The sequence below is a fragment of the Telopea speciosissima genome, chromosome 9, assembly GCF_018873765.1.
Source record: "Telopea speciosissima isolate NSW1024214 ecotype Mountain lineage chromosome 9, Tspe_v1, whole genome shotgun sequence".
Taxonomy (NCBI): Eukaryota; Viridiplantae; Streptophyta; class Magnoliopsida; order Proteales; family Proteaceae; genus Telopea; species Telopea speciosissima.
Genome location: NC_057924.1, coordinates 51,125,805 through 51,197,893, shown reverse-complemented (window position 1 = coordinate 51,197,893; position 72,089 = coordinate 51,125,805). Strand labels below are relative to the sequence as shown.

Sequence of the window (72,089 nt, the reverse complement as noted above, 5' to 3'; positions counted from 1 at the left end):
AGGAGACTAATTACTCTCCTGCAACATTATACAATCGACATGTGGCACACACAACACCGGCAACTTCTTTCTCCTATGCCCTTTTTTGGTAATGTTCTATTTTCTTTTTTCAAACCACAACTAAGTGGGACCCACCACTAACTTAAGAAATGAATATTTTATTATTTTTTTCTCTTCTTCCTCATCTTCTTCATCTTCTCTTTCTGCGAATACGATAGCACCCTTGCCGCCACTGCCCTTTCCTCCCTCCCTTGTCCCCGCCGCTTCCCTTCCCTGCAACCCTACCCCCGCTCAGCCCTCTGTTCCTCCGACAACCCATCCCATCTACAACCCCCACCGCCTTTACCTTCCTCCCCCTGTCCCTGAAACCCCACTCCCTTACCTCCTTCTTCTTTCTAATTTTTTTTTTTATTGGAAGATTCAAGAGCCAACAGAGATTTTCTCAGAGTTGCAAACTACATAGAAAATTGATTCTTTATTATCTCAAGCAATCTGAGTAGTTCTCCAAGAAACAGACTCCTAGAATGTCAATAAAACCTTAACAAAGGCCACAACTACATTTGAACAAATGAAAGGTATACTGCTCAAAAGGTAGATTTTCTTTTTCTTTTTCAACTTTTTTTTTTCTTTCTCAAAACAGAGTAAAACACTTCATTGGGTTTAGGGGATCTTAAGCCTTATATATTTTTGAATTTTTTTTTGGAACTTCATATACTTTGAAGAAAGTAACACTGGAACTGAGACTTGAGGAACCACAAGAAACAATGGCATCCGTAGGTGTATATGCTGCTAAAGAATGATATTTGATGGATTCAATGTATTTATCAGTTAGTTCGCCTTTTGGTTCGATAAATCTATTACATACGCAATAGAAAATTGATTCTTTATTTTCTGCGAAACTCAATTTTCTATGTAGTTTGCAACTCTCGCAGGAGGATTCAGATGGGAGAATCTCTGTTGGCTCTTGATTTTTTCAATAAAAACTAAAGAGAAGGGAGTGGGGTAAGGTAAGAAAGAAGAAGAAGGTAAGGGAGTGGGGTTGTAGGGACAGGGGGAGGAAGGTAAGGGCGGTGGGGGGGTTGTAGATGGGATGGGATGGGTTGCCAGAGGAATAGAGGGCTGAGCGGAGGTAGGGTTGCAGCGAAGGGAAGCGGCAGGGACAAGGGAGGGAGGAAAGGGCGGCGGCGGCAAGGGTGCCGCCTTATTCGCAGAAAGAGAAGACGAAGAAGATGAGGAAGATAGAAAAAAAGATAATAAAATATTCATTTCTTAAATTAATGGCGGGTCCCACTTAATTGTTGTTTGGTAAAAAGAAAATTGAAAAAAAGGCATAGGAATTAGAGGTTACCGGTGTTGTATGGGATCCAGATCCTCTACGACCCATGTATAGCAGCGATCTAACCGGCCCTGTAACATGAGCGTGATAGCTGTAAAGTGTGAGATCCAACGGTTTATTTTTAAAATTTTAAAAAACTTTGAGTTAACGGTTTAAGTATATGGCAAACCAAGATAGACCGGTCTGGTTTACTAAGATGGACCGGTCTACAACTAAAACAAAAGAAACGACTTTCTCATCGTCCTCCCATCGTCTCATTTTCACATCTCAAAACCCTAGATTGCATTTTCATGAACTTTCTCTTCTTCCTCCTCGTTCGAACCCACCCCCATCCTCTTCCTCCTTCGGCTCCTTTATGACGAAATCTGCCACTCTTCCTCCTCGATTCCTCTTTTTCTTTCTCAAACCGATGACTGCTCTTTTCCCCTTCTTCCCAGGGAACCCAAACCGAGGAGCTCTTCTTCCTCCTCTGAAACCAGATCATCTTCCTAGGAAGTAGCTCTTATTCCTCCTCTGAAAAATCTTGAGGTCGAAAGCTGCCTCTCTTCCTCCACTAGAAATAACCTGCATTCTCTTTGTTGTCTCTCTCTCTCACAAACCTGAGTCCTTTTGAACCCACCCATCATCTTCCTCCTCTCACCTCCTCTGGTCTGTCGAACCTCGAAGGTGGGAACAGAGATACAGATCTGGATCTAGAAAGATTTGGGAGCTCCAAATTGTGAGAAGAATTGTCCACTAACAAGAACCCAATCAATGTTAGTCTCTCTCTCTCTTACAAACTCGATCTGGGTTTATCGCCCATCACATGAACTCTAAAATCAATTTGCTGTTGGATCTGAATCTCTGTTATCTATCTCGTTCTCTCTGTTTGTGTGTAGATGTGAGGGTTTTGCCACATATTCTGGTTCTCTCACTCTCTGTTTGTGTATAAATATGAGGGTTTGTGTTTTTTTTGCATATTCCGGTTATCTCTCTCTGTGTTAAGAGTAGTTTCTTGTTGACACCTTGTGAGGTATTCCCAATTTCAAATTTAAGTTCTATCAGACAACTAATTTTTTAGTTAGATAAGTGAACCAAGGCATTGCAAATTTTTAGCTTCCCCTCCCCTCCCCCCCTTTCTTCTCTGAAATCCTATGGACATATTTATTACTCTTCTTAAACCTTGTAATGTCCATCATATTTTAAAGAATTGTTGAGTGTGGTTACATGGATCCTTGAAACACTTGCTATGTGTATATGTAGGTTTGTAGCTCACAGTTTTCTATTATCGGAATAATGCTGGTACATTTGGATTGGTTGATTTCTCTCTCTCTAAATGCGGAGTAGTTCTATTTGATGTGAATCTATCGTCTTGGCAACTCGTTGGTGCTCTAGTTTTTATTTCCGAATTTTGTTATCTAGTCCACCATACTCTGTTCTATTCCAATTTCTATATTCTGGATATGTTTACCTTGACTTCAAATGTTTTTATGAGTCTTATTTATCTGTACCCCTCCTTATGTTGAATATTTTCAAATGCCATCAAATCTAGAATCCTTAATCGCTGTGATTTCTTGAAAACTTGATTTGGTCTCCGATTTCAAGTGTTAATTTCAGATTGTTATTCCCCTACTACTGCTGAATTTCTCCTCTTGGTTTATCCATCATTAGTTGTTGTTTCATATTACTTAACCTTATCAACTAATTCCGCAACATTGGATTTTAGAACAAGAATCCTAGTCTCAACTGAATTATGTCATATTACAGAATCTACCCATCTGATTCTGATCTAATAGTTTGCTTTAGTCATACATATTTGAGCTTAAAACCTATATTGGTCAAACAATGATGCTTCTTTTGGTCTTCATCCCTTATTCTCAGCTCAAGAAAGCTTAAAATCCATGTTTATGTAAATAGATGAGTCTTTAGCTCAAACGGAAGAGCACCTGGGTTTGTTCCTAGGCGATGATGGTTCGAGTCCATCAAGATTCAAACAAACATTTTTCCTCTCTACCTTTTTATCTAGACTTTGTTTTAACACAACATTTTTATATATGCTTGAAATTTCTGGTTTAGATAACTGAAGAATTGCAGTGAGCAAAATCAAATGAAGCTAGATTATTCTATTAATGATCTTAATTGGCAACAAGAGAAGCATAGGATTTCGTTGGCTGCTGAGAAATTGATTGAGAAGTCATGTTTTAGAGATGTTCCTTGGACTATGGCACTTTTCCCCTTCTTCCCAGCGAACCCAAACTGAGGAGCATTCTTATTTCAATCCTGTTCATGAGGTACACTACTAAATAAAACACAACAATTACCCCAAATGCAAAAAAAAAAAAATATAGAGCCTCACAAAGGATGAAAGGATGCCCCTACAGTTAAAACTTTGAAATAAGTGTAGATGGAATTACTGAGGGAAGAATGATTCAAATTGACCTAGTGGGTTCTATTGAAGTTCCAAATAAAAACAGTAGTTAACTATGAGGGGCTGCTGTCCGAACGAGGTGAGTGAGATGATTTGCCTGCCCAACCAATCAAGTTTTAAAGTAATGAGGTGACAGATGATTTACCTGGAAAATGGAGCACATGAGGGGTTGCTGTTCTAATTTTTTGGCACCACTCTTACAGCTACATGCAATATCCTTGGCCCTTTTTAAAAAAATATTTTTCTTAATAGGTTTCTATGGTGAGAGAATTGATAGTATCTTGAATGCCCCCTTTCATTATTTAAAGTGTTTTAAGTTAAATTAAACATTATTTAACATTGTAAGCTCCATTGTAGGGCCAGATTAAAGAATTTTGTAAAATTGTATGACTACATATTGATTTAGGTTTGGAGCTTTTGTTAAATGATGTGTGTGGGAGTTTGAAGATTATCTTCTCCCCGTCTTTTTGATCTTTTTAAATAAACCAAAAAGGGTTTTTTATTTTTTCTAGTTTTATGTTCATAGTTTGACTATGATCTTTTGCCAACCAATTGCACCAGCATATTGTAAAAGCCTTCCCGCCAGCTTCAGAGCACCATAGCACCATCTAATCATCTATATTCTCATCTTCTCATTCTTGAAGAACCCAGATCATATACAGGGGAATAGTTCATCACCAGTCACAACTCAAAACACACCAAGCGATTCCTCCAAATACCAGTAGTAAACTTGCATCAGACAAGGTTTCTACTGATTCCTCAGTCTCCCCACATATCATACAAACACTTGAAGACTCCAACACCTACATACTAAGTGATCAATTGTCAAAATTTTGTCAATAGCTGCTCCAAACCCTGCCCCACCCCCACCCTGCAAGGGCGGAAAAAAAAGAGACATAGGACAGAGATTACCACCCATAGTTCTAATGGGTCTCACCAAGATGCCTCACATCCCCTGGCCATTAGAAAATTCCACCAAATGACACTATTATCATCATCTCATGCTATAAAAACTATGTAGCTCTTACAACCTAAGTTCCAGAATTCTACTGGTGTATACTTCCAACCATACGCACAATTGAAAATGATAAGCTGTTTAGTCCAAGACTCCTTAACACCATATTCTTTCATCCCCAACCATACGCATAAATGGTACTTCCTAGTTCATGCTCAAAGAACAAAGGACAGAAAGGCAATATCAAACTCGACTCACCAAAGAACAGTCTAAAAGATGCACTGTTGTTTCCGTGGAGGAAGAGGGGTAGATTTCGACCTCAAGATTTTTCGGAGGAGGAAGAAGAGCTCCTTGGTTTAGGTTCGCTTGGAAGAAGGGGAAAAGAGCAGTCGTGTATTTGAGAAAGAAGAAAAGGAATCGTGGAGGAAGAGAGGCAGATTTCGTCACAAAGTAGCCAAAGGAGGAAGACGATGGCGGTGGGTTCGAACGAGGAGGAAGAAGAGAAAGCTCAGGAAAATGCAATCTAGGGTTTTGAGATGTGAAAATGGGACAATGGGAGGAAGAAGAGAAAGACGTTTCTTTTGTTTTAGTTGTAGACCGGTCCGTCTTAGTAAACCCAAACCGGTCTATCTTGGTTTGCCATATACTTAAACCGTCAACTCAAAGTTTTTAAAAATTTTAAAAACAAACCGTTGGATCTCACACTTTACAGCTGTCACGCTCATGTTACAGGGCCGGTTAGATCGCTACTATACATGGACCGTAGAGGATCTGGATCCTGTTGTATGTGTCACGTGTTGATTGTATAATATTGTAGGAGATTAATTAGTCTCCTAGGCCAAGGAGAACATCCGGATTCGTGTAGATAGCGGATAACCTTTGTATGCCATACTCCAGAGGATCCAGATCCTCTACTGCCGAGCTGCCCGGTAGAACTGTGCTGCCCAGACACGATGCTGCACGTAAAGACCGTCTTACCCCCACTCGGACAAGGCATTTGGGTAGGGGTAAGGTGGATATTACGTGCAACATCATGTCTGGGCAGCACGGTCCTACCGGGCAGCTCGACAGTGGAGGATCCAAATTGTTACTCCAGAAAGAATGCTATCGAATGCACCGACTGTAACGACCAATCAGAACTAGAGAAACTTGACCATCACACGCAACCTCAAGAAACCAGGGCGGCGGAGAAGGAGATCGAGAGAGTCCAGGTTAATCTCCCTCGTAGTACACAATAGCCACTTCCCAGTAATAAAGAAGCCCCTTGGGACTTATCTAATTGTTTTTTCTTTTAATTGTTTTGTCTTATTAGCACTTGTCTTGATCAATAAATTGACTAGCCGTTTTGTTTGGAGGATAGGATAGACAATTTATACTCCCGTTATTTGAGTAATAATTTTCTTACTTTGACTTTCATAACCGAACAAATCAAATAGTCAAAATAGTTGCTATCAAGCATTTTTTGTTTTGGTAGAAGTTGCTATCAAGCATTTAAAAAAATAAAAGGTACATGACACTTGGTACCAAACATATTTTTTTGTTAGGTAATAAGTACCAAACGTTTTGAGAAACTCCAATCCCCACCACTATCATCGCCGCTAAGGCTGCCACTGCCGTTGCCCTCCACTGTCGGTGCTTGCCGCTCCACTGCCGCCTAGCCCCACCCATTCTCTGCCTCGCTAGTCGCTACCAACGCCACCCAGCCCTACCCATCCTCTTCCCCGTACGAAGTCAGTCGACACCTACAGGAAGGGAAAAGTTAATTTATATTTATTGATACTGCTTATCAGAGAGGGAAAAAGTGGAAGGAGCAAAGCTACCTGCTTCACACAACAATCAAAGATCTGCTAAGAAGAGCTAAAATGGCTGAGCGTGCCGTCACATTTCTTATAGGAAAACTGGGCTCGCTAATATCTCAGGAATCTAATTTCCTTGGTGGAGTAGAAACACAAATCGTGTCTCTTCATGATGAACTTGAGTGGATTAATTCCTTCCTAAGAGATGCTGATGAAAAGCGCAGAAGATACAGAAGGGTGAACGTATGGGTGAGCCAAGTCAGAAATTTGGCATATGATGCTGAAAATATTATTGATTTGTTCATGCTTGAAGTCGTGCAACAACGGCAAAGAAATATCGTTCTGAGGTTTATGGGTTATCCCAAACATCTTTTCACTCTACACAAGTTTGGAAATCAAATCGAAGACATCAAAAGAAGGATTGGAGAGATTTCAGCTAACAAATCCAAGTACGGGATTGAAACTTTAGAAGCTGGAGGAACTTCGGCTCATTTGAACGATGGCTTAGCACGGAAGGTAAGGAAAGCTGCCATGGAAGATGAAATTGATGTTATTGGCTTTGAGAAACATATTGAGGAACTAGCGATTCTTCTGAAACAAGAAGAGTCCCGACAGCTTGTTGTTTCCATAGTCGGTATGGGTGGTATAGGTAAATCCACTCTGGTTAAAACAGTTTATAATAGGAGTGATGTCAAGAACACTTTTGATTCTTATGCATGGATTTATGTGTCCCAAGAATACAGAGTAGAAGATCTTCTATCTGGGGCCATAACACAACTTATGAGGCTAACATACGAGAAGAAGGAGGAGTTAGAAACGAAGAATGTGCAGGCATTGAGGCAGATGCTCTTTAATTACTTGAAAGAAAGGAGATGCTTACTCGTATTCGATGATGTATGGAGAAGAGAAGATTGGGATACATTAAAAGTGGCATTTCTTGCTCAGGATGAGGGGAAGCAACAGAGAGTTGTACTTACCACTCGTAATGTGGAAGTAGCCAAACATGCTGACCCATTAACTGCTCCATATGAACTAAGACCTTTGGGTGATCAGGAGAGTTTTAAACTCTTCTCTCATAAGGTCTTCCAATCCCACGTAGGAAGTGAGGAAAGAAGCTACTCAAAAAAAATGGAAGATCTTGGAAGGAAATTGGTTGCCAAGTGCGGTGGATTACCGCTAGCGATTGTGGTATTGGGAGGTCTCCTATCAACAAAGGAGAAGACACCTAGCGTGTGGTCTAAAGTACTCCAAAGTGTGAATTGGCAGCTTAATCAAGGCCCACAACAATGCATGGACATACTAGCTCTGAGTTATACTGATTTACCATATTACTTGCAATCCTGTTTTCTCTATGTTGGTCTTTTCCCAGAAGACCATAAGATCCATTCTAAAAAATTGATTCGGTTATGGGTTGCAGAGGACTTTATACAACAGAGAGGGGATGAAACTATGGAAGATGTTGCAGAGGAGTACCTAGAAGAGTTAACTGAGAGGAGCATGATCCAAGTAGCAAGTAGGAGATCAGATGGAGGTGTTGAAACATGTCGTGTCCATGATCTCCTGCGGGACTTAGCAGTTTCAGAAGCCAAGAAAGATAAGCTTCTTGAAATCTATGGGAGTAACTGTTCGAATTCTCTAAACAGATTCCGCCGGCTTGCAATCCATTCCAACAATGGTACGCACCATATATCGAGTTCCAGTCTATACCATCTTCATTCCTTGTTGTGCTTCAGTAAAGGCCTCCACAAAAAGCTGTGGAAGGGTCTTTATGTGGGGTTCAATCTTCTTAGAGTATTAGACATTGAGGATGTAAAACATCTCAATAGTTTACCCAAGGAAATTGGAGGGCTCGTCCTTCTAAAGTACTTGAACCTGCGTGGAACCAATGTAAGAAGAACTCCACATTCAATGGGAAACCTCTGCAATCTACAAACTTTAGATCTATCGTACACTAGGATCACACACATACCCAAGGAAATATGGAGTATGCAGCAACTAAGACATCTTTATTGCTTCTACATTTGGTCTCCATCAAGTTTAGTCAAATGTGTAGCCAATGTCGTCAATGAGATTGGTCTAAGTTGTTCTTGTCCTCCTAGAATCGATAATCTGAGGGACCTCCAGACGTTATGGTTACATGCAGACAATTGGATAGAAGGTGGCCTTGACAAGTTGACGAATCTGAGAGAACTCCGGATACGTGGAGACTTGGCGTTGCATACAAAGGCATTAACCGACTCCATTGTCAAATTGAAAAAACTTCAAGTGTTGGACTTATGGAACCAAAGCCAAAATGCAAACCCTTTGCCTCTTGTTTCATTTTCACATCATGTGCACCTCTACAATATGAACTTGCGTGGATGCCTAGAGAAGATACCTGACCCTATGGATTTTCCACCATATCTCACTGAGTTGCGATTGTCTTGTTCGCATCTAAAGCAAGATGACCAACCAATGGCAACACTAAAGAAGCTACCAAACTTGAAGATTCTCATATTAGGATGGAACATATTTGAAGGAAAGGAAATGATTTGTTCTGTAGGAGGTTTTGCTAAACTCCAAATTTTGGAACTTATAGGATTATATAACTTGGAGGATTTGAAGGTGGAACAAGGAGCCTTCCCCTGCCTTAAAGTTTTAACTATCAGTTGGTGCAAGCAATTAAAGATGCTTTCAGATGGGCTACCATACATCACTACCCTTCAAGAGCTCAACATAGTCAACATGCCGGAGGAATTCAATGCCAGGTTCCAAAAAGACAAGGGAAAGGATTGGGAAAAGATCAAGCACATACCCTCTGTCACCATTTCTAGTAAGCCTCCCCGTGATTAAATGGAAGACCAGCAATCGTACACATTTACTAGTAAGTTTTCCTGTCTCAAATCAGTGACACTTGAGATTTCTCTCGTCTTCATTTCTAGGTTTAACTACTCCCCTTCCCCTTGTCTTGTTGTTTTGGACTCTGGGTATACAGGGAGTTCACAGGAGGCAGAGATCAGAGGACTACAACAAGAGTTTGACAGAGAAAATGAGAAACACAGATGGGAAGCAGGCACATAGACATTTGGTCGGATTCTCAGGAGCTAGTGAACTGGTTGAAGGTGGCCATGACAAACTTTTTATTTCTTTTTTTCATTTGATTTGTGCACTCTATTAAAACAACTTCTGTCTGTAAAAATTATTAAACATGATTATATTTATGTGTGTGGCATTTAGATTATCAAAACATGCTAGGATGAGTAAGCAGTGTGGGATTCTCCCTGAAGACTGTTTGGACATGTTATTCTTGGTTTCTTATGGTTATTCAATTTTTCATTTTCATTAGAAAAAAGCAATTAATCTTGGCACTGGTTGGTCATTCCACTAGAGTGGACAGCGAACAAGTACTCAATTAGCTATAAATTTATAAGAAAGACTTTAGTTTTCCAACTAGAAAAAGGACACCTAATTTATCTGCTATGATGAGATGGTTGGATGTATTTGAGATTCTATAATCATAACCATATGGTCATTTTAAAAATTATAGTTAAAACCCAAAATTTTAAAGTTGTAACAATATTTAATGCAAGAGGAGGACCTTCTATGGTACAGTACAAGTATATCATTTGTAGAGCAGGACCATAGTTGGTCCGTTGGGCTTGAGTTGTGGCTGTCACTCAGGTAGTTTGAATAGTTGTCAGACAGTCGAAGCAGTCAATGGTTTTGAATGGACATTTGGCCCATGGAAGTTGACAATCTAAAGTGTCTGAACATGACCACATTTTCATATTCCTTATGGATTTAATACTTGTGTCTTGTGTTTGCCACCAATCTGTAAGATCTTTCTTTGACAAAGAAATAATGATACTTGGAGACATCATCTAGTGAAGGGGGGGGGGGGATAGGTCTGTTTGGCAAAGGAGCATGGTGGGCTGGGTATAAGGCATGTGAGTGGGATGAGTACTGCTATATTACTTAAATAGTTGCGGAGAATGGGAGAAGAGGAGGGGGATGATGGATGCAAATGGTTGGAGCCAAGTATGGTTTGATAGGAGGGGGCTGGGAATCGGGGAGGGTTGATGGGTCTTATCAAGGTTTGAGATTTTGACAGGATAGGTCATTTCAATCCCTGTCGTAATTAAATGCAGGAGGGGGAATCGGGGAGGGTTGTTGGTATTTCAGACTGGACAGGACCTTCTGGTGGCTCTCCGTCCTATCATCTGGGAGGATCGAGTGGGGCTGCCTGTGCTGCGCTTTTAGGTCTGGAGTTTCTGGTTTATTTGTCTTTGGGTGGCTATGCTTTGGTTCCTGGCTGTGAGTTAGAGAGCTTTTATGTCTTTTGGATTGGGGTAAGGCGGGTATGTCCCCCCCGTGTATTCTCTATTATTCCACTTTATTATTAATAAAATTTTAGGGGTTGCCCCGGGTCCCAGATAATATTCGGGATAAAAAAAAACCCTCCTGTTGGAATTGAAATATTTCCTCGAAATGGTCATAATTTTGTGGAAATGAGGAGAAATTTAGGGAAATACATGAATTTTGCAATGGAACTTTAGCGGATGCGTGTTTAAGCATAAATATACATGAATACATGTATGTGAAAAAAAAAAGGCCTACCCAAATTGTAGTTTGGTTTCACGCCCTGTTTTGCTAGTGTATACTATAGGTATTGTGTCCTTTCACCTATATAAATTATTGTGCACATAATTAAAATATTGACATCAAGTACGTTATTAGTACTAAGTGCCCATGTGTTTTCATGAGAAACAGAGCATAATATGGTTAACATATAATTAGAGGGCGGGCCTTGGTGCACCGATGAGGTTGCTCCATTGTGACCAAGTGGTCGTGGGTTTGAGTCTGGAAACAGCCTCTTTGCGAAAGCAGGGGTAAGGCTGCGTACATTATGACCCTCCCCAGACCTTGCAATGGCGGGAGCCTCGTGCACTGGATACGCCATTTTTCGTAAAAACCAATTGGATGTAATTTTTTTTGGGAAAATGGGTTTCAAGATAGATGGAGTTTTAAGATTAAAACAAAGATGTTTCAATCTTGCAAAACTCCAACAAACTTTCGTAGTATGATCTGAATCTTATGTAAGCATTCAAACATTGCTCAAATCTAGCAAAAAAGTTGAGCCAAGATAAGTTGTAAGGACTTACATCTTTCTTGAACTTTCAAGCCATATTTGTATAACCTTTTATCTCCTTCCAATCTTGTTGTGGGAGCTATGAGTTTAGGAGATATTTGAATCTCCCAAGATTTGTGAGTTCTTGAATGAATTTGAAGCATTCTAGCAATTTTGACTCATTCCCAAATTTCGAACATTTCGATCACTCAGACTTGAAAATTTGGTATTTTATATGAATGAATGGAACATTTGGATCATTTTGACCGAGGTTTCAACATTTTGATAATTTTGGTTTGCTTATAGCAACGAAATATTGTATTTCCCATGTTGATTTGTTTTGAGGTCTAGAGATACTGAAATATTTCGCCAAAACAATGGGTCTTATGTGGTTGGAGTTTGAAAGGGAGTAAATAACAATTCTCAACAGTTTAGAAGGGGGTATTCTTGGTAGGGGATGAGAGAAGGGTGAATTTTGGCATGACAGTTGGTGTGGTACTGGGCCTTTAAAGTGTTTTTTCTCATTTGTATCAAATAGCTTGCAACCAAATGCATTTGTTGAAGACCATATGGAGAGGATGGAGGGAAGTAGGGTGTGGTTCACAATTTCAGAAGAAATTGAATGATTGGGTTTAGTAAACGTGTTAAAGGTGTCAATTACAAAGGAAAAGGGGTGTGATAATGCCGGGAGGCAGCAGGAGTGGTAGATCCTTGGTAAAGTTTTTTTTTTTTTTTTTTTCTGTTTCAAAATGGTGCATAGTGTATTGATGTTTATAGTGCCTTTCCCCAAAAAAATTGTTTGGAACATATTTAGTACTCCATGCATTTATTTCTTCATATGGATGGTTGCTTTGGGAATATTTTGTTGATGAAAAATCTGATTAGGAAAGTGTGGAGCATAAGGAATGCATGTATCTTTAAGTCAGGAGACAGAGGAAAATGCCAACCATAAATTTCTGGAATGCAAGGTTTCCTTTGCAGTTTGTGGGAGGGCATTATTTCAGTGGTTAGGGTGGCGTAGTACCCCCCCCCCCCCACCCTGGTTTGCTGTTATCTGTTTTGGTGGAAGGTAAGAGGGACTGGTAGAAGGGAGAGCAGCATTTCCATGGAAGTACCCCCACCCTGGTTCACTGTCTGTTTTGGTGGAAGGTAAGAGTGACTGGTAGAAGGGAGACAGCATTTCCATGGAAGATGATTCTGTTTGCGGCAATGTTTAGAAAAAACTGTTTTGGGATTGGTATGGTCTGGAAAACTGTAGGCGTCCCAAGCATCCTGGACGCCCATCCAGACCATCCTGGAAGCAAAAGGCCAAATAAATGTGGGATGGCTAGGAGACCGTTAGATGTGCTGAGCACTGGACATGTACCAGATAGCTTTCCGGATGTTCTGTAAAAACAGTAGTTTGCAGTATGCTGGTGTGTTTGGACGGAAAGAGATGCTTTGGGTGTTTGTAGCCCAGGAAGAATGAGCATGCAGACTTGAAGAGTAGCAACAAAAGCAATGGGTGGGATGGTTTTGTAGGGAGTCCAGGGTTGATTAAAGTTAAGTACTCAAGTGGACAGCATTGTGTGTGTATAATTTTCCTTTTTCACTTCTCTCCAAAAAATAAAAAATAAAAATTACCAAGGATTCGATAACATTTGATTGCAGTCCATGCATCTTCTACTTTTTATAAGTTAGAGGTGTCTATTTCATCATTTGAGAGGACCATAGCTCATTGCCAATGTCAGCATACCCTGGATATTTTTCAAGAGGCTCAAAAGCTCTTGGAGTATAACAGGTCATGTAGGAAATAACTTAATTTTTAGCCTAAAAAATAAGATTCCACTTATCTGTTTTTTTTAAAATGAGGCATAGTCAATTTTAAGTAGGTTAATATGACTCATGCACTTGTTTGATTCAATCAAATTGGACAAGAGCTCAACCAACAAATTAATCTCTTCATTGTAGATGTCAGAAACCTGTGGTGAATATAATTCTATTCGCAAAAAATGGCTTGCTGATAACTTTCTTTCCATTGGGAAATTTGGTGGTTCACCAAGATAAATGAGGCTATACATGAGTTTAATCTGTCTTTTTTCTGATTTCTTTGTTTTCTCTTGCTGTTTCTTTGGAGAGCTTTGTGCTGGTGGTACTTGGTTGGAGAGAAGGGGAGAATGATTTAGCCTTCTTTTTTTAATCAGTGGTATTGTTTTTGCATAGTTGGAGCCTTTGGATGCCCTTTGTATGATTGCATACCTCTTCCTCATCCCCCAGCTTTTCATCATGATCATCAGCATCACTCAACATGTATTTCTTTTTTTGTTTTGGGTCTGTGTGTGTGCACATACAGGCACAAGTTACTTTCAATATCTATGATTCAATAGGTACATTGTGGTGCGGACGTTCATTTGCTATACATTCTCGTGTCTTGGCTCTGCCCTTTTTGTTGTTTTCGGTGCTATTGCTTTTCTAAAAGCAATTGTCTAATTTCTCCTTGCTAATTTACCTTATCTAAGTATAGTCCATGCTGGTGGTGTTTATATATATATTTTTTAGTTGGAGAAATGTTATTTAGTGTTGGACTTATCTTATGCGATCGTGTCTAACTTGCTGTATTGCACATTTGTTCCTACGTATCAGAAAATGGTTCTCAGATGGAGTTAAAGTCAATACTGTAATATTCTGCTGATGAAAACATTTCTCAACTATTGTCAGATTTTATCTCATATTTTTTGCCTATGACTCCCTTTTGTTCTGCATATAAAATAGGGGAAAAAGATCTCTCCACAGACAATGTACATGGCTTGCCAAATGGACAGATGGTTTGACTATTCTGACAATTGGATAACTACAATAGGGTCTATGCCATCCATTGTCAGTTATCGTGATCCATATACCTGACAACTGTTGAACTTTTTCCGCCGTATTGTCGAAATGTTTGAATTTTTATTTTTAAAATTTTGTAACTTTTTATAATGCTCTCCTATATCGGTTGATACTTATCCAAAGATTTGTTTCTCCTTGTGGTAATATGCTTTTGAGTTAAACTTGCGATGGATGCTGATGTGGACTATAGATCCACAAAGTTCCAATGTCGGTTGAGCTACCATGTGGCCGGAAAATAAGTTCTGTGGAGAGATTCTCTCCAAAAACTATTAATGGCTATGGGTCCAACTTTTTCATATTCTATGCTCCATAATTTGTTCGTTATGACGATCATAATAACAATTTTTCCAGGTATGAGCTCTTGAAACCTTACCTTAGATCCATGATGGAGTATTACATGAAAGCAGTTAGCTTAGGCAGCAAGAAGAAAGCTGAAGTTTTGGAGAATTGCTTGCAGCAGATGAAATATTGCTTCTTGGATGTAAGTTTGTAAAGGACTTATTTCAATGATATAAATGCCAAAATATTAACTGTCATATGGCATACCATTGTATACAATTCCTATGCAGCAATGAGTTGGAATTTGCCCACACCAGTTTGCAATGTGGCCTTCTTTCTTTTTGCAGAAACACAAATAGAATCAATGAATGATATACTGTTCATATTGAGTGTTGAGAAAAGGCTAATTTGATGAGTTACCTGCAGATATATAGGACCTTGAATATAGTGTTTGGTGGTATATAGTTCATGTAGCTTGGGATGACACGGTGAGTTGGAACTGTTGTAATGTTCATGTACTACCTCTTTTGTGTTTTCTGTTAAAACTATTAGAAACATATCCTTATTTTTTTTTTTTGCTCGAGGGGTGAACGTTTTAGTTGAAGAGGACATGAGTATGTGAGTGGATCTTGAAAGCTACAAATTTGTTACAAGACATGAGAAATAAAATCAAGATGCACATTTTGTGTTAATCCTCATTTTCCATAAACTTATCTACAAACATTTGAGTACACTAACATGTGTATACTATATTAGGTGCGAATATGTTCATGAGTCGACAGTGATAAATATAAATAACTAGCAACAAAATGATCAGCGACTATGAAATATAATCTTTGATGAACTTACGTGTTTGGTAAAGATAAACTTTTTAGAGTAATGGTCTGAGAAGCAGTTCTGTAAAAAGACATTAACTTCAGTCTAAAATAACTGTGGAGATAAACATAGGAAGTTAGTATGGATAATTCTCCAAACATGTGATGGGTATGTTTGTTGATCTAGCTAGACAGCAATGGGAATACTGTGAAATATTAGAACATAGAATTAGATTTTGTTTAAGTAGGGTTATGTCAACTGAACTAAGTGATGTAGACTAATCACCTAAAGGACTATTTTTATTGAAAATAAGTTCTGGGTTGGGATATATACATGTTGGGCCTTTGATCCCATGGGTTTTCTATGTAATATGCCACTTTTATGGGCAAAAAATATGGGTAATTAGGTTGCATACAGGATTCTTTAGTTTTATTTTTATGTAATTAGTGGTCATGTGATCACTTGAGTGATCATGTGACTTGGTTAAGTGGTCATATGCCAACTTAAATTGGGCTGGATTAGGACTCTATAAGTCCAGCCGTGTTTTGAGTCTACTTCTTTTGTTATTTCACTTTCCTAGTTAGTTTAGGTTACCTAATAGGTTAAGGATTGAGTTAGACCTTTCTTTTTTAGAGTAGGAGTCTATTTTTGAATCTTTTATATAAGGTTGTAAGAGAGGGCAAGTATTGAACATGAATTTTGATATTAATGAAAAGCTTTTGCTGCTCTTTTTCTCAATTGAAGATTTTTGTCTTATGTTTGATCAAGGTTGGTGGGATCGGTATTTGATCCGATTGACACCTTGCAATGGGCAGCCCGGGTGGTTCGTTGGTGGGATTGGTGTTTGATCCCATTGACACCTTGCGTTGTGAAGTCCGGGTGGTTCTTTTGAAGCTCTCCTTCAAGTTCAAGTTCAAGATCTAAGTTTTATTCAAGTTTTTCAAGCAAACAAGCTGTTGCCAGGATAATTCTGCTACTCCAGTAAGTTTGAAACATTCCCCATCCCCCAATTCTACTTCTAAATCCTCTACAGCCCCAACCCTAGCCTCCCCTTTCTGTTTCTCAATTTTCCCATTACCTAAATCCTGCACAGACCAATCCACCCATCAAAACCACACCAAACCATAACCGAATTTCCATCGTTGCCCCTATAGCACTCGATCCAAACCCTAGCTCCATCCTCCCACTCTAAACCCTAGATTACCATCTTTCATCTTTTCCAAAACTTGAAGCCCTAATTCTAAGTTGCTGCCCATTCAACTTTACACTCTTCCATCCATTAAAACATCTCCGGACCTTCATTGATAGACTCCCCTACCTTAATTTGACCTAATCCATACATCAAACCCTAACCCTAACCCTAATTTCACTAAAAACCCTATTTTAACCTAGCCGATTCACCTATTTATAACAGATCCTGGTTTGCTGGCTTTTAGTTGGTCTTCTACCAATCTAGAGCTACATTACTAAGTGTCAAGGGATATACTGAGATGTCAAATGAAGCATGGGTAGAGTTCATCTCCGTTCTTGTGGCAGACGCCAGGAAAGGATAAGGAGAACTCTTAGACATTTGCAGAAAGGGAAGAAGAAGAATATGGAAGGGTTGATGAAAGCATGGAAAAAGAATTTGACTTTCCTCGCAAGAAGGGAGGTTCCTATTTTGTTTTAGAAGTACTTAAGAGTTCTTGGCTAAATGAATCCCTACAAAGTCGCGAGTGCCGTCATATTAGGAGGAAGATAGACAGGTAGTACTAAATGGATGGGTTACCCGCCTTAAGCAATTGTCTATTCAAATGACTTTCCAAGAGTTTTAAAAGTATGAAATGACTGAAAAGAGAGGGAAGAGATTTTGAAGGCCAATTGCACGGAGTGATGGAAGATCAATCAACAGTTTAGGAAGGTATTGCAAGCTCATAAGGACTTTATAAGAATCATACTTAGAGGTTGCACAGGGGATTGTTTACACCCCAAAATTACCGATTAACTGGTTATAATAGACTGATCGAATTCAAGTTGCAAAAAGATCTGTCAGCAAGGTAGATTCCCCATAAGGAAATTTAGTGGGCTCAAGATGGTTGTAACCGCGAAGTACCCAACACTAACACTACCACTAGAGTGGGAACTAATCAAGGGATACATGGGATTAAGCAGTTCTATAACCGCCAAAGAGGGGCAGTTAAGGAATTTCAAATAGAGACACCGCCCTAGCAAGTATAAAAGCCAAATTCCAAGGAGTGAGAGGGATCTCTCGATCAACAAAAAACTTGTTATTTTACTTATCTTTACTTTTTCTTTAGATTATCTTTTATTTTCTTATTGTAATTTTCTCTCTGACCATATCGGTCATTCTATCTATCAAGTTCTTATTTTGATTATCCTTAAATAGTATGTTCTTTGAATGTACTTGTGTTGAAATCAATAGAAATCATTGGTTGTCCTTCAAGTCTATCATTTGGTTTTGTGATTGTTCTTTTCTTTGCGAATTGCAATTTGTTCTTTATAATCTAAAGTCCTTGGAGCAATCGAGGCTAGAGGAGGATCTACATCTCCTATTATGCGGGATTAAACATTAAAAAAAGTAGAAAGAAAAAGAAAAAGCAATTGAAGAGCAATAGCAATATAGAAGAAGTCAGAAGCACAATCTCCATCAAACATTGAGTCTTGTAGACTCTGGCACGCCCACGCTGTATATTATACATCATTTGTCATGGTTGACCGATCAGCCAATAGACTGATTGTTTGAGCGACCAAAAAAAGATAAACACAAAGAAAGGAAGGACATCAAGTTCTTGATATACCTTAAGGAAGCATTCATAAAAATGAAGATGTCATTTGCAAAAACAAGTGGCAGGGAACAAGGGCACCACGAGGACTAGACAAAGCTGGGATTTATTTTTTTAATCTTCAACCCATGATTTCAAACCTCTACACATCACTTCTTCAACCAACATAAATAAAATAGGGGATAGTGGATCATCTTGACGGAGAGTTCTATGTACTCCAAAGAACCCCATTGGACCACCATTTAGAAGGATGGGAATTCTAGTTTATATGACTATTTAGTACAACCAGTCTGTCAACTTAGAACTAAAACCAAATTTCTACAAAATTGCAAACAGAAAATCCCAAGATAGGGAATCATAAGCTGATTGGACTGAATTCAACAAGCCTCAAATGGCTTCAAAACTAAATATTACACCCAAGGCCCGAAGCCAAACAAAATTCAGGAAACCCCAATAACTCAACAAAACAAAAAAAGCATAGTCGCCATTTTATTTCTGAAAAAACGGAAAATGTCTCTTCTTCTAGATGTGTGCAACTTTCGCACAAAGAGCCAATTTGAGATGCACCCAATTGAATCTCCCTTGAAAGTCTTGACGATCTACTTTGCTTCCATAAGAATACCAACCCCATGCCTTCTAGATGGAGAGAAAAAACTCAAAATTTCTCCTCATATTTTGTCTCAAAAGTTGTAAGAGACATTGCACAGTTGAGATCCTCACGTTCTATTTCACAGAATTGCATGAAAGTGAAGGGCATGATTTGGGTTCTTCTACTACTCGTTCTTTTTCGAGTTCAGTTGCAGTCTCGCAATGGCAATGAAATGGACTCTAGATCTAAATTCCTGAAAATCAGATCAATCTGAGAGGGGAGGCAAGGTCTATGCCCCATTTGAATCTTCGCTTTCAAAAGGCAGAGGGGGAGGAATTATTCTTAGGTTGGGATTCTACAATTTGTTGATAAGAGAGAGAGAGAGAGATGGGGCTAGGAATTCGGGGACAAAAGTTGTTTGAGCGGAAGAAAAACCTATGTTATATGCAGGTCAGGGAGGGAATAAGGTTTCGAGGGGAAAGGGAATTCCAAAGTTTCTATTTCTTCAAGTCATATGTATATATATATATTTTTCGCTAAAAAATCCTTTGTATTAAAAGAAGAACAAAAAATAATAGGAAAAATTTCATAGACACTCCCTATAAGTATCCAATATCTCAGAAACTTACTATACTTGATCGAAATGTCACAGACACCCCAAACGTTAAGCACAGTTATTTAAATAAAATGACAAAACTATCATTTCATCTTCTTCTCTCTATTGCTGCGGCTCCGGCTCCGGCTCCGGCTCCGGCTCCGGCGACCATCACCTTATTGCTATACTATCGTTTCTTACGAAGATTACAAGTTCTTGAAGTCAGACATTAAACATTCCTGAAGATTGTGCTTGCAGTTTCAGATTTCATCATACAAAGTTGTAGATCAGAGAGAAAAAAGAAATCAAATGCTGGTTTTTCCTCCTTTTTCTCTTCATCTTTCTTCTCCTCCTTCGTTTCCTCTTCTTTCTCTACCGGTGGTGCGTCTTCAGCTTCCGCTGGAGCTTCCGATTTCTGCTCCGGTGGTGCGGCAGTGTCGAGAGCTGGGAGATCTTCGTCGACATAATAGACCTTCAAGCCCATCTCTCCTTTGATCTGCGAAAAGACGCTTCTTTTCTCCAGAGGATAACGGAATCACAACAATCAGATCAAAAACTTCATTCAAAACCATTTCCACGATAGATGGTCACCAACCGAAACCCTTGCACTTCAATCTCCAATCACTCAAGCCTCTAATTCCACAAGCCGGTGAAGCCACACATTCTGAGCTCAAACCGGAGCTCCTAGGGTTTCCCCCACAACAAAACTAGCAGAACACACAAGTCAAGCTGCAGAAAATGACGAAACCACTAGATATCAGCCACTTCAAGCAAGAAACCCCCCACTTTTTCCAAAATAAAAACTAGCGTTTCAGATCCCAATTTCACAAAACCACCACTGGAGTTCTTGACTTTACAGAGGAAATTACTTCGCCTCACTGTCTTCTTATCGTTGTAGATGTTAAGCTCAAGGATTTCAGAGGCCATGGTGTCCAGATCATTAACTAGAAACTCAAGCTTCTTGTCCCACTGTGGATTCAGATCTCTGAACTTCGTCTTCGTCCGTTGCCTCTGACCATCGAAATCGACGATCACATAAGCACTGGCGGTTCCTTGCCCGTACTTGAGAATTAGATTTCTCGCGTTGCAGACCTCAACAATGAGCTTCCGACTGCAATTATCTGCCATTCTTACAAGGCAAAGAACCAAACTTTCTGCTATTAGAATGAATTTCAGACATCTAATGGATGAGGTGGTGGCGGGGTTGCAGGGGAGCAATAGAAGGAGGGCTGGAGGGGGTGGCAGTGGTGGTGGTGGTGGCGGCGGCGGAAGAAACAGCAGCAGGGGAGCAAGAGAAGGAGGGCTGGAGGTGGTGGCGGTGGTGATGAACGAGAAGAAGTAGAAGAAGAAGGGGAGAAAAAAAAAAGGAATAAAACAGGGTATTATAGGGATTTCACTGTGGCAAGGGTAATTTCGTCATTTAAAAAGTATTAATAGACACTTAACTGCAGAGACTAACGGAATGGACTAAATTGAAACAAATTTATAAAAATAGGGGGGGTGTCTGTGACATTTTGACCCAGTATGATAAGTTTCTGAGATATTGGATACTTTTAGGAGGTGTCTGTGAAATTTTCCCAAAAGAATATACACCCTGAAAAGAAAACCAGGGAACCAAAAACTGTTGCAAGACACAAGGTCGAGATTCCCACCTATGACATGGCCATCAGCAGGAGATAACGACCTTCTAGACAGTAAAAACTAAAATCAAATCCAAAAACGGGATCTTCCTAAAGCATCAATCTCCATCTCACTGATGATAGGAGGAAAAGGCTGTAAAACAAAAGAATCACAACTTTTTGCTGCAGATTTTGATCAATAATACACTATCAGATTAACCTCTCTGTAACAATGAGAATTTCCGTTCGATGGATGCCAATAAAGGTTAAATGAAGATCCAATCTTGACGGTCACATTAAGGGATGGAGTTGGAATAAACTGATGTCACCACTGCCACTGAGTCGAATTCCACCCACAATTTTGAAGCTCCCAATTTTTTGGCAAAATTCAGACCACACACTAGGGCTAGGAATTTTGTTTCAAAATTTGTCCCATGGCCAACAAACCAACCAAATGAGTGAATTACTCGAGCGTTTTCATCATGGAAAATCTCCCAACACCTGACCTCCGTGGGTTATCAAGTGAACAACCATCCACATTCAGTTTCACCCAATTTCTAGGAGGACGACACCAAAAGATCTCCAACTACGTAACCGAGTTCCTTGAAATTATTGGGACGCCTATTCTTCTTGCACACACCTAGTCTGTAACAAATGAAACTGAACCATGGGAAATTGGTAGGTCTTGATCTGTTCTCATTTAAAATAATTTTGAAAACCTACTACTCTCCCCTCCTCCACCCCTCAAATCTTCTATAATTTAATTCCTACCATTTAAAGTAGGGAATGAGAATAAAACATGCACAACACGTATCAAGAAGTGATAAACTATGAGTTTTTCTCCTCCACCATACCACTATATCTTGAATCGAGTTCTCCTAAATAAGACCAAATCGGCTCATGTATGCATCCCACACCGCCAAAGAGAATTTGCACTCTAGGAAGATATGCTTGAAGGACTTAGCAACCTCATTGCAAAGATCACATCTTGAAGGCATTGACTCCCCTTTTCGACGAAGATTTGGATCCTCTATTGTCGCATACCTGTGCGACCGGCATGCAACCTCACACAGACCGAGACAAAATAACCGCCCTACCCACTGCCTGAGCACCTTGCCCAGGTGGGGTCCATGTGGGGTCCATGCCCTGCCTGTGTGAGGCTGCACGTCGACTGCACGGGCAGGCAACAACAAAGGATCTAAATTCTTTCGACATACCATATCATATATATCATATGTAGGATCCAAAAATAGTCTGGCAAGGGAGTAGTGAAGTTCCCCAAACCAAAGACATCCATGGGACCTTTGGATTATATATACATAATATATTTGTTGTTTCTTGCAATTAATATTTCATAAAATTATATATTGTTTTAATATTCATGTGTTCAGATGCAATGGTCCATATGAAACCATTCAAAATATTCTTATATGGTGGGATAGACCAACGAACCTCAACCCATCATTAGAACACCCTATTGTCTAAATTAAGAATTAAACTTACAGATCCATCGGAAATCTTATACCTAGATCAATACCTACCAAAGTAGTAGTGCATATGTTGCTAATACACTTTTGGGTAAAAGATCTCTACTTGATCGCATGAACTTTTTACCTACATTTTTTTAAAACAAAGGTCGTACTTAGTGCACAAGGCTCGAGGTTAGCATTAAAAAAAAAAAAAAAACCCAAAAACAAAACCAACACAGGCGAATTGACCCCAACAACCTGAATTCATTTCTGGCAAACTGAGAGCACAAAAATGCTTCTTCTTTCTTTCTATGATCCATCATCGATCATAAGTTTCTTTTCTCCATCATATGATGAGTAAGGATTCAAGAAAGAAGAAGGGGATTCAAGAAAGAAGAAGGGATCGAAAAAATTACATCATCAAGAGATTCCTTCTTTCCTTCTCAGACATATAAAATTTTCAATTCCACAAGGAATCTAATGTACTTGTCTCTCTCTCTCTCTCTCTCGCTCTACAAAACCAAAAACATACAATTAAACTTTATACCGTTTCTTTAAATGCTACTTACTATAGAACCAATTAAGCTAAAGCTTAATTAGCTTGGGCCGCTTTAGCATAACTATTGACCAAGGCGAGTGCAATGCTTACGAACTTCTTGCTATTCACCACCTTATCATGTAACTCCGATTTTATATTCGCCAACTCGGTCGCACACGTTTCCTGGTTTGTAAGTGCAGCGCTCAACCACGTCTGCACATTACTTATCTTGAACAGCAACGCTTCCTTTGAGACAGAGAAGTCCAGGTAGCGTATTTCCCTGTTTGAGCGTTGCACCTGAAGCACGGCATCTTCAAAGTTTTTGTTGCAGTCCTTTAGAACACCGACAGTTGTCTTATCATTGTTATTATTGAATTTGCCTGAGTTGTTCAAAACATATAAGGCAATGGAACGAATACTATTGAAGCTGTGATCGACGGCTACGCGAGCGAGCTTGGCTGGGCTTACTTCAATGTCACCGGCGTAGGCAATGATGCTGGTGTAGCATATGTCTGGGTATAAAGTTGTTTTGCAGTTGGTATCAATGAAATCTTTGTTCAAATCGGCGGGGACGGCTGAGATCGCCGCCGGTAGAACAAGAAAAAGGAGTAAGGTTGTAGAGATTGTCATTGCCGTGCTGCCGGCCATTTTCTGGGACTTTGAGGTTAATTTGGGGGAGCTTAATTTGGAGATTAAAGAAGATCGGTCCTCAAGAGGTCCCTGAATCTGAACCTGGCCAGATTGGTTTGGACATACGAGAGGGATTTATATATATAGACACATCTCTTGGTTTGCCTTTATTTCAGGTAGGAAAGAACACGATATCAGATTTACCAAAATGCCCTTGTCTTTGTCAATTTAAGGGGTGAAAGTGGTTATTTCTGTTTTTTTCTGTTATTGTTGAATGACTTGAATACTAAAGTTTTTTTTTTTAAAAAAATTTCCCATGGATTCCGGGGACGTGAATAAGTTAAAAATATATGTTTTGGGGACCCATTTTGGTGAATTCCAACCTGCTCCAAATCGGATTTAGTAGGGATCAAATTTTTTTTTTTTTGGGTACGATATTAGTAGGGATCAATTCAATATTGGATTTTGAGCTTTGATGAAATAGACAATTGTAGGATTTTAGGAACCGATTCCACCTAATTCTGGCTAATTTTAATACGATTCGAATTTAATCGGCAAGGATCAATTCTATCTCATATTCCAAGTTTAAGTCAGTGGTCAAATCTTTCGATTTTGATTGGAATTGCCATATCCTAATTTTGGTCATTTTGAAACAACGGATTCAAGGGTTTGGGGGATTGGATCATTGGTTTTCATATTTGGGCGCTGATTTTAGAGTTTTGGGGATAGAGTTTGTCCAAATCCGATTGATCCTGGTCATAATCAGGAAAGACAGATTTGATCTCCAATTTCAAGTTTCAAATCCACAACTTAATCAATAGTTTTGGTATATGAAGCAGCCGTGACCAATCCCAATTCCGACAGATCTATAATTGTTGATTCTAGAGTTTTTGGGGTTTCATCACTGAGTTTCTGATTTGAGTGTTGATTCCAAGGTTTTTTTTTTTTGACAAATTCTGGCTTTGGATTGGAATCGGCATGGACCACATCAATCTCTAATTTTGAATGTAAAATTCTTGTTGAATCGGCCAATTCCAATCAAAATCGATCATATGCATCTTCAACTTCTATTGGAGGGGCAGTGGATCCAATCCATTTGAAGGGGGAGCAGAGCAGCAGGCAGGCAAAGCAAGGGAAGAGTTATGGATTGAACCGGAAGTAATGCCCTTCCCAAAATAACCATGAGCAGCTACGATATTCTAAGTTTCTTCCTCTTTACCGAATCTGTAACCTTCATTAGTCATTACATACGCAAAAAGAAGTTCAGTCGGACTACAATGCTCAATTTTGAGTCTCGACCGGCACAGCAGGTCACATTTCCATGTGAAATAGGCACTCCGTCCGTCAAAAGATACGACTCCGCTGATCAATCCAACGCAATAATCCCGGCTAGGCATCAGGCTCGATTCGCAATCACTAATCACTAACAGAATCGGATGATCTCGATTCGTGCTATTCTAGAAAGACCCATTCTAGGATTTTTGGGATCAATTTCGGACAATTACAATATGTGAATCGGCCGATTCGATTCAATTTTTTGTTAGGCTGCGCTAATTTCAATTTATTATTAGGTCAAATAAAAAACCCTTGAGACAGTTTGATTTTGGTCCAAATTAATTCGACCTTTTAACTTGTAGACTTAACAGGCTCTTGTCGGTGGATTATCAATTGGTTACGAGTTCACATATTGTGATATATGGAAACTATTTTATAATGTTTTTGGATTTTTACAAGATTTTTCTGGTTTGGTTCTGTTTTTGGATTCGATCAATCCGGTCTGATTCAATTTCCATACAATTTGATGAAAAACCAAATGAATAAGGGTTGGGTTTGGTTTTTTCTCAATTGATCTAACAGATTCGGATTGAAAATTGGCACCCTTTTCTCAAAACAAAAACAGATCCTTCTAAATCCCAAGTTTTGGAATAATCGGATATCATTCTAGAATAACCTATCTTCTTTCTTATCCTCTTTAACTTATAAGTTCATTATCATGGGAGATTTCAATGAAATTACCTCACAGCAGGACAAACTTGGTGGAATTCCTTCATAAGTGATCAATCTTCACAATCTCTCACCGCTCTTATTTCTAGATTCTCCTTGGAACCTATACGTTTCCATGGCTGTCCTTTTACATGGTCAAACAAGCAAAACAACACACCCCCCCACCCCCCCCCCCAAAAAAAAAAAAAAAAATTGGTGAAAGAATGTTTGGATCGAGCTGTTGGTGTCCCTCCTGGTTTAATTCCTTTCCTAGGGCTACAATTTTAAACTCCCATCCATTGGCTCTGACCATAACCCAATCTTTCTCAACACGGTCCCAATGAAATGTTCTTACAAAAAATGTTTTCATTTCCAACTAGCTTGGACTCATCATCAAGATTTCCTCAGTTTCCTTATCTCAAAAATGGTGCTCACTAGGTTCAGAGAATCTTCATATCAAATTAATTTAATTGAGTAATCTCTTCAGCAAATGGAATAAAGTTGTTTTTGGGGACATTCATAATCTCCGTGATTCCTATCTCCAACAATTTGGAAATCTTGAAAATCCATCTATCTTTATAGATAATTCTGAAGCTCTCCACCTTTTGGCTTCCAAATTAAAATGGATTTTTAATGCGGAAGAAGCTTTCTGGTTCCAGAAATCTAGGCATGCTATATCCATGATGGGGACAGAAACACAAAACTTTACCATTCTATCTCAAAAACTAATTTGAGAAAACGATCCATCACTTCTCTCCTTGACCCTGATGGTAATTTGGTTACTGACCCCCAAGGGATGACCCAATTCTTTTCCAAACATTTGTCAAAATTTTTAAACCTTCCTCCTTTAGATTCTGGCTTTGTTGAATGTCTTTTTGACAAATGTATTGATGATTATTCAGCGTCTTCCATTATTTCTACCCCCACCCCCGATGAAATAAAAAAAGCCACCTTATCTATTGGAGCTTTTAAGGCCCCAGGTGTAGACGGTTTCCAAGCTTGTTTTTACCATGATTTCTGCGATAATATTATTTGTTATGATGTGATTTATATGGTTCAACATTTCTTTAATTTTCCTGCCCTCCATAATGGATGCAACCATACTCTGATCAGTATGATTCCTAAAAAGGAGAATTCTAATCATGCTTCTCATTTTCATCTTTTTAGCCTTTGCAATGTCTCTTATAAAAGTATTGCTAAAATAATGGTTAATAGACTTAAATGTATCCTCCCTCCCATTATCTCACCTTTTCAAGCTACTTTCCTCTCTGATAGACAAATATTTGACAATGTGACTTTAGCTTAGGAAATTTTTCATTACATGAATAAGAAAAAAGATAAGATTAGTTTTTTGGCCATCAAAATTGATATGGCAAAGGCTTATGATACAGTTGAATGCTCCTTAATTTGCAATCTCTTTCGTTACTTAAGGCTTTCATAACCATTGGGTGACTTTAATGAACTCCCTAATGTCCACTACTTTCTCGTTCAAAATAAATGGTAGTCCTTTTGGCTACCTAAAACCTGAAAGAGGCCTTTGTCAAAGATGCATCTTGAGCCCAAACCTTTTTCTTCTCACAATGGAAGATCTTTCCAGACCTCTATCGGCATGTAGAGATTTAAGGGTTTTTAAAGGAATAAAAATACCTTAAAATACCCCTAAGATCTCTCATCTCTTATTTACCGATGACACTTTTATTTTTCGTAGGGCAATTGATGATAATTTATTAACTACTAAATCTGCTCTAGATCTTTTCTCTGACATTACTGGACAACAAATATACTTTAACAAGAGTGACGTATTTTTTAGCAAAAATGTGGACATTTTTTAAAGGAGGAAATTTTGTTCTATCTTGAACATATCCGAAATGTCTCCCTCCTCTTTTTACCTTGGCACTAAACTTTGCTATTTTAGATCCAAAGTCAAAGATTTGGATTACTTGGTGAAAAGATACATTCTAAACTCTTATGCTGCTAGGAGAGTTTTAATTCAATCTGTGATTGCATCTATCCCTTCTTACCTCATGACTTGTTTTTTATTTCCAATTTTTTTTTTTTTTGAAATCTCTTGACTCTATTTGTTTGAGATTCTGGAATGGTGACTATGGTTCAAACAAGAAACTTCATCTTGTTGGCTGGCATAAAGTTTTCTCACCCATCTCAACTAGAGGTCTTGGCCTCCGCAATGATTCCATACATAATCAAGTCTTAATCCTCAAGCTAGGTTGGAGACTCTTAACTGAACCAAACTCCATTAGGGCTCAAACGTTGAAAGCAAATACTACCCACATTCTTCACTTTTTGACCTTAAAATCATGAAGAAAAGGGGATCTTGGACCTCGATTAGTATTTCCTCCCTTTTGCCTTTTTTTTTTTTTTTGGGGGGGTAAAACCTCCCTTTTGCTAACTCTTTCAAAGATTGTTTGGCAGAAAATAGGGTTGGATAATAACACTCACTCACTATTGGTTTGACCCATGGATTCCTCTTCCTAGAGGTAATTACCTACCATCCCCTAACCTCCACTCAAATAACTTTCTAATGGTTAAGGACTTGACTTCAAATTTTAATTGGAATGTAAATTCTCTTTCACTTGTTTTTCCTCTTGATATTGGTAATAGAATTTCTAATTTCTAGTTGACCGACTCTAATGATATCTGGAAATGTTCTCTCTCAAAATCTAGAAAGTTTTCACTCAGCTGGCTGTTAAATTCTTAGCATCAAATTCTCATTTTGTTTCCAAAAATTCTAAATGGTGGAGATTTTTCTGGAAAATTAATATCCATCCTAAGTTTAAAATGTTCTTTTGGCGTGTCTTACATGCAGGATCGCCCGTCAAGGCTGCAATATCAAAATTGACAGTGATCGACTCTACTTGTGTCCTGTGTGGTTCTTGTGATGAATCCATGTGACATCTCTTTCTATCTTGTTATTGAACTAAACGTATCTGGGCATCAGGCCCCCTTGGGTTGAGAAGAGAGCTTCTCTCTAACTCTTCAGTGGTACAACTGTGTTATTCCTTTTTCCTTTCCAGAAATTTGAATAAACAATCTTCTATTTGGTTTTGTTCTGTTTTTATTATTATACAATGTGGTTCGAGTATACCCTATGTGGTTACTGCATCTACTACTAATATGTCAAAAAACACATCTTCTGAATCATAAGCTCTCTCCCCATGTTGTGTGACTTATTGTAATCATAAATCTAAAATTCTTGAAATGGAACCATGAAAGGGAGTGAAATAAGTGGCATGGTGTTTTCCCAAAGAAGAGATGAGTGAATGCTAGTGGACCACTTCATAGATTTGAAAAAGGAGAAAACTATCACTTGATTTTTTTTATGTTTATGACCTGATGTTCTTATTCTCAATTTTGATAATCAATTTATTGAACTTATGTATTCTAATAAGCTTCTGCTTAAGACCCTATACTTGTGTTTTTTGCCAGCTTAAAAAACTCTGTAATTTTATTTAGCCCTTATTATTATTATTTTTTTCCCCACGTGGGAAATGAGATTCTTTCCTATTGTTCGGGTGCCTGTAAAAGGCTTCTCATTCAAGAACTCTGATGTTTTAAGCTGGGTTCACTATGACAGCAGCAAGCCAAGGAGTCCTCAAATGAGGTATATGCAAATTTCAATTGGTAGTGCCCATCAAATGTGTGGATTTGTGTGCCATCATTTATTTTCATTGGAAATTACTTTTGATGAGGAGAGAGATAAAGTTTTCTTGCTTCTGTTATTTAATTGTTTTGAATTGTCACATTGATATTGCATTCAACAGTTGAGTGATACAGGCCCAAGCCCATCAAGTCCACAATGCTTGCATATCATGCATTAAGGAAGCACTAAAGTCATTGTAGAGATTCTCCACTAACAAGACTTTTATTAATCTTAAGTTAGAGTTTTGAAACTGATTAGGTCCGGCCAAGTATGGGTTGCTTCTTGGTCTTGACTAGGCCCCGGGCCTTGTGGACTTGATGGGCTTGGGCCTACATCAATGAGTATGCAAAAGGTGTCATTTCCCAGACTGGTCTTCAAAAGCCTTCAAATACAACATTGACTAAGGTGGCTAAAGAATTATTCCAAGAATTTCAAATCTCTAGATTTCATATTCCTGATCCATTCTTTGTCAAAGCTCATAGATGGTCAGTATATCAAACATCCCTCTATTGTTTGTCACCATGACTCCCTTTGTTTTAATGGAAAATATTTATTGGAAATCTATATTTAGTTATAAAAACTATATTTTATTCCATTGTTATATATATTTTTTCCATTTACTCTTTTAAGTGTACATGAAAAGGAAGCACATTTGGGCATGGTTGATTGAGGAAAAGGATCAGACTTTATGATGGAGGCCATCTTAAATACTAAATACTAAGATACAAATCAGACCCTTTTTTATTTCGGAAAAACATTTGATCAAATTTAATGGAGATTTTATTTTTTTCAATTTTTTCCATTACATTAAAAATAAGATAATATGTTCTATTTATAGTTGTCAAGGCAAGTAGTCAACCTAAGGCGTTGGAGGGGTGTCTAAGAGACAAGACGCCAACCTAGTTGTCGCTTAGGTGCCCTAGGTGTGCAATATATAACCATATGTAATATAGCAATGATAATTTTATATAATTAATGGTTATATGCAAAGCCATATCGATGCAATTTGATATAATTATGCTAGTAATGACCTAATATGAGAAGCCAACACATAATAAATAAAACATAGGATATAATATAAACATATTCATTAAAAAACAAAGCAATGCAAAACATAAATAAACATAAACTCGTGAAGTGTCAACAAGGCATGTTGTCGCCTTGGACCCAAGAAAGAGCCTAGATGCTTAAGCGGCACCTTGACAACTATGGTTCTATTTGGTTCATAAATAATTCCCGTCAAATATTTTGCATTGAAACAAATATATCCCAAAGGAATATTCTATTTTTCATGGGTGGTTGTGTCAAAAAGATAATCAATATATGTGTGGATTCATGCACCTGAGTATGGTGCCAATATTTTAAAAACTGAACTGGCTATTGCACAATTAAAGCCACCAGGGCGTTGTTGATAGGGTTGGGGACACCCTTTCAAAGTGTATGGAATTAGAATTCAAGACCTTTAATTCTAGGACCAAGATCCAACTTTTTAGTATGTGTGTACTTGAAAAGCTACAACTGAGAGGAAGGCACTCCATCTGGGTTCTTCTTATGCTAAATAAAAAAATAAGGAGAATGTTCTTTGTGCCGTAACGCAGCTTACATTCAGGCACATGGGCAGCCTGTGCAGGGGGCAGGGTAGTCATTACACCCACCCCAATATGCTTGAGCACAGGCTGTGCTGCGGCGCAGAGAACAGCGCCCCAAAAAAATATATATATATATGTATTCAACATTAGAAGTAGGATATTTGAGTGGTAGCAAAATATATAATCAAGATTTATGTATAGAATATTATATGCTTCTCCCATCGTCTATATTACCTTCCTCTTTCTTTTTTGTACAAAACTTCTCTTCCTTTCGGTGTGGCCCATTTTTTGATTGGACCTATTCTCCTTATTAGTCTTTAATATAGTTCAACATATTTGAAACAAAACTATAAAAGTCTAATTAAATAGTTTGAAACAAATATATGCATGAAACCTCATTTTGCTATTACTAGAAACAGGTAGTTTGTAGTAGCTTTAACAGTGCTGTATATCTTTAATGGTGTTGTATATCTTTTATATGCACCAAGAACTCGAAATCGGAAACAAAGACAATAGCAATAAAATAAAGGAACATGACATAGACGATAATTGTATTTGCAATAGAGATATGGCAGCTCAATAATTGTTACAAATAAATAAATAAAAAAAGAAAAAGAAAAAAAAAAAAAAGGAAAAAGAAAAAAAAAAAGAAGATCCCAATTAACCTCGCAGGAGATTTTGGAAAGAATAATAATTTTCCAAGGAACCATTACGTAGAAGTCACAAGCAATAATTGTCTTATCCATATTAGGTTTCATACACACTGCAATGTAGTTATTCCCACCTCCGAACATTCCATAAAAGTGGATGACCTTTCCAGTATAGGTGATAAATCTGAATGCACATGAACCATGTCATTGTGAATGCAGTACGTAACAATGCCAATATATCAATAACCATGGATATAAATAATGGGCGGTGAAAACATTTAATTTCTCGTCTAAACAACAAACATAATGCTATCAATGCCATAATATAGAAATAGATCAAGGAGCTAAAGCATTAGATGCTAGATGCTTAATGGATAACGAGGCATGCAACATGAACTAGTGTCTCTCACTAAAATTTGATTGGTCCTTATAGAAGTTCGGTTAATGAAGTAGGTTTTGCATTGCTCTAGGTCATCGGCCTTATTTATTCTGACATGAGCAAGAACTAGAATGAAGCAAAACGATTAATATATAAATTTGGGTAAATTACACGTCACCCCTGATTTTCAAACGAAACTCAGATCACCCCCTGATTTTTGAAAAAACTCAAATCACCCCCTGATTTAGACCCCAATATGACAAATTAGTCCCTACCGTTAGTTTTATGTTGTTAAGTGATGATGTCAGCCAATTAAATAAATTTAAATCCCTAAACTACCCTTGACCAATGTTGAAGATGAAGGAAGGGTAGTATTGTAAATTTAATTATAATGTTTTAGTATAAGGGTAATATAGTCATTTCACACCAATAACTAACAACAGACTAACACCGTTACTGTAGAGGGGGTGATTTGAGTTTTTTTAAAAACCAGGGGGTGATCTGAGTTTCACTTGAAAATCAGGGGGTGACGTGTAATTTACCCTATAAATTTTATTGAAGAGACTTTGCATGAATAGAAGACAAAACTTGTAATCTGAATTTAGGTTGACAATTGAATCTAGTAAGATCTGTGAAACAAAGTCCATACCTTGGATAATACTTCGATTAATTTGGAAGCTACACATAGGACTAATTTGCATGGGTTGTCTTTTGAGAAGGGCACTTGCTACTTGAGCAACCAATCAAAAGGAGGGTGATCTCTGAACCAACAGCTTTGCACTGACTAGTCTTTCCTTGCCCTTTTCCAAATCAAAACCATGGATTTGATTTTGAGACGATTAGTTGATATCAATTTTTTTAGGAAAGATGAATTTATTAATGTTAAAAAACAGGAGAGCAAAAGACCAAGAATCCTAAATGTTACAGACTCAATTGAGTCTGAACACCAAGAAACAAAAAGCACAGAAAAGAAGAAGCTATATCATGCAAACAAAGGCTATTGAAATCGAAAATATATGAAAATAAACAAGTCTATAAGTCAAATCACAACACACACACACACACACACACACACCCTTAAGCAGTAATCACAGATGGCCAACCTACAAGACTCTTTTTTGTTGAGAAGATTAATTGATATCAATTTCTTTTTAGAAAAGAAAGAATTTATTATAGTTAAAAAAGTAGGAGAGAAAAGGGGAAAAAAGCACAAAATTTTACAGAGTTAATGGAGTCTTAGGCATAAAATTTTACCTGGAAAATTTTCCACGGTAAATTTTACTTCGTAAATGTAAAATTTTACATGTTGAAAAGTTTTCTAATGTTTGTTTCCATAAAAAACCAAATATTTCAATACTTTCCAACGTTTAAAGTTGTACATCTGAATATCAACTACTTGGGTCCAAACATTACTTATAAATATATAGTGGATCATTTTTTTTTAAATATATAGTGGATCATTTCTGCTTAACAGTAGCGCTAAATCTGGCCAAATATGGTCATTTAAAGAACAATGTATCTTTCACCTTTGCTTAATATATTTTTTCCTTTTCTCATAAAATAAAAAAAAGTTTACATCTAAATTTTTTTATGTGAATTTTACATCGAAACAAACGGAGCCTTAATAACATAAAAAGAAAAGGCAAAAAGAAACAAAAAAAAAGAGTAATAACACCCAAGGTGGGGAATGACCGCCTTACCCCTGCTTGAGCGCCTTGCCCGAGCAGGGGTAAGGCAGTCATTCCCTGCCTTGTTGTGTCTCCGCAGTACGGTCTTACCGGGCAGCTCGGCAGTAGAGGATCCAAATACCGCGAACAAAGGCTCTACTGAAATCGAAAAATGAAAACAAAAGGTCTGTATGTCATATCTATATCTCAGAGAGAGAGAGAGAGAGAGAGAGAGAGAGTTGGCGTACCTTGAATAAGTTTGTGATGTGCAACGATATGATGTGCTATGTATCAATCACGAGTACTAGTAGAGCATTATCGCTTGACTCAAGAGTTCTGCTAGAACACACCAATATTGGATAGTTCCCAGCTGCAAGACACATTATTTAGCATCCGCAAGTCCAACTTTGTCGGATTTGGTACTTTTTTCTGAGGATATACAAACTGTTACAGGATGTCGTGTCTGCCAGATGTCGACATTTCTACCCCGAACTATACCGCACTGTACCATGAAAAAATTGGAGAGGATTGGATTTTTTTTCCATTGTTAGCTTCTTGACAGATCGGGTAATGGAAATTTTTTTTTTGTTGCTAAAAGGACATTTATATTAAAGGGGCTAAAAAGAATGAACAAGAACAAACTGGACTAAGCCACAAACAAGAACAAAAAAACAAGCAAAAAACCTCTATATAAATTATGGGGGGGTTGTTCTCTATGCCGCAGCGCAAGCTGTGCCCAGACACATGGGGGTGGGCACAATGACCATCCTGCCCCCTGAGTGGCAGGCCCATGTGCCTGGGCGCAGCCTATACTACGACACAGAGAACATTCCTCCCATAAATTATATTGAAGAAACTTTGCATGAATAGAAGGCATAATTTATATTCTATGATTGACAGTTGAATCTTTTGGGAAGGGCACTTGCTAATTGAGCAACCAATCAAAAGGAGGGTGATCTCATGACCAACAGCTTTGCACTAATTAGTCTCTTCTTGTCCTTTTCCAAATCAAAACTATGGATATGATTTTAAGAGGATTAGTTGTTATCAAATTTTTTTTTTAAGGAAAGACAAATTTATTAATGTTAAAAAACAGGAGAGCAAAGGACCAAGATTAAACCCAAATGTTACAGACTTAATTGAGTCTTAAAACAAAAAACAGAAAAAGTTAAAAAATAAACACAAGTTATGTCATGCAAACAAAGGCTACTGAAATAAAAATGAAAATAAACAAGTCTATAAGTCATATCAGACATATCCTTAAGCAGTAGTCATAGATGGCCAACCTACAAGACTCTTTGTTGTTGAGAAGATTAATTGATATCGATGTTTTTTTTAGAAAAGAAGAAATTATTAGAGTTAAAAAAGCAGGAGAGAAGAAGGGCAAAAAGCTCAAAATTTTACAGAGTTAACAAGACTCTTAATTTGTTGTTGAGAAGATTAATTGATATCAATTTTTTTTTTTAGAAAAGAAGAAATTATTAGAGTTAAAAAAGCAGGAGAGAAGAAGGGCAAAAAGCTCAAAATTTTACAGAGTTAATGGAGCCTAAATATAAAAAAACAAAAAACGGCCACAAAAAAAAAAAATTTAAAATTAAAGTCACGCAAACAAAGGCTACTGAAAATGAAAAATGAAAACAAAAGGTTGAGAGAGAGAGAGAGAGGGGCAGGCGTACCTTGAATAAGATGTCCTGCTTGCCAGATGTCGAAATCTCAACCCCGAACTGCACCAAACTACACCATGGAGAATTTACAGATCGGGTAATCTTTCCAAGGACTCGCACCCACTTATATACAATTTCCATAAGGATTCCAATGTGTCAATATCCTGAATCTCACTTAGAAAAAAGAGCACCCTGAATCTTGGTCAGAATCTTACATCCTCTAATCTATATAATATTCAACTTTTTTAAGTTCGAAAGATCCGGTAATCTTTCCAAGGACTCGCACCCAATAATCTCCAACTTCTCTAACAACTCCAATCCATCAACACCTTGAATCTCTGTTAGATTCTTGCAGTCTTCAATGTATAGAAAAGTTAACCTTTTTAAGCTTGACAGATCTGATAATCTTTCCAAGGACTCGCACCCAATAATCAAGAATTTCTCTAACAATTCCAATCTGTCAACATCATGAATCTCCCTCAAATTCTTGCAGCGTATAATGCTTAGATGAGTCAACATTTTAAAGTTTAAACAATCTGGAAATCTTTGAATGGCTAAGCAATCTTCTATTTCCAATTTTCTCAAGGACTCCAATCTGTCAAGGCCTAGAATTTTGGTTAAGCTCCCCCAATCCTCAATCTCTAATTTAGGCGAAAATTTGTTTAAGTTCCAGCAATTTCCAATATATAATTGCCTCAACTCTTTGAAGTTTGAAAGATCAGGTAATCCTTCCATTGAGTAGAAGCACCCAGTGATTTCTAAATAGTTCAAGTTCTTCAAGGTTGAGATATCCAGGAATGTTTTTAATACTCGGCAATCCTTTATCTCCAACATCTCCAGAGACTCCATCCCCTCGGCTTCAAAATTGGATATCACATCGTTCCCAAGTAGCTTTAAATTCCTTAGATTTTTTGAGCCCCTCAATTTTGGTAATCTTTTTAAAGATCTGCAACCCTCAATGTGGAGGACCTCTAAGGAGTCCAATTTCTCATCAACCCCTTCAATTTCTTTAAGAAGATTGCAAAATTCAAGATGTAATGTCTTTAAATTTCTCAATCCTCCTGATGTACTTGATATTTTTACCATTGATTTGCAAAAGCAAGCATGAAGGCTGATCAAACTTGAGGGAAGACCTGAAATGTATTGAATTGAAGGGCAATCACTAACATGAAGGCTTGTCAAAATTGAGATGTATGGATTTGAATAGCTGCTGCTAAGACTAAGGCCCATCAAACTTCTACATGAACTTACATTGAAGCTTTTGAGAGAATTCAATTGACAAATTTTACTTGGGAGGTAGACTATATTGGAGCAATAACTTAAATCAAGTGTTTCAAGAGAAGTCAACTGACAAATTTCACTTGGTAGATCCATTAGACTTCCGCAAAAACTTAAATTAAGTTTAATCAAGGATATCATGCAGCCCAATTTCTCTGGCAACTTTTGTAGATTTCGACATCCTTTTAGATTGAGTTTTTGGAGAGAAGTCAGCTGAACAATTTCACTTGGGAGATCCACTAGACTCTTGCACCATCCTAAATCAAGTTCCCTCAAGGATATCATATGGCCCAATTCCTCCGGCAACTTCTTTAGATTTGGACATCTTCCTAAATTGAGTTTTTGGAGAGAAGTCAACTGACAAATTTCACTTGGGAGAGACACTAGACTCTTGCACCATATTAAATCAAGTTCTCTCAAGGATATCATGTGGCCCAATTCCTCCGGCAACTTCTTTAGATTTGGACAGCTTCCTAAATCGAGTTTTTGGAGAGAAGTCAACTGACAAATTTCACTTGGGAGATCCATTAGACTAATGCAACTACTTAAATTAAGCTCTGTCAAGGATACCATGCGGCCCAATTCCTTCGGCAACTTCTTTAGACTTCTACAATTTTCTAAATTGAGACTTTTGAGAGAAGTCAACTGGGAAATTTCACTTGGGAGATCGTTTAGTCTCTCACAGTCACTCATCTTTAATATGACTAAGTTCGTGAGACAACAAATGGATGTATCAATCTCTTCCAAATTTTTACAGTCGTTAAGAAGCAATACCTCCAAGAGTCGATTTGCTGAAACATCGGGAGTACTAAATAGTCGATGACAAGATGTGAGAATTAGAGCTTTTAGTTTTACTGCCATCTACAAAATAGAATATATAAAATAACTTAACCAATTAGCTTAAGAAGAACTAAAAGAAAATTTGAATTTTTTTTTAGACTTTTGATATAAAATTAAATAAAAGAGAGAAGATGTTCAGACCTTGATGGAGTTCCAGCCCATCCAGCTTTTTGTGATCTCACTAAATGATAGATCAAGAACTGCCAGTTTCCGTGGACAAAAATTGATTTGCGCATATTGGTTAGGGAATCCTTTCCAACTAAGCCATCTCAGTTCTGAAAAAGAATGAGTGAAGTTCCCAGAAAAACATGCATAATCAACTCGGAGTAACCTCAGCCTTGTCATTGCAGCAAATCCTACAGTCATCAAACCATTGCTCCTTGATACAGTTCTGAAATCAATACTGAGTCCTTTAACATTACTTGTTCCCTGTCAAAAAAAAGAGAACCTCAATTAAGTACCAATTTAAGGTTTTTATAAAAAACCAAGAGAAATCCATCAAAGACCTAATTCACAAGGTTATCATAAAAAATAACTTAAATATATTCAGTACCTACCGTTTGTTTATCCAATACATCCAAGACATCCTCTTGACACAATATTCGAGTACGCTTCCCTGGCTCATCTATATTCTCTTGACGAATAATATTCATTCCAAGATCCCGAAGCAGGTCATGCATCCCTAACTCACCTTTTTCACTAATCGTTACCAAAGACTTGGCACAAAGAGCATCAAGCTCTACTTGAGAAGAAAGACCACAACCATCCCATATGTGACACGCAATATCTTTATCCATTCCAATGAAAAAACAGGCAGTATCAAGAAACATTTGTTTCTCCTCATCCTCTAATTCATCATAACTTATTTCCAACCTTTTCATGACATCATCATTGGGAACTTTTTGCAACTTCTTTAACATGCCCTTCCATACTGATTTTTCCTTCAAATATAAAGATGAACCTATAACTTGAAGAGCCAAGGGAAGTCCTCCAATAATCTTTATCATAGCTTTTGAAAGATTCAAATAATTCTCTAGTGGTTGGTCCCTTCTAAATGCATGACGGCTAAAAAGTTGAAGAGAATCATTTGAATTCATTGCTTTGGGCTCGTAAATCTCATTTGGTTCATGAACACCTAAAATTTGCTTAATTCTGTTTATGATAATGATCTTACTTCCAGCACCAAACCATTTGTGGTTCCCAATTAAAGATTCTACTTGAATATCTTGATCCACATCATCAAGAACAATAAGAACTTTTTTTCCACGGAATCTTTGGTGGATCACATTAATTCCATCATCAACACTAGTAATATCTTGATTTTCTTGTTTCAGGATATCAGAGATAAGTTGCTTTTGCAAATGAACAAGACCATTATGTCGTTGAGCAGTTTCTCGAACATCTGTAATAAAGCTACACCCCTCAAAATGATTAACGACTGTATTATAGACAGCCTTAGCGATTGTTGTCTTTCCAATGCCACCAAGGCCGTGGATCCTGACAATTCTTCTGTTATTAGATTCAATATCTAATAGCATCAACAATTCTTTTATACGAGATTGGATTCCAACTAGATTGTTAGAAACACTCAACGGTTTCTTGTTCAATATACTAGCAACTTTTTGAACAACTTCTTTTATTAACTTCCCTTCATACCTGCATAATCAAACAAAAAAGAGCTTTTGGTGATGAATAGCATACATAAGGAAATTAATCCAAAAAAAAAAAACAAATTCAACATAGAAGAAACCACAAGTGAATTATGTTAATTGAAATAGATTAAGCAAGTCTTACTATGTATTTGCACATTATAGCTAAATTTAGAGGTATTTTCTCAATAAATCTTTCAAATATGTTTCTTTATATCCTACAACTAATACAAACTAATCATATAAATAGAAATATGAGCAAAAAAGTTGAGGTTTGTTGATGGGTATTCATGAGTCTCATTCAACTATTCAATTTAAATGCAATCTATTAAGAAAGAATATTAACAAAATATGACCTTAGATGATAAAAGCAAGTTCCAAGTTCCAACTTAGAAGACATTAATAATCCTTAAAAATGGGAAACAAAACGGAACTGTTGGACTAATCACTTACGTGTCCTCCTTCGAAGGCCATCCTTTCAGCTCTCCAATTTCTCTCATTGCTTTCTTCCACTTTTGCACCATTGTCATATCGACGCCCATATACTGATGTCGTTTAAAGGCATTTGCGTATCTCCCAGTCTGGTTTCGCACATCCCTTGGTTCAACTTTATAGAAAATGGGCAAGACGATCTGATTCATTGTTCTTCTGCATTCAGATATCTGGGTTAGCTCATTGAGACACCATTTACTTGATGCATAGTTTTCTGAGAAGATAGGAATGGAGATTCTTGATTGCTGGATTGCAGCAAGTAGCTCGGGGCCAATCTTGTTTCCCTTTTGAAGTTCATCCTCGTCCCTGAAAGTTCGAATTCCAGACCCAACTAAGTCATGGTAGAGGTGGTCTGCGAAAGTGGTACGAACGTCTTTGCCGTAAAAACTCAAGAACACTTCATAAGTAGTAGAACCAGAAGAGGATGGTGAAGAAGAGGTCTGATTTGCTGCCATTCGATCAAATACTTTCAATCTTTGATTGATATTGCTACCAACAAGAACTTTTTAGCAAGTAATTTAATTGCAGAGCTGTGTTTATGTTCATATGAATATTCAAGAAAAAGTCAACACTGGCAAAGAGGCATGGAACATTCCTTCCCCTTTCCTGGCATGGAACATGCCTCTTGATCGATATCGATTCCTGGCCAATCACAAAACATGGAATAGTATTTGGCCTCTGGATGCCCGATCCGACTTGATCCCTCACTTGTTTTTGCTAGGATCAACTTGAAATTTCAGATTTCTTTCCATTTGTTGTTCTTCTCAACATCCAAAGGAGCACTTTGTCAATTTGAAGGTTAGATTTGCAGATCAAAGCTGCCTAAATCTACCCTCTTCCTCTACCAAATTTCAAGCATTTTTCTCCCCTTTTCTTCATGTTTTTTCCTGCTATGAAATGCTTTGGTTAGTATGTTAAATTTAATTATTGTGTTGCGCTGCTTTATTTGCATGAAATTTGAGGAAAAAAACACAACATGAACTATGCATTTTTGGGATTTTTCTATATTGGGTTACTAATTAAAAATAAAAAATCTATGATATATAAATGTTGCAAAGATTCAAGTATATTGTAGATCAAACTTGAATGTACAACATTCATTTGATCATGTCTGGGTTTTGGTAGATTTTTCTACCAAAAATCCTTGAAAAATCCATTTAGATGCTTTTTGTTTTTTCATTTTATATTTTTTAAATAAATAAAAAATAAATAGACTATGAAGTTAAGATCAAGTAGGTAGATCATATTGAGCTCTACAACTTTATTTCGTTGAATTTTGTATTTTAATGGATTTTGGCAAAACAATCATAGAAAAGGCTACATGGTAGATGAAAAAAAAAATGAAAAATTGGAATTTTAAAATAATAAAAATGCAAACAATGAATCAATTCCAGAAATATATGAAATTGATGCTTTCTATGAAAGAATATATGGAGTGCAAAATTTGCAATTTTCATATTTATTAGTTGTCATTTTATCAAAAAAAAAAAAAAAAAAAAACTTTACTTAATAGCTAAGTGGCACCTTAGTTAGAGCTAAGATGAGACTTTTATATGGTTGAACACAAAGATTCTGCATCTCAGTGTAGCCTGCTTATAGCCGAGTGTGAGACTTTAGGGAGGTGATGTGGAGGTAATTGGACTGAAAAACTCAAGTCAAACGCTTGATAGTGCGACTGGACCCAGACTTGTATGGTGTTCTTTTAAATTTTATGAGTGACATGCCCACCTCAGTGGGAGAAGCACCGTAGCATATTGTATGTGCTTTGCTAAGACCATTTGTGAGTGACTGAATGGATCACTGCTTCGTCATTATGTGTGCCACATGTATCAAACTGAGTTGATCCTATGGATACCCTCTACTTGAGACCATGTCATGAAGAGGACAACCAATGATGCTACTTTGACATGCTCCTTAGGATCATGGATGATGCGGTCTAGCGGGACACGATTGGGAAAGCTATTGGGAATAGTCGGATTGACATGTGGGGCTCAGGGAAAACTATTCAGAATTATACCATTGTTATGTGACTCATTGCCCGGGCGACTTGTCGTATTTGTGTTTTGACGTAGTCATGAGCACATTACATGGTTTAGGGTCAACATTGCTCATCATGAGGGATCAAGAGTGTTGGATCGTTTGGGATATCTCGAGATTATTTGTAAGTGACGTGCTATGTTGGTCAGATGGAAACTTGATATAACATTTCTACCTTGTTCTATCTCGATATATCGCACGCTCCATTTCCTGTATGAGGAGATGCACGTAGTAGAGAAGGTTAGTTGAACAACTGAGTAGATATGCCTTGTGTGGGCTAGTGGGAAATGTTAGCAGATCAGGTATCACCTGATCCATGTGCCCACTTGGGGCAACTATGGGCCGATAAGGGTTCACTTAGAGTTACTTGGAGAAGGGGTCTCCTAGGGTCTCCTACTCGTACTCATATACGTAAAGAGGGGGTGGGAGTAGGATGCAGCTATAAAAGATCTGCAACTGCTTCCCCTAATGCGTGCAAACTCTCTCTCTCCCTAAAAACTCTCTCTAAGTCTTCTTCTTCATCTCCCCTATTGTGTGAGTGCATCTCAAGAGCTTCCATCATCGCTCTAGGATTTGGACTGTGGAAGATCACATCCATTGCGATCACCTGTCGAGTAGACCGTACGTGTCCTCTCAGCTCGTGACGCGTTTGTTTGGTTTGTAATCAAGAATGACTCGATCCGTTGCGTTTCACCATCGTTTCAGGTAACGCTTTAACGATGTTTAAATTAATACTCTCCTATTTCTTTTATGGGTTTTTACAATTACCATCCCAAAATTTTTACTATCTTCTATTACCCCTCCAAAAACTTTCAAACAATTGTTACCCCCTTCTGATGCATTCTAACCACTAACTGACGCCACCGACCCCACCGTTACTTTTCCATAACGGTGGGGGTTAGTCGTGACAGTGTGCCGTTGTCATGAATTTTTTATGACCAAAATGCGCTTTTGGGGTGGTAATTGTAAAAAAAAAAAAAAAAAACCCCATCATCGTCCTCGTCCTCCTCCTCTGCAACCCCAAAGGTGAAATATCCATTTTTCCTCTTAGTTGTAACCATCACCTGCTCAGTTGAAATCTCCCTATATCCCTTTCCTTCTCCGTCTCCGACACCCCTCCCCCTCATCTGCTCAGACTCTCCCTCTCCCTTCCGGCCTGAAAATGTTGGGTGCTCAGTGGAAGGAAGGAATTGCATCTGCAAGACTTTGACTTTACTAAATTACTATTTCAATCCAGCTATAGATGGAGTTCTAGTCTAATTAGTGCCGCCAAGTCTTTGACTCGCCATTAAAGGACTTTTAAACTTTCAGTTATAAGTACTGGTGTGGTGGCTGATTCTGATCAGTCATTCTCATGATCTCATCATCATTTCTTGAATCACATACTTGTTTGATTTGGGGACCCTATCTGGCTTGGCTTTTAGTTTTCCTTTTCCCTCGATCTACTTGATCTTCATCTCTCTATAAATACACAAAAATCTTCCACTTGTTGTTCCAAAGATCCAAACTGTTCTGAAAAAAAAGGGAAAAAGAATGCCTGAAACAGAGATCTCAAGTGTTCTTAGAGAACCCCGCTTTGTGGTTAAAAAATTTCAGGCCATAGCTCAGAGAGAAGGAGCTGGTGCTGTTGTCAGACGAAGCATGGGAAGGTAAGAGAAACTCATCAACTACATTGCAAAATCTTGATTTATTTCAGTACAAAAGAAGGGAAAAACAAGGTTTTGCAATGTAGCTCAGAAGAGAAAACACCAGTACTAACAAGGTTTTAATTGCTGTTTTCCTTTCAGAGTTACCCTCTTTTTTTTTTTTTTGAGTTTGGGTGATGGCCTTTTTCCAAGTTGTAGAGACCCTCCTCTGCTGACAATGTAGGTTATCTTGTTGTTTTGTTTTATGTGGCTGCTGTTTAACTCCATATTGTGTTCAGACCTGTGCTTAGCCAATATACTTACCTGTGTATAAGTGTTGGCAAGGGAAAATGCTTCACTACCACCCCTATAAATTCTTACTTTTTTATTTCATTCTGTCACATATGTAACATTCATACAAAAAAGGCACATAGACTTGATGTAGTTTAGCAAGGACTTATGCCACATAATAGGCCCAAAATGCAAAGAGCAGAAAATAAAGAGAGAGAGAACCACATAAGCTACAACCACAAAGACTCATGGAAACAACCACAATTGCAGCAAAAGGCAATAACTCAACACCAATTTAATTAAGAACACAACAACTCAACTATTTAGCTTAGTCAGCAGTGTTGCCCTTAATATAGGGCATAATGCTTGGACAAAAATAAAAACTCCTTACGTTACAAATTCCTAGCCAAAAGTTCATTCCTCTTTGAACAAAATAGAAACCTTGTAGACCTTCTAGACTGTCTTACTAACTCATACCAAGGCCAAATTTTGAAATAAAATTCATTAATTAGTCAATATGAGAGTCGAGATGGAGTCGAACCATCATCTCCTGGTAAATAACCAGTTGCTCTACCGTTTTGAGCTAAAGACTCACTTACATCAATTAAAACCATGTTAGTTTAATCCAATATAAAAAAAAAATTTAATTAAATTACACTACCCTCACCTGAGTTGTACCTCAATTGCTGAATCCCACCGCCAATTACTCCTCTCCAATAACCCCAACGCACCACCCCTTCCCCTCAACCATCATCATTTTATTAATCAGCACACACACACATACACACTGAAGTAACAAAACTAGTAAAGAAAGGTAACAAAGAGGAGAAGATAAAGATTAAAAGAGAATGAATTTTAGTAAGAGAAGGATTTGTGAAATGAGTTCAGTTGAACCACCTTCCAACTTTCTCTTCTCCATTCCCTGCAAAAATGAAATCCATTAAGTTCAAATGATTAAGTTACAAAAAAAAAATTGGTTAAGTAGTAACTACTGACTTGTTTTCATATCCCCCCCCCCCCCCAAAAAAAAAAAAAAACGAAGAAAGACTCACAATGTTGAGTTGCAAGGCGAAAAATGGTTGGCAGGATTATTTTGCATTTTGTATCTGATTCCATCTTACACAGAATGATTCACCTGTTCATCCATAAGAATTAAGACTCGGTTCGGATAGTAGTTTCGAAAGATTTTGGAGTTCTTTTTCATAAGGAAATCTAAGGCATCCTTGGAGTAGAATATGAGGATGGTCTGCTCATGGCATGGATTGCATGGGTAGAACCCACCAAGTTTTTCTTGTAATGTCGTTTTTTGTGATTTACCTGTTGGGTGAATTTCAGGTTTCATCTTCCTCTGTATCTCTTACACAAGAACCACCAACCTCCCAAATTTCAAAATATTTGATATAACAAAAGAGTTTGTTAAATATAGCAAATTCTTCTATATGTTGGTGCACCTTATACAAGAAAGTTTTCCATAACCAATGGGGACTATTCACTTCATTTTTCTTGACTATATTTTCTGCAATTCTTCCTTGTCATAGATAACATTTTTAAGACGGCAGTAACCATGTATCTGAAGCAACGGTTACATACAGAGAGAGAGAGAGAGAGAGAGAGAGAGAGATTGATCACCGTGGAGTTCATGTTGGAAAAAGAAACTATCAAAACTAGAAACCTTCTCAAAACAGCCATTTTGCAAAGTCATCACCTTCTCTTGAGATTGGTCTATAAGAACAGATCAGAAGAAACGCAAGAATTTCATTAACACACGAAATCACCAAGTTGTTTATGCTGGTTTTTTCTTTCAAGCTAATGAGCAAACAGGTGTCAATCTGATTTTAACTCAAGACATCATCCCATACATAATATTAATCCACGACAAGAGATTGCTAACTAATTATAAAAAGGTGAAAACAGGTTCTCAGCCCAGTGGCCATCAGATGGGAGAGGAGGAGGGGGGGAAAAAGGCCAAGAAAAACAAGAAACAAAGGAGAAGACAACTTCTTAAGACATGTGGTAGCAGTCTTACAAAGTAGAAGATCGCCATCATCCTCTGTCACCTGGCCCTTCTGCAACCATCATTAAGCTATGGAATCAGTGTAAAAGATTGTGAGGTTTCAGGTCCCTTTATTTGAACAATAGAATACAGAGATTAAATGAGCACTAATGGATTCAGTGTAAGTATTCATTACAGAGGGATAGGTAAAGAGAAGAGGAATAGAGCAAGCAATAGAAACAGAACAGAGAAATCCCATGGAAAGAAATGAATTCCTTGAGAAACAGGGGTACTGGAGCAAAAGGGAAATTGGAGTTGGACAAGAATATTGAATCCATGACTCCAGAAAGATCCTTAATTACAAAGACACGGTTCAAATAAAAGGCTGCATGGAAGAGGTGTCTAGAATATTGAATCCAGAGAAAGTGTCTCATGTACATTGTCAGGTAGAAAATAAAATGCCAAATGATCTCATTGATACAGGTAGAAAACAACTATAGGCAATCTCACATCACCATACACAGTTACACACCTTGAGAGCTCTCTAGTTAGAATATGTACCTACATTGGATATCGAAATTTTTTAAATAGAAAAAATCAACCAACATTGGAAATAGAATTTTTTTTTTAAATCTACCTACTGCTCTTCTCCTCTCTGGCTTATCCTCTCAGGATTCCACACTAACTCTGTTAGGTTCCCTTCAATGGAAAGAACAATGAAAATGCGGGAGATAGTTGGATTTTAGAAATTTTTATTCCCCCCCCCCCCCCCTCCTAATTTTAGAACCCGTATAAGAAATGGCCAAAAAATCCCAAAGGGCATTTGTAAAGGCAGAAAGATACCTGACCTTTATGCTTGACTCGCTAGTTTCGTAAAATCCTTTTCGAATTATCTGAAAAGCAAGGGAAAAGAAGGACGAGGTTTGAGGTGTTGTAAAAGAAACTTGGTGTCTCCTTTAAACGAATAACTGTGAAATAAATAAAAAACAATGTTTTCGACAAGACCTCTCGGCTCTCTTCCCTGCATCAATCGCAATGTCAAGGAACTCCGCTAGGGAATTTGTTCATTACACAGAAAAACAAGTAAAACAAAAAATATAAAATGAAAATTAAGAACAATACCTGCAATAGATGCAATTACTAATTTCAAATTCAAGTCCGACCAAAACTTGCCCTCCCGTAGCAATGCGTAGCAGAGAAGAAATGATGGTTGCGCAGAGCCGCAGACCAGAATATCTTGTAGTGTATACTCATCCCAAGTTCAGAGAGGGTAGGGTTTCTCACCATGTTTCCACCAAAATTTGACACAAAGGTAATGCGCAGCAGATCTCAAAGAGCCGTATCGCAGAGCAACAGCAGCAGCCGGAGGTTGTTAAAGAAGGTCAGGGTTGACGAGGAAGTGGAGAGGAAATGGGGATGCGTAGCCGAGGTTTTACAAAGATGACGGCCTTCGTCCTTCAAAGAGCAAGAAAGAGATGGAGCGAAGATTGAGCAGGGTGAAAAATAAACGGGCGGGAAGTGGAAAGGGTTTCATATTTAGATGGGGAAGGAATGCCCGGTCCAATATGATTAATGTGCCGATTCCAATTAGATTTCACTCTCTTGGGGGATTCTCTTGGCGGGATTTCCATGATTTTCTACAGATCTTGGCGGGATTTCCTTGTTAGTACTGGTGTTTTCTCTTCTGAGCTACATTGCAAAACCTTATTTCAGTACAAAAGAGCTTGTCAAGTTTTCACTTCTAAACAGGAAAAGAGATCGAATTTGGGAGAAATTCGCATTAATCTTTGGAACATTAATACCTTCACCATTATGGATCGAAATCCGTCGCATATTGTATTGAAAATTTGTGTCTTCTTCATCTGCTACAACTTTATTAAAGTTCCATTCATCCGATTTGAGAAGAATGATTTCGCATAGAAAATCATGTACTCAAGACAACTTCGAATACGTCCATCCAAATATGTTTCTTCAATTTGAACTAGCTTTCTACAAACAAGCTCTTTGAGGTAATCTTCTGCAACCTCTTCCAATGTCAACCCTTTTTGCCTTCCCACAAATCCTTCAGCAGTCCACAATCTAAACAATCTCACACACTTGATTGAATAATTTTCAGGGAAGATGCCAAAATATAAGAAACAAAATTTCAAGTAGTATGGCAAATCATTGAAACTCAATAACAAAATCTTTGTCATTCTAGTTAGAATTTGATTGTTTTCAAACTCAGACCCAAGATTGTCAAGCAATTTTTGCCATTCAAATCTTGTTTTCTCTTTCAATGACAAAAGAGCACCAGTAGCTACAATAGCAAGAGGCAAACCTTCACATCTTTTCAGGATTTTAAGAGACAAGTCCTCTAAATCCGAAGGACAAACATTCTGTGATAATGAAAATGTTGTCTTACAAAATAGTCTCCAAGCTTCTTTGTCTGGTAGAGGTTTAAGATTGTAGACATGGCTAGAATTTGATTTCTTGCAATAAGAAGCTATTTCATTACTGCGAGTTGTGATCACTACCCTGCTACCACAATCATTATTGGGTAAAGCATGTTGTATAGAGTTCCATGATTCTATTGTCCAAACATCATCAAGGACAATTACATACCTTTTCTGTTGTAGATACTCCCTCAGTTTGTTTACCAATTGAACTTCTTCCATGGAATCTAGTCCTCTAAGAACAACTTCATCTTCTTGGTAAAATTGCTTCATCATTGACTTCAAAAGATTTTGAGGTTTAAATGACTGCGAAACTGTGATCCAAGCATGACATTCGAAGTGTTCTTGCACCTTTGGGACATCATAGACTTTCTTGACTAGTGTGGTCTTGCCTAGACCACCCATGCCTGCAACAGAAATCACTGTGCAGCTTCTGGAGTACTCTTCCTGTACTAACAATTGGATCAGATGATCTCGAGGCTTGTCGATTCCAACAATGCAAGAATCCTCAAGATACAAGGAAGAGATTCGAGGATCGTGCCATGATGATGATGATGATGTTTCAGCTCGCCTGGTACCAGAAGAACTTGATGACCCTTGATGATCTGAGCTATTGAAGCAATACCTCTGACTTCTCTCTTTAATGTTGGTGATTCTTCGTTTAATTTCTTGTACATCAGTGGCTATTTTGTGCCTTGATTTCAACTCCATCGAGACGCGAACAATTTTATGAAGATGGCCAATAAATCCAGGCTTTTGTTGTTGATGTATGCGAAGCATGAATTCGTCAATTGCATCTTCAATTTCATAAGCCACATCTCTCACTTGCTTACCCCAAATTTTCACTCCCTCGTCTGTCTCTCCCCTTGCATCTGCATCCTTCAAGAAGGGTTGGATGCTCTCGAGTTCATCCACTAAGTCACGAATATCTGTTCTAACCCCTTTCAGAAGTTTTGCTTCAGCAACGAGCAAACTGCCCAAATTGCTAAGTAGAAAGCTTACAACGGGCAGCGCCATCTCTTCTCCCAATTTGTGTACTGGGCATCATAGAAGAACAGCAGCCATCTTAACTTGTTACTGTAAAATGCATTGTTTTTGTAAGTTTCATCTCCTTCCGCTCACTAGTAAGGTCTAGACAATAATTTGGCCAGTCATAATATAGACTTCTTAGGGGTTTTAGAGAGAGTGTTTTCACCGTACCAATACTTTATCCTTAGTGTCCAAGGTAGTTGTTTGCAAGAAATAATAACCGCAAGCGTACGGATCAATCGTAGCTATGGGTCGAACTCAGGGAGATGTACGCCACTCTATTTTACAAATTTAAAAGCAATGCAAAGTGAACCAAATTAAAGTATTAAATTAAACTAATTAAACTAACAAAAATTAACGCATCCTAACTCACAAGCATCTAGCGAATTGAATTGACGTCCTAACACATAAGCATCTAACCTATCAATACTAACGTGGATTTGAAGGAATAAATCACAACCACACACCACAACCAAAAGGAAAAACTAAAAATCAATGAAATAGAACTAACTAATTGAAGCTTGAACTAGATTGAAGTTGATGTCACACTTGAAATAGCGCTACCAAATCTGAAATTTAAATAAAAGTAATTAAATTAGAATCCTACCATAACGCATAATAATAATAAACTTGAAACTAGAAGAATTAAGAAGTTACGAAGAAGAAGAACATAAAAATAAAAATAAGAACTTGATATTCTCTTCTACCAAAGTTGAATTTGCATGAATTAACTAGGTCTTGCTTGAATGTAATTTGATGAAGCTTGAATACTTGATTAATCCTTGCATTGCTTCCTCTTCCAAGTCTTCTAAATCTTCTCACTAAAATTTAGAAGTCTAGACTAGAAAGCTTAAAAACTAAATTAGAATTATTACAGCCATATTGAAGACATAAAATTAAAGCATGAATCAAAATCATTACAACCATGAAATCAAACTAGAACTTAGAAAGCCAAAAACTAGAAATTACAACCATGAAATCAAACTAGAACTTAGAAAGCCAAAAACTAGAAGGAGAAAAGAAGAAATTTCGTTAATAAATTGCACAAGTTACAAGCCCCAACCCTAAGGGTATACATAGGAGGAGGAGAAAAGGGGGGGCTTCCACGTTTTCAGAGGAATCCCTCCTAAAACCGTGGAAGGTGGAGAAGAGGAGAGAGAGAACCGTGAATGAGATAGACTTGTGATGAAATTGTAAATAGGAGGACAGGTGGAGAGTTGTGGAGAGGTTTGAAATAAAAAAATAATAATAAAAAAAGTAAAAAGGGAAAGTGGATGGGAGAGAGTATGGAAAGGGAGATAAAATAGGGGAGAGAGAGAGAAGAAATTCGGAAAGAGGGAGAGAGAACCGTGACTGGGAGAGAATTAAAGAGATGGAATGTGAGTGGTGATTGAGATGGAATTGTGAGAGAGAAAAAATAGGAGAGAGGAATGGTGAGAGATGGATTGGTGAGAGAGAGTCCGTGAGAGAGATGGGTGTGAAAGAAAGAAAGAATAAGATGAGAGATGGACAGAAAGAAATGGAATGAAATGGAATGAAAGTGAAATTAGGAAGGAGGGAGAAAGAAACGTGAGTGGTGGAAAGGTGAGATGAAATGTGAGTGGTGGAAAGGTGAGAGAGAAAGGCCGTGAGTGGGAGAGAGTTTAGGAAGTTTAGGAAACAGGGAAAGAGAATTGTGAGTGGGATGGATTTTCTCTTTTTTTTTTTAATTTCTTTTTCCTCCTATCTCTCCTATTATTTCTCCTTTTTTTCTTGTGCAAATCTCATCTTGGCCGATCCTTGCTTGCCGCCCACTTTCTAGTCAAACTTCTAATTTGAATATGAAATTCCTCCTTTGTCCTTGGTTACTTCAGTGAGAATTATTCCCATCCTATCCTTGGTCACATGTGATTAGGTGTAGGTCCCATGTGGCTTTTCTCTCTCCTCCAATAATGAAAAATGCAAAAAGAGGGTAAATGCTTGAGAGGATCTCAACCCTTGATCATAATTGTCTTCCTTGATGCCAAATATAAATCTCCAAAAATTCAGGCTGACCCGGGCTTGCGTTTCGGCTCATTTCTGCCCCATTATTCTTTTACGTCCCGGAAACAATAATTGCTTGCATGGAGGCCTAAAAGGATGCAAAATTGAATTCCGTCACGTCCATCTTGCTCAAAATTTAGCTCTAAACACAGCCATGCAAAAACATTGGGCAGCTTTACGAGTAAATTTGGAGATGCAGCCCCCGGTAGTCCAGAATAGCAATAAATAGCCCAAAAACCTGAAAAGCACAAGAAAGCACCGAGTAACTCTGTCCAGTGTGGTAAAATGTATGCTTTATGCCCTAAAATTTCACACATAAATGTGCTCATCAGATTGCCCCACACTTGAACGTTACTTGTCTTCATGTAAACAAAAGGAAAAATTAATCTAGAATGCAAAAATCCTAACTCACTTTCGTAAGAATCACCGTTGCACTTAGTATGTGCAACTAGCCTTTAAACCCCTAGGTTACCCCTAGTAGACGAGTTGTGTCTCGTGGACGTTTGCAGTGAACGTATACCCAAAATTCAACAAGAAAAGAATGCTGCAAATTTTAATCATGGCATAAGTAGGATAGTGCACACAAGCCCTAAAAGTGCTCAACTAAAGATTAAGGAGCCAAAGGTTCCCCCACACTTGAATTTTATCACCCCACATCAATTCAAGTAACAAGCATGCATCAAGATTAAAGGATCTCTTCATATTTTCTGAACACTACTCACGTTCAGGTAAACCACTCATAGTATCGATGGAACCAAAGACTTAGGTTTTGAGTATTTTTTACCATACTTTCTTTTCAGGCATTAAGGCAAAAGTTTTTTTTTTTTTTTTTTTTTCTATCTCAACAACAAACTCTATTTCTACTCCACTACTGTTCTCTGAATGACATGGTGGAGCATACACCAGACACCCAAATACTTGGTAGCTTCGCTTTTTGCATATATCCATAAAGACATTGAGACATTGATGCACGAGTTTTTTTTTTAGTTTCCTTCCACGAAATTTCGTACAAGTCACCCTGCTTCTTGAGGCAACAGTGCCCTGTCTAGTCCCAAACAATTCCACTTTTCTTTCTTGTTTCTTCTCTTTTTTTTTCTTTTTTTTTTTTTTTTCTTTTTTTTTTTTTTTTTTGCTTTCACTTTCACTTTCATGCCTTACCTTGCCACAAACAAATTGGTCTCAACTACTAGCCAGAAGATCAAAGGGTCCATAAAATACATAGAGAAATCTAGCCATCAAACGAAATAGTGCTCATATTTTTCAACTCAATCCCTCTCACCGGATACAAACCAACTACCGTCCTTGAAAAGGGATTTCTTTATTATTTCGCATGCTAGGGCACCTAATTCCTCTCTCTCTCTCTCGCTTCGCAATCAAAGAAACGTATGCACAAAGCCAAACTACCGCCACAATCAAAATTCACCAATTAAGTTCACACACCCCTCACACTTAATTCATGCAATGTCCTCAATGCATGCAGAAAAGAAAGAATAAGGACAAGGGAGGAGATGAGGGGGCTTACCAGATATCAACAAAGAGGATCATGAAGAGTCATGAGCTCTACAAAAAGTACTAGGGGCAACAACAGAAATCTCAATCCATGGTCGGTAAATGTAGAAAGAGATTCAGAACCAGAAAATACTCGACCATGAATTTTAGTAAAGCGAGAAATAACATGAAAGTTAAGCACAAATGATAAATACTCAATAGGAAAATCCGTCCACATGGGACAGTGGAAAATGAAAGCAGTACAACTCAGACCATAAATCCTTCCACTCCCTCCCATTGTCAATACAAAATGCATGTCATTATCGTAAAAACCAACTAAGAATGGATCGCAGTAAGCACCAAAAGGATCATGAATATCAGTAACCTCATCAAGATAATCAAAAAAAAAAGGGAGGTTTACTCAAATCAATCCTAGTAATAAAACTATCCGCCCTTTGCAAAACTTGGGTTGCTAAATAAGGATCACGATAATATGCTTGAAGAGCATCATGACTAACATTGTCCTCCTCAATAAAATCATCAAACCTAGGAGGTTTGGACCAGTCAACATGTGGGACTAAACAGTCCTCAGTATGACAATTATCTGGGTTTAGGAATTGATCAATATTGAAGGGTTTAGGAATGGAGGTGGATAGGGGTCCAAGGGGCTCCAATGGTGGTTGGATGTTCCAGACCTCAGATAAGGTGGTATCATCAACACCTTCCAATTCCTTTGTGCAGTCCTGAAATCCCGAATCAAAATCAATCTCAAAGAAAGTCTCAACCTCATCGGGGAATCCTTGAAGTACAAGTACCTCTTATCCATATCAGGTTGCCTGCCCAACCTAAACACATTGAAGTCCACAGAGGTATTGCTAAAAGATAATTTCATGAGACCATCCTTGTAATTGATTAAGGCATTACTGGTAGCAAGGAATGGTCTACCCAAGATAACTAGGATTTGGTCCTTAAAATTTACAGTAGGTTGGGTGTCTAACACAATAAAATCCACAGAAAATACAAATTCCCCAACCTTTAGCAGGACATCCTCAACCATCCCCTTAGGAACTTTAACCGACTTATCTACAAGTTGAAGAGTAATTCTGTTTGGTTTCAGCTCTCCTAATCCCAGTTGTTGGCAGACATGAAAGGGTAACAGGTTCACACATACACCAAGGTTCAATAAGGCATGATCAATAGTGGTGTTGCCTATAGTGCAAGAGATGGTGGGGCTACCTGGGTCCTTATGCTTGGCTGCTATTGGTTGTGCGATGAGAGAACTAATATTAGCAGCCAAGAATGCCTTTTTGGGCACATTGGTGGTCCGCTTTTGGGTGCATAAGTCTTTGAGGACTTTAGCATAAGCGGAGACCTGGGCTATAGTATCCAGTAGAGGAATATTCACCTAAACCTATTTAAAAACATCCAATATTTTCTCCACAAAAGGAGACTTCTTGCTAACCAACTTATTTGGGAATGGGGCAGGTGGGGTATAAACTCTTTCAGGGGTGGTCCTTTTCACTTCCTTAACAGAATCATCTTTGATTTCCTCAACCAAATCATCTGGAATATCTTCAGGTTCATTAGACGAACTAGGAATAGAAGGCACTTCAATAGCCTCATCAGAAGGGGGAGAGACAACAGGAGTATGAGATGGTAAAGACTGAGGTGTACTAACCTGTTGATACTCACGGCCACTCCGTAAAGTATATATTACATTGATCTGACTGGAGGGCCCTTGATGCTGCTGGCCTTGTACAACATTGAGTGGAGGAGCTCGGGTACCTTGCTGATTTAGAGCCTGATGTCTAGGATTTGAGTCAAGTTGGCTTGGCAATTTCCCTGTTTTCCTCTTATGCATGATGGTAACAAGCTGGCTGAGCTATTTCTCCATATTATTGTGGCTTGTCGTGAGAAGGGCTCTATGTTTTTCCAACTCACTTATTCTTGTTGTCTCTCCTGTATTGGTAAACCCTGGGGGTTGCTGATAAGGTGCAAGGAGAGGTGGCCTAGCAGTGTTCATAGGAGGTCCTAAATGAGGATGAGGGGGGAAGGGGTGAGGAGACATACCTTAGCTTTGTGGTGCAAAGTTGGGCCTTTGGAGACCAAGTTGGCCTTGATTGTGAAAGTTGGATGGGCCTGCTTGGTTCCCTTGATTCCAGGAGAAATTAAGGTGATTTCTCCATCTTGGATTGTAAGTGTTGCTATATGGATCATTTTGGTAGAGAGCACTTACATTCGCAGTGTTGAAATTACCCACAAAGGTGTTGGGATATTCTTCCATAAGATGTCCAGGTGTATGGCACCGACTGCATATTGACCCATGGTTGCCCTGGTTAACTGGCATAGGCTCTGTAGGGAGAATGGACTCTAACCTTTTAATGAGGATGTCAAGTTTGGTCTTTTTGGCTGGAACCCCTTCAATGAGATATCCTTTAGTGGTCTTTTCAGTCTCTTGGGAAGGTTCCCACTCCCTAGTCTTATCAGCCAAGTTGATCAAGAACGTCTAAGCCTCATTCTCATCAGAAAAAGAGGTAAAGCCTACAGGACACATAGATTCTAAAAGCTGCTTGGTCTGAAAGTGTATGCCCTTATAAATAATTGTGCAAAGTTGCCACAAGTCAATACCATGGTGAGGGCATTCTAACAGGAGGTGCTTGAATCTTTCCGTGAAACTAGAGAAGGACTCGTGGTTTCTGCCTAAACTAGAGTATGTTACTCTTGAGTTTATTGGTCTTATGAAGAGGGAAAAATTTTCTTAAGAAGACAATGGTGAACTCATCCCATGTAGAAATAGAATTAGTTGGCAGTCCATAATGCCACTTCTTGGCATGGTCATTCAGGGTAAAAGTTATAAATCGGAGCCTAACTACATCATCAGTTAAATTTTGAACCTTAATTAGAACACAGACCTCCTCAAATTCTCTAAGGAAAAGATAGGCATCCTCATTAGCCATCCAATGGAAGTGGAGTAGCATACTAATGAAGTGGGTCTTGGGTTCATAGTTGTTCCCTGTAGCAACTGGCAGATTGATGCATGAAGGTTGTGCAGCCCTAGCAGGGTAAAACCTATCCTTAAGAGTCTTGGGTTGTTGGTCACCCGTGGTCAAAGGTGGGGGAGAAGGTGGTATTCTAATAAGACGATTGCTTGAATCACGGGTCCACACTGTAGCCACCTAAACAGATATAAGGTCTCCTTTTGAAAAATTAAAGAAAAATGAAAAACTAGAAAAAATCACCAAAAACAAGAGGGAGTCCAAGGTAGATAATGCATCTGTCCCTCAAGAATCAAAACAGTGCTTCCAAAGCTGTAAGGTTGCCACATAAGTTGACAGCAAGGGAACCCGTATAGTCTTCACGAGCCACCTACGGGAGATTCCAAGTGGATTCTGATGTAGAGTGGAGGACTACTATACGTTTTTGTTTCCAATAGCACTCACTATGTCGCTTTCCTATTATCAAAATTGGTCACCTCCAAAGATAAGTCACATGCCAATCCACCCAACCAAGTCAAGATGCAGCATCATAGGTAACTTAATCTTAGGAGGGACACCAAAAGAGGTTGGGTTTGGGCTTAAGAAGGACTTTAGATTGGGCACACAGTCTTTGAAACAGAAGAGAAACAAGATGAGGTTTTCAAAAACTTTTTTTTTTTTTTTCAAAAACAGAAGAAGAGAATGAAGAGAAACTAAAGCACTACGAATTACTTAAAAATTAGAAAAATAAAGTGGTCAATAATCTCCCCGACAACAGCGCCAAAAACTTGTTTGCAAGAAATAATAACCGCAAGCGTACGGATCAATCGTAGCTACGGGTCGAACTCAGGGAGATGTACGCCACTCTATTTTACTCACCTAAAAGCAATGCAAAGTGAACCAAATTAAAGTATTAAATTAAACTAATTAAACTAACGAAAATTAACGCATCCTAACTCACAAGCATCTAGTGAATTGAATTGACGTCCTAACACATAAGCATCTAACCTATCAATACTAACGCGGATTTGAAGGAATAAATTACAGCCACACACCACAACCAAAAGGAAAAACTAAAAATCAAAGAAATAGAACTAACTAATTGAAGCTTGAACCGGATTGAAGTTGATGTCACACTTGAAATGGCGTTATCAAATCTGAAATTTAAATAAAAGTAATTAAATTAGAATCCTACCATAATGCATAATAATAATAAACTTGAAACTAGAAGAATTAAGAAGTTAAGAAGAAGAAGAACATAAAAATAAAAATAAGAACTTGATACTCCCTTCTACCAAAGTAGAATTTGCATGAATTAACTAGGCATTGCATGAATGTAATTTGATAAAGCTTGAATACTTGATTAATCCTTCTAAATCTTCTCACTAGAATTTAGAAGTCTAGAATATAAAACTTAAAAACTAAACTAGAATTATTACAACCATATTGAAGACATAAAATTAAAGCATGAATCAAAAGCATTACAACCATGGAATTAAAAGCATGAAATCAAACTAGAACTTAGAAAGCCAAAAACTAGAAGTAGAAAAAAAGAAATTTCATTAATAAATTGTACAAGTTACAAGCCCCAACCCTAGGGGTATATATAGGAGAAGGAGGAGAAGAGGGGGGGGGGGGGGGCTTCCACGTTTTGGGAGGAGCCCCTCCTTCTAAAACCATGGAAGGTTGGGAAGAGGAGAGAGAGAACCGTGAGTGAGATGGACTTGTGATGAAATTGTAAATAGGAGGAGAGGTAGAGAGCCGTGGAGAGGTTTGAAATAAAATAACAATAATAAAAAAAATAAAAGGGAAAGTGGATGGGAGATAAAATAGGGGAGAGAGACAAGAAATTAGGAACGAGGGAGAGAGAACCATGACTGGGAGAGAATTAAAGAGATGGAATGTCAGTGGTGATTGAGATGGAATTGTGAGAGAGAAAAAATAGAAGAGAGGTGGAATGGTGAGAGATGGATTGGTGAGAGAGAGTCCGTGAGAGAGATGGGTGTGAAAGAAAGAAAGAGAGAATAGGAAGAGAGCTGGAAACAAAGAGATGGAATGAAAGTGAAATTAGGAAGGAGGGAGAAAGAAACGTGAGTGGTGGAAAGGTGAGATGAAATGTGAGTGGTGGAAAGGTGAGAGAGAGAGAGGCCGTGAGTGGTAGAGAGTTTAGGAAGTTTGGGAAAGAGGGAAAGAGAATTTTGAGTGGGATGGATTTTATCTTTCTTTTATTTTTTTAATTTCTTTTTCCTCCTATCCCTCTTACTATTTCTCCTTTCTTTTTTGTGCAAATCCCATCTTGGTCGATCCTTGCTTGCAGCCCACTTTCTAGTCAAACTTCTAATTTGAATATGAAATTCCTCCTTTGTCCTTGGTTACTTCAGTGAGAATTATTCCCATCCTACCCTTGGTCACATATGATTAGGTGTAGGTCCCATGTGGCTTTTCTCTCTCCTCCAATAGTGAAAAATGCAAAAAGAGGAAAAATGCTTGACAGGATCTCAACCCTTGATCATAATTGTCTTCCTTGATGCCAAATATAACTCTCCAAAAATTCAGACTGGCCCAGGCTTGTGTTTCGGCTCATTTCTGGCCCACTATTCTTTTACAGCCCGAAAACATTAATTGCTTGCATGGAGGCCTAAAAGGATGCAAAATTGAATTCCGTCACATCTATCTTGCTCAAAATTTAGCTCTAAACATAGCCATGCAAACACATTGGGCAGCTTTACATGTAAATTTTGAGATGTAGCCCTCGATAGTCCAGAATAGCAATAAATAGCCCAAAAACCTGAAAAGCACAAGAAAGCACCGAGTAACTCTGTCCAGTATGGTAAAATGTATGCTTTATGCCCTAAGATTTCATACATAAATGTGCTCATCAGCAGTACAACAAGGTTTTGGCCATTTGAGAAACCAAAGGCATTGGTAAACCTCTTAGGGGTTTGTTTTTATTCGATCAATAATTCTCAATGTATTTCATTGCATTGATTAATGGTATATTTATACAAGACTCCAAAACCTAACCGACCTATACAAGTGTAATGGTCTTTGAGATTGCATTCTGAATATAGAGTTCTATACAAGGTAAGTCGCCACATGTGATATGGACTTTCCATAGTGGCTGGATTCAGTTCCATATAGACATTGCAACAAATATGGAAGGAGAGGATGAGCTGTGCAGATCTCCTTGGTTGGAGAACCTTCTAAAAAGCGATATGAAGATATCTTTAATACACCCCTTCAAGGTGGAGATTCTAACATGCGAATCTTCAACTTGTCGTGTAAGGTTGAATTGAAACCGAGCCATCCCCAGAGGCTTGGTAAAGGTATCCATGTAGACACTGAATTTTGTCACCCCTCGGCGATGATGACAACAGGACACGGACAGACATCGGTATCTCTCTCAAGAAGGACTCTTGTCCCTACATCTAAACCAAATCACCCTAACATCCCTAAAACGACTTATAAGACCCTTTTACCAAATGCTGAAGGAGGTACCCCACCTTCCCGAACCACGGCGGTCCCACGGCACCGTGGAGGTCCCCCACGGCAATAGTGTACGGAGCCATGCCGCCGTGGAGGTTTTTGACGTCAGTAGGATGATGTCATCCACGACGCGGTGGAAAAGTACCCCCCGGCACCGGGGTGGTCCTCCACGGAGCTCCAGGCCTATAAATAGGAGGGTCGCCCTCCCCTCTTTTCATGGATTCCAGGCCTAGGGAGACCCTCCCAGTCCGATTTTTGTCCTCTTTCTAGCCTTTGTAAGTGGGTTTTGAGTAATATTCCGAGTTGTGGGTAGATCCATCAATTACCCGCTTGAGTGAAGAGCGCTTCCCTCCTCGTCAAGATGTTATTCCGTTCGCATACGGATAACAAAAGCCTCCTTTTATAACCGTTATTGTCTGTATACAGATAACGAGAATCCCTTATACAGCTGTAAATACTGAATTTTGGCACCTTGGAACTGTGACTCGATAATGATGATCAAAGCCCGACTAGCTTGCGTGGTGACCAAATGGTAGAAAATTACCAATTTACCCTTACCCAACTTTTTGAAACCAGACTGTCCCAAGTAGAGCCCAAATCCCTAGGATAGCCTTATTTAACCATTTTAAGCCCCACATGTGAAATTTCACTACAATCTGACACCTTTTGTCAAAATGACTGTTTTACCCCTAGCATGGTTCTCGGTATCTAGACCTCCCGATTTGGCCGAAAACACTTTGGATGACCTTATTTGGTCATATTAAGCTTTAATGAAAAGTTTTGGCCAATTCGGATAACTTTTGTGAAAATGACCGTTTTGCCCCTGGCCTAGTTCTCGGTATCCAAGCCACCTGATGTGACATGAAATCATTTTTATAACCTTATTTGGTCATATTGTGCTTACATGTAAAATTTCATGTAATTTTGGTATCATTTGGACCTTGATCGGTGTGAAAAATCATTTTTGTACTTTTCTAGATATCTGTGCCATTTTACGGTGAAATCTGGCAACATCATCCATACGGATGGAAAGTACGTGTTGAGACCTTCGTGACGATGTGTGACACGTCAAAATCGGCCATCTGGTTTGGGAGATATTAGCATTTGAATGTGGACCCTTAAAATGGAATATTAAAATAAAAAAAGTTGACTGAACCGAGTCAGACCGGGTTAATCCGACCCAGACCAATCCAGCCTGACCCAGCCTGCTTGGGCCTGTCGGCAGCCTAGCCATGTTAGTAGCATAGGCTGTCGGTAGAGGCTGCAAGGCCTAAGGCCCCTGTGCACAGGCCATGGCCATGCACCTGGCCACAGCCTGCCAGCGCACAGGCCACAGCTCGCCAGCCCCAATCCCCTTTCTTGTCAATAAGCATTGAATGCCCAAGGCTCATTCAGTCATTCTGTCGAACACATTTTTGCCTATAAATAGGTTATGTTTTGGAGAGGTAAGACACCCAGGAAAATTCAGGAAAAAATACCTTCATGAATTTCACGATCCCCTCTTTCCATCCATGCCATATAAATTCCCATATCATGTTTCCATAGACATAAAATTCCTCAAATACCCCTTGTTCACCAGTCTTGCCATTCGGGCCAACCACACTTGGAGTGGCTTTCGGTGCTTTTCAACTATAATTCTGGCCATCCAAGGATATGTAAACTGAGCCCAGACACTTCCATGCTTCAAGGGTAGTTTTTATATATTTTTATTTATTTTTTTTGTATTTCTTTTGATTTTCTTCAGTTAAAAGAGGTTGTTTTCAGTTAAAAAATCTTCAAAAATAACACAAGAGTGATAAAATTCTGAAATTTTCAAGGATGATGTTTTCCATTATGTTTGATATTCATTAATTTTCTCAAGCTCCAAATCATGGTTTTTGTGACATTTTTGCCCCTATGAAGGATTTCGGATTATGTAAAATCTGAACATATAGTTGGGTATTTGGACCAAATTATGATGACCATGTTAAAGATCATGTTTTTATTAGTGGGAATGGGCTCTGGTTTGATCCAATTCGGATCTGTGATGGGGATTTTGTATTTTTCTTTGTTTTCCCTTCTTTTTAGCATTTCAAAAACTATTAAAAACAATATAAATGAATAAAAATTCACAAAAAAATTATGGGATACATATTTCATCAGGATTGATTGTATGGGATCATTAATCACTGACATGAATGTTTGATCATTTTCATAGGTGTTCCCTACCATGTTAGGGATGTAGATGTCATTTTTCTATTTGTTGTGAAAATCCAAGAAAATAAAAAAATATACATTTCTAAGCATTAAATTCTGTTTTAAGTTGTTTTAGAATGTTTTCATATGCATACATGCCCACCATGAATCATAACCATGTACAAAAAGTCATTCTGGCCCTCGGGGGAATTTTGGTAATTTGCCAAATGCAAGCCCATTATGCCATCCGATAGTCTTACTCGACATGTGTAATAATTTCAGGATGTTTAATGACATACCAAATGCCTGAAATGACTTAAAAGTTCTTGTTCTAGTATTTTTACCATTTTGCCCTTTAGGGGTATTTTGGTCGTTTTGTGACCAAATTGTGATTAGGGCCCCAAAAAGGTTGCTGTCATTTCCTTTGCATTTTTTAACATTCATAAGCATGTCTTAAGCATATTTTTTCTTTTTCATGAGTTTTTCATGCATTTTGCCCTCTAGGGGCATTTTTGTAATTTTAGTCATTTTGATCCTTAAGCCATTTTGTTTATCAAACTTATCCATGATATTACCATTGCCCTAGGATCTTAATAATTTTGCACAATTGATTATGTTTTTGACCATAGAGTTAAGTTTTCTAACTTAAGTAAAATAAATCAACTAGATTAATTAGGGCGCATAATGTACATAATCACCTAACTTAGGGGTAGTTATTAGGATTAAAACATTAATTTTAATTAGCCTAATTAGGTCCATAAATTTCAACAAAGATAATCAAAACACAAAAAAAACAGTTTAATTAGGTGCATAATACGTATAACACAACAGTATACAATAGAGTTTGGTCTAGGAAGACCGACCGTCGACCGGGCAGTTGCTGGGTGCCTAACACCTTCCCAGCCCGTAATTTGACACTTACCCAAAGATCTGGAGCAGACCATCCATTGAGTCATTGGAGTTAATTTAGCGTCTTTCTGCGAAGGATGGGCACCATTTTTGGGTCCTAGACCCTGATCTAGGTGGCGACTCCCTACACCATCAATAACAATCCTCGCACCGTTTCCATGCTCGGGTGCGCCATGCTAGAAAGAGGTCGCGGATCGATCTTTGTCCGTTGCGCCTACAGTGGCGACTTCACTGGGGATTGTCAGACTTCTGATTGACCATACTCTTTGTTGTATACTTGTTATGTTATACATATTTGTTTTTATATATCATAATTGTACTGATTACATCATACATCATGTTCGGGGTGAAATCAAACGACGAGGGTACTCCCTGTTGTGTCTCTACCCCCAGGGAGGTGAGACACATCATACTAAGTACTCTAAGATCGGATGATACCCGCTTCCTACATAAGAGTGTTTGAAGTGAAATTAGGCAACAATGATGTTCCTTACGAATATTCGTAGTTCAACTAATGGCCACTTTCTGCACTACACTCATGCACACACTCACGGCATGGAATCACTTTAACCATGTGGTTTAGTCATTGGAACCCATGTGTAGTCATGGGTAATCTGCGGCTAAGTCACACCCTTTGATACTGTACTTTACGGGTTTAGAATCACTGGCAAGGGTGGTCACTAGTGTGTTGTGGGGTACATTCGATACTCAAAAAAGGCACTAGCTTGACCATTCTGAGATCGACTGATCCGCTCCTCTGGTATATCAAAGGAACCACGTACCCATGACTTGCTTATACGAACGATAAGTATATCGATTCTGTGAAGGGTGGCCTGTTCTGTCCTATCAGCCTACCCTTTGCATGCATCATGTAGTGGATATAGATCTGAATCATTAGGAATGCCACAAATGTAAAATTGTTTAAGACTTGGATTAGAACTCCCCATTAACCAGTTCTACCCGTTTCAGTCTTCGCCCACCAACGGACAAACATGGTCCATCTTTGACGTTAAGATTTGAGTGTTGGTAACTACATCAGCGTTGACTTATGTATCCACACCGCGTGGTTAGTACCATAGGGTGATGCCTACACAATCGATCCGGTGTGACGTACATTTCAACCTAGTAAAGGTACTAAGTCTCTATCTCGATGTTAGGGACAGACCAAGTTCATCCAATACATGGTTCTAGATCACTGTTTCAGCGTAGAACTGGAAATAGGGTTTGTTCTTACCTAAGCCACCCTTGTATGGTTCGATCATTTTGTTTTGCTCATGTTTCTTGCCTTGTGTTCTATCAAAGGAGTGAATCCATCCCGTAACATCCCTCCTATTCTGTCATTGAGTCATCTTACCTTAAGGCGAACCTGATCAAGGTGTGTTTCTCAGTTATAAGGCACCACTTCCTGACAACAGAATCAACCTCTATGGGCCCAAAGGGACGGCCGTGTTGTCAGAATATCATCACCACCAGTTAGTCAAGGTATTACGTTCACCATGAGCTCAGCCAGAAATCCTCCTGTCGGAGAAGAGTCTTTGCAAGAGCAGATGAACAAATTGCAAGAGGCAGTGACCAATTTGTCAGCAATGTTTCAGTCACAGTTTCAAGCTAGTAGACAACCAGAGTATGAGCAGAGTGTTCCTCGTACCCCACAAAGCATCCGACACATGATGTTGGATGAGGAGGAAAATGTGGTGTTCAAGCAACACCAAAAACCTGAAGAACCCCCTTAGACAGAGAGGGAGAGCTTATGCGTGAGAAGTTGGAGAAGCTCGAGTTAGCTTTCAAGAGTGTAAAGAGCATCAAGGATTAAATTATTGATGCAGAAGGAATATGTTTCTTTCCTGAAGCGAGGCTTCCTTTGAATTTCAAATACAAGGGTGTGAAATTCACAGGAAAAGGAGATCCTAGAGCCCATCTCAGAGCATATATTGGGCAGATGAGGATAGATAATCTTACCCCTGAGCAGATGGGACAGGCCTTCTAACTGAGTCTCACGGATGCAGCTCTCCAATGGCTCATGAACCTTTATCCATCTCAATCTCGCACCTGAAATGATATGATCAAGGCACTCAACCACCTGAACTCTTACAACACTGATGTTGAGCTTACTCGTCGAGATCTCAAGACAATAAAGCAAGAGCCCAATGAGACCTTCACGGCTTACTAGATTAGGTTCCATGATAAAGCATCACTAATGGCAAATTGCCCCACTGAGCGAGAACAAGTGACAATGGTTGTCAGGGGACTACAAGTCCACCTCAAGAAATATCTGTTTTCACAACTGTTGACCTCATTCAACTCGTTGATAATAGCTGGGCAACAAATTGAGGATGAATTATCCCATGGGTCGCTTCCAAAGATGGATCGTTATGCCCCTAGTTCAAGTGAGGGCAAGAAGAACTTCACAAAGCAGGCCCCTGAGGTGAACCTTGTGCTTCCTGCTCCAGTCATGTCTCTTTTATCAGCTCTACCTCCTGCCACTTATGACCAGAGGGCGACTCCACCACAGAAGCCACTAAGAGAATTCACAGATCTCGAAATGCCATTAAGTCACGTCTTCACTAAGTTACTCAATGCAGGTCTGATTGCGGCAGTAGAGCCTCAATTTGTCCCTCAGCCTCCACCACGCTGGTATAAATCTGAAAAGTATTGTGTCTACCACACACAATATAGGCACTCTACTGATGACTGTCTGATCCTTCGGCACAAGATACAAGACCTTTTGGAAGATGGAACATTTGAGTTGCATCCCAAATAGCAGCAGCCGAATGTGATAACCAATCCCCTCTCGACACATCCAAAGTGAGGGAAGCAGAATCGCCCGAAGCCGTTAAACTACAGTCATTAAATTGATGAGAATAGTCTTGCTGGCTGACTTAAAATGATTCCAGGCTCCCAACTCCGGCTAGAGGGGCACCTTTTGAGATGGCAAATGGCACTATGACACTACTGCACGAAGACAGAGAATGCACACTGAAGATGTTACCGGGTCTGGATATGAGTCCCTTAGGTCTTTAGATTTTCTTTTTGTCGAGTCTCCTTCTGTAAATGCCTCTCAATGTGCTTATTCCATCTGTTATCAATAAATTATCTCTTTTCTATATAAACATTCTTCTTTACTCTTTGCTTTCACTCAATGTTGAAGATGATCTTCGTGATGATAAAAATGAAAAGAAAAAATGGTGTCGAAGTCTTGACAATAAAAGTTCTTGAGCTTTCCAAATATCTGATCCCCTTCAATGAGCACAGAGCTTAGAAGGAGTAAGAACCCAAGCTAGGAAAAAATATTGAACCTATTAAGGGAAGCCATCCTTGACCGCTAGCTATCCCAAATAAATCCTGAAACATTGGAATCCACTAGTTACAACTTTGGGCCTCAGCCTACTCATTTGGAAAACCTATTTTAGCTTACCCTCTAACCCATCACCAAAGTACCCTTGATATACTTAGTCCTAACCGATCCCAGGGTCTAATTGGAAGCATTTTCATATCAAAGTTTGATGTGCCGGGAGTAACAAAGGGAAAAGGAGAATCCCCAAGATTTAGATTGTGAAAAGAAAAATCTTATTTCAGAGAAGATTTAAGAACCCTAGTAAGGAAAAAAAATGAGTTAAAAAAAAGAGTGATGACAATCCAAAAAAAAAGAACAAAAAAGTATTGTGTCTACCACACACGATATAGGCACTCTACTGATGACTGTCTGATCCTTCGGCACAAGATACAAGACCTTTTGGAAGCTGAAACATTTGAGTTGCATCCCAAATAGTAGCAGCCGAATGTGATAACCAATCCCCTCCCGACACATCCAAAGTGAGGGAAGCAGAATAGCCCGAAGGCATTAAACTACAATCATTAAATTGATGAGAATAGTCTTGCTGGCTGACTTAAAATGATTCCAGGCTCCCAGCTTCGACTAGAGGGGCACCTTTTGATTACTGCACATTTTGAGATGGCAAATGGCACTATGACACTACTGCACGGAGACAAAGAATGCACAGAGCAGCCGTTACCGGGTCCGGATATGAGTCCCATAGGTCTTTAGATTCTCCTTTGGTCGAGTCTCCTTCTGTAAATGCCTCTCGATGTGCTTATTCCATCTGTTATCAATAAATTATCTCTTTTCTACATAAAAATGAAAAGAAAAACTGGTGTCGAAGTCTTGACAATAAAAGTTCTTGAGCTTTCCAAACATCTGATCCCCTTCAAATGAGCACGGAGCTTAGAAGGAGTAAGAACCCAAGCTGGGAAAAAATATTGAACCTATTAAGGGAAGCCATCCCTGACTGCTAGCTATCCCAAATAAATCCTGAAACATTGGAATCCGCTAGTTACAACTTTGCGCCTCAGCCTACTCATTTGGAAAACCTATTTTAGCTTACCCTCTAACCCATCACCAAAGTACCCTTGATATAATTAGTCCTAACCGATCCCAGGGTCTACTTGGAAGCATTTTCATATCAAAGTTTGATGTGCCGGGAGTAACAAAGGGAAAAGGAGAATCCCCAAGATTTAAAGGCTTGCGTTTCGGCTCATTTCTGCCCCATTATTCTTTTACGTCCCAGAAACAATAATTGTTTGCATGGAGGCCTGAAAGGATGCAAAATTGAATTCCGTCACGCCCAACTTGCTCAAAATTTAGCTCTAAACACAACCATACAAAAACATTGGGCAGCTTTACGTGTAAATTTGGAGATGTAGCCCCCGGTAGTCCAGAATAGCAATAAATAGCCCAAAAACCTAAAAAGCACAAGAAAGCACCGAGTAACTCTGTCCAGTGTGGTAAAATGTATGTTTTATGCCCTTAGATTTCACACATAAATGTGCTCATCAGATTGCCCCTCACTTGAACGTTACTTGTCTTCATGTAAACAAAAAGAAAAACTAATCTAGAATGCAAAAATCCTAACTCACTTTCGTAAGAATCACGGTTGCATTTAGCATGTGCAATAAGCCTTTAAACCCCTAGGTTACCCCTAGTAGACGAGTTGTGTCTCGTGGATGTTTGCAGTGAATGTATACCCAAAGTTCAACAAGAAAAGAATGCTGTAAATTTTAATCATGGCATAAGTAGGTTAGTGCACACAAGCCCTAAAAGTGCTCAACTAAAGATCAAGGAGCCAAAGGTTCCCCCACACTTGAATTTTATCACCCCACACCAATTCAAGTAACAAGCATGCATCAAGATTAAGGGATCTCCTCATATTTTCTGAACACTACTCACGTTCAGGTAAACCACTCATAGTATCGATGGAACCAAAGACTTAGGTTTTGAGTATTTTTTACTATACTTTCTTTTCAGGCATTAAGGCAAAAACTTTTTTATTTTTTTCTTTCTCAGCAACAAACTCTATTTCTCTCCACTATTGTTCTCTGAATGACATGGTAGAGCATACACCAGACACCCAAATCCTTGGTAGCTTCGCTTTTGCATATATCCATAAAGACATTGAGACATTGATGCACGAGTTTTTTTTTTAGTTTCCTTCCACGAAATTTCGAACAAGTCACCATGCTTCTCGAGGCAACAGTGCCCTGTCTAGTCCCAAACAATTCCACTTTTCTTTCTTGTTTCTTCTCTTTTTTTTTTTTTTTTTCTTTCTTTCACTCTCACTTTTACTTTCATGCCTTACCTTGCCAATAACAAATTGGTCTCAACTACTAGCCAGAAGATCAAAGGGTTCATAAAATACATAGAGAAATCTAGCCATCAAACGAAATAGTGCTCATATTTTTCAACTCAATCCTTCTCACCGGATACAAACCAACTACCATCCTTGAAAAGGGATTTCTTTATTATTTCGTATGCTATAGTACCTAATTCCCTCTCTCTCTCTCTCTCTCTCGCTTCGCAATCAAAGAAATGTATGCACAAAACCAAACTACCGCCACAATCAAAATTCACCACTTAAGTCCACACACCCCTCACACTTAATTCATGCAATGTCCTCAATGCATGCAGAAAAGAAAGAATAAGGACAAGCGAGGAGATGAGGGGGCTTACCAGATATCAACAAAGAGGATCATGAAGAGTCATGAGCTCTACAAAAAGTACTAGGGGCAGCAACAGAAATCTCAATCCATGGCCGATAAATGTAGAAAGAGATTCAGAACCAGAAAATACTCGACCATGAATTTTAGTAAAGCGAGAAATAACATGAAAGTTAAGCACAAATGATAAATACCCAACAGGAAAATCTGTCTACATGGGACAGTGGAAAATGAAAGCAGTACAACTCAGACCATAAATCCTTCCACTCTCTCCCATTGTCAATACAAAATGCATGTCATTATCGTAAAAACCAACTAAGAATGGATCGCAGTAAGCATCAAAAGGATCATGAATATCAGTAACCTCATCAAGATAATCATAAAAAATGGGAGGTTTACTCAAATCAATTCCAGCAATAAAACTATCCGCCCTTTGCATAACTTGGGTTGCTAAATAAGGATCACGATAATATGCTTGAAGAGCATCATGACTAACATTGTCCTCCTCAATAAAATCATCAAACCTAGGAGGTTTGGACCAGTCAACATGTGGGACAAAATAGTCCTCAGTATGACAATTATCTGGGTTTGGGAATTGATCAATATTGGAGGGTTTAGGAATGGAGGTGGATAGGGGTCCAAGGGGCTCCAATGGTGGTTGGATGCTCTAGACCTCAGATAAGGTGGTATCATCAACACCTTCCAATTCCTTTGTGCAGTCCTGAAATCCCGAATCAAAATCAATCTCAAAGAAAGTCTCAACCTCATCGGGGAATCCTTGAAGTACATGTACCTCTTATCCATATCAGGTTGCCTGCCCAACCTAAACATATTAAAGTCCACAGAGGTATTGCTAAAAGATAATTTCATGAGACCATCCTTGCAATTGATTAAGGCATTACTGGTAGCAAGGAATGGTCTACCCAAGATAATTGGGATTTGGACCTTAAAATTTACAGTAGGTTGGGTATCTAACACAATAAAATCCACAGAGAATACAAATTTCCTAACCTTTAGCAAGACATCCTCAACCGTCCCCTTAGGAACTTTAACCGACTTATCTACAAGTTAAAGAGTAATTCTGGTGGGTTTCAGCTCTCCCAATCCCAGTTGTTGGTAGACATGAAAGGGTAACAGGTTCACACTTGCACCAAGGTTCAATAAGGTATGATCAATAGTGGTGTTGCCTATAATGCAAGAGATGGTGAGGCTACCTGGGTCTTTATGCTTGGTTGCTATTGGTTGTGCGATGAGAGAACTAATATTAGCAGCCAAGAATGCCTTTTGGGGCACATTGGGGGTCTGCTTTTAGGTGCATAAGTCTTGGAGGACTTTAGCATAAGCAGAGACCTGGGCTATAGTATCCAGTAGAGGAATATTCACCTGAACCTATTTAAAAACATCCAATATTTTCTCCATAAAAGGAGACTTCTTGCTAACCAACCTATTTGGGAATAGGGCAGGTAGGGTATAAACTCTTGTAGGGGTGGTCCTTTTCACTTCCTCAACAGAATCATCTTTGGTTTCCTCAACCAAATCATCTGGAATATCTTCAGGTTCATTAGACGAACTAGGAACAGAAGGCACTTCAATAACCTCATCAGAAGGGGAAGAGACAACAGGAGTATGAGATGGTAAAGACTGAGGTGTACTAACCTATTGATACTCACGGTCACTCCGTAAAGTATATATTGCATTGATTTGACTGGAGGGCCCTTGATGCTGCTGGCCTTGTACAACATTGAGTGGAGGAGCTTGGGTACCTTGCTGATTTAGAGCCTAATGTGTAGGATTTGGGTCAAGTTGGCTTGGCAATTTCCCTATTTCCCTCTCATGCATGATGGTAACAAGCTGGCTGAGCTGTTTCTCCATATTATTGTGGCTTTTCGTGAGAAGGGCTCTATGTTTCTCCAACTCACTTATTCTTGTTGCCTCTCCTGTATTGGTAAACCCTGGGGGTTGCTGATAAGGTGCAAGGAGAGGTGGCCTAGTAGTGTTCATAGGAGGTCCTAAATGAGGATGAGGGGGGAAGGGGTGAGGAGACATACTTTGGCTTTGTGGTGCAAAGTTGGGCCTTTGGAGACCAAGTTGGCCTTGACTGTGAAAGTTGGATGGGCCTGCTTGGTTCCCTTGATTCCAGGAGAAATTGAGGTGATTTCTCCATCTTAGATTGTAAGTGTTGCTATATGGATCATTTTGGTAGAGAACACTTACATTCGCAGTGTTGAAATTACCCACAAAGATGTTGGGGCATTCTTCCATAAGATGTCCAGGTGTATGGCACCAACTGCATATTGACCCATGGTTGTCCTGGTTAATTGGCATAGGCTCTGTAGGGAGAATGGACTCTAACCTTTTGATGAGGATGTCAAGTTTGGTCTTTTTGGCTGGAACCCATTCAATGAGATATCCTTTAGTGGTCCTTTCAGCCTCTTGGGAAGGTTCCCACTCCCTAGTCTTATCAGCCAAGTTGATCAAGAACGTCTAAGCCTCATTCTCATCAGAAAAAGAGGTAAAGCCTACAGGACACATAGATTCTAAAAGCTGCTTGGTCTGAAAGTCTATGCCCTTATAAATAATTTGGCAAAGTTGCCACAAGCCAATACCATGGTGAGGGCATTCTAACAGGAGGTCCTTGAATCTTTCCATGAAACTAGAGAAGGACTCGTGGTTTCTACCAAAACTGGAGTATGTTATTCTTGAGTTTATTGGTCTTATGAAGAGGGAAAAATTTTCTTAAGAAGACAATGGTGAACTCATCCCATGTAGAAATAGAATTAGTTGGCAGTCCATAATGCCACTTCTTGGCATGGTCATTCAGGGCAAAAGTTATAAATCGGAGCCTAACTACATCATTAGTTAAATTTTGAACCTTAATTAGAACACAGACCTCCTCAAATTCTCTAAGGAAAAGATAGGTATCCTCATTAGCCATCCCATGGAAGTGGAGTAGCATACTAATGAAGTGGGTCTTGAGTTCATAGTTGTTCCCTGTAGCAACTGGCAGATTGATGCATGAAGGTTGTGCAGCCCTAGCAGGGTAAAACCTATCCTTAAGAGTCTTGGGTTGTTGGTCACCCGTGGTCATAAGTGGGGGAGAAGGTGGTATTCTAATAAGACGATTGCTTGAATCACGGGTCCACACTGTAGCCACCTAAACAGATATAAGGTCTCCTTTTGAAAAATTAAAGAAAAATGAAAAACTAGAAAAAATCACCAAAAACAAGAGGGAGTCCAAGGTAGATAATGCATCTGTCCCTCAAGAATCAAAACAGTGCTTCCAAAGCTGTAAGGTTGCCACATAGGTTGACAGCAAGGGAACCCGTATAGTCTTCACGAGCCACCTACGGGAGATTCCAAGTGGATTCTGATGTAGAGTGGAGGACTACTATACGTTTTTGTTTCCAATAGCACTCACTATGTCGCTTTCCTATTATCAAAATTGGTCACCTCTAAAGATAAGTCACATGCCAATCCACCCAACCAAGTCAAGATGCAGCGTCATAGGTAACTTAATCCTAGGAGGGACACCAAAAGAGGTTGGGTTTGGGCTTAAGAAGGACTTTAGATTGGGCACACAGTCTTTGAAACAGAAGAGAAACAAGATGAGGTTTTCAAAAACTTTTTTTTTTTTTTTCCAAAAAAATAAGAGGAGAAAGAAGAGAAACTAAAGCACTACGAATTACTTAAAAATCAGAAAAATAAAGTGGTCAATAATCTCCCCGTCAACAGCACCAAAAACTTGTTTACAAGAAATAATAACCGCAAGCGTACGGATCAATCGTAGCTACGGGTCGAACTCAGGGAGATGTACACCACTCTATTTTACTCACTTAAAAGCAATGCAAAGTGAACCAAATTAAAGTATTAAATAAAACTAATTAAACTAACGAAAATTAACGCATCCTAACTCACAAGCATCTAGCGAATTGAATTGACATCCTAACACATAAGCATCTAACCTATCAATACTAACGTGGATTTGAAGGAATAAATT

At 38.6% G+C, this 72,089-nt stretch overlaps 4 protein-coding genes across 4 annotated transcripts; 1 reads left to right on the top strand and 3 right to left on the bottom strand.

Moving 5' to 3' along the window:
• The first annotated feature begins 6,513 nt into the window (after positions 1-6,513).
• LOC122640762 (disease resistance protein RPH8A-like) lies at positions 6,514-9,335 on the top strand. Its single transcript, XM_043834010.1, has one exon. The coding sequence runs from the start codon at positions 6,561-6,563 to the stop codon at positions 9,324-9,326; it is 2,766 nt and encodes a 921-aa protein (XP_043689945.1). The 5' UTR covers positions 6,514-6,560; the 3' UTR covers positions 9,327-9,335.
• A 13,876-nt stretch (positions 9,336-23,211) lies between these two features.
• LOC122639030 (pectinesterase inhibitor 11-like) lies at positions 23,212-23,805 on the bottom strand. Its single transcript, XM_043831869.1, has one exon. It carries the CDS (start codon positions 23,803-23,805, stop codon positions 23,212-23,214), a length of 594 nt encoding a protein of 197 aa, XP_043687804.1.
• An 11,797-nt stretch (positions 23,806-35,602) lies between these two features.
• On the bottom strand, positions 35,603-39,678 carry LOC122639029 (disease resistance protein TAO1-like). Its single transcript, XM_043831868.1, has 4 exons — positions 39,598-39,678; positions 38,053-39,151; positions 37,637-37,924; positions 35,603-37,516 (listed from the first exon to the last, which is right to left on the bottom strand). Exons 1-4 carry the CDS (start codon positions 39,672-39,674, stop codon positions 35,603-35,605), a joined length of 3,378 nt encoding a protein of 1,125 aa, XP_043687803.1. The 5' UTR covers positions 39,675-39,678.
• A 7,769-nt stretch (positions 39,679-47,447) lies between these two features.
• On the bottom strand, positions 47,448-49,034 carry LOC122639028 (disease resistance protein RPM1-like). Its single transcript, XM_043831866.1, has one exon. The coding sequence runs from the start codon at positions 49,032-49,034 to the stop codon at positions 47,448-47,450; it is 1,587 nt and encodes a 528-aa protein (XP_043687801.1).
• Positions 49,035-72,089: the final 23,055 nt, after the last annotated feature.

Coding starts and splice junctions, on each gene's coding strand:
- LOC122640762 (XM_043834010.1), top strand. CDS start 6,561: ATGGCTGAGCGTGCCGTCACATTTCTTATAGGAAAACTGGGCTCGCTA.
- LOC122639028 (XM_043831866.1), bottom strand. CDS start 49,034: ATGGCGCTGCCCGTTGTAAGCTTTCTACTTAGCAATTTGGGCAGTTTG.
- LOC122639030 (XM_043831869.1), bottom strand. CDS start 23,805: ATGGCCGGCAGCACGGCAATGACAATCTCTACAACCTTACTCCTTTTT.
- LOC122639029 (XM_043831868.1), bottom strand. CDS start 39,674: ATGACAATGGTGCAAAAGTGGAAGAAAGCAATGAGAGAAATTGGAGAG. Junction 37,925..38,052: donor ATGTATTGGATAAACAAACG/GTAGGTACTGAA, acceptor TTTTTTTGACAG/GGAACAAGTAATGTTAAAGG. Junction 37,517..37,636: donor TGGGCTGGAACTCCATCAAG/GTCTGAACATCT, acceptor TCTATTTTGTAG/ATGGCAGTAAAACTAAAAGC.